This window comes from Lonchura striata, chromosome 12, assembly GCF_046129695.1.
Source record: "Lonchura striata isolate bLonStr1 chromosome 12, bLonStr1.mat, whole genome shotgun sequence".
NCBI lineage: Eukaryota > Metazoa > Chordata > Aves > Passeriformes > Estrildidae > Lonchura > Lonchura striata.
This window is the reverse complement of record NC_134614.1, coordinates 23,106,684-23,177,495: the sequence shown is the minus strand read 5'-3', so window position 1 is coordinate 23,177,495 and position 70,812 is coordinate 23,106,684. Positions and strand designations below refer to the sequence as shown.

The following is a 70,812-nucleotide window of genomic DNA, read 5'->3' as shown; positions in this document are numbered from 1 at the left end:
GACAGATTTCTCTGCCAGCGCTGTCTTAGAGACTGCTCAGAAACCCCTGCTGCTGTTCATCAACCTGTGCAAAATAATTGGCACTATAATTTTATACCTGTCAGAAATGCAATGTGCAGCATTGACTAATTGCTATTTTGTGTGCTCAGAAAGGTATAAAATCAATGTCACCACTGTGGGAATCAACAAATCCTTTTGTGGAGCTGCAGAGCACTAAACAGAATTATGTTTCCTGCCCCCAGTCTTTGGGAGCTCCAGATTTGCTCCTATCACACAAAATCTAACAACTTGGAGAGCAATCTTGTACAGCACTTAAACCACCCTGCCCCTGGTGAGAGACCTGCCAGATCCTCCACGAGCTCATGCTCTGCAGGCTATGGAAAGAATGGAAGCTCTTGGAATCCCCAGCCATTCCCTTTTTCCTCTCCTGGCTTTTGTAACTTTGCTTAAATCAATGAACATCAAAAATCTGTGGAGCTTTTTAGGTCTGGAATGAGTAATACGTGGCAAGGCTGGCGAGATGTAAAAATTCTGCAAAATGCTCCCTGTTTCTCGTGCCTCGTGTTAGGGAGCTTCACCCGCTGCCTGTGTGGGAAATAAATGTTATTTCCTTCTTGCTGTGCCCCCCACTGAACCAAACAACACAACTTCTCCTCCAAAAGCCTTCCCCACGAACGCCACTTTGATCAGAGCCTGGGAAGAACTTAATGAAGCTGCAAGTGCTGCCATCAAATTTCATGTCTGCGTGCTCCAGAAAACAATGCCTCTGTCCTGATTTTACAGCATCTTTGGGCAGGGTGCTCACTTCTGTGCAAACAGCCTTTCAGTCCTACCAACGGGGTTTATTGGCAGCTGCAGTGGATCCTTGCAGATGCAATAAAGGCAGGGGGAAAAAAAAATTAACGACCAAAATAAAAAGGTTTTAGCAACAGGTAGCTGCAGAGGAAGGCTGCGCCAGCACCAATTTCCTCAGCTTGCAATAACAGATGTGCAATGAAGCAAACGAGCAGAGGCTCTAATGAGCTGATGGCTGAGGAGAAGAAATGTGTTTAAAGACATTTATTTGGGTTTAAATACAGTTGTTCATTCCTACGCGGGTTTCTGGTACATCAGAGAGACAGCACGAGCTGCTGGAGTTTGGGTTGGAAGGGGACCCGGAGGGTGGAGCCTCCAAAAGCCACCGAGGTCACCCAGTCCATGTCCCCAAGTGCCACCTCCACGTGGCTTTTAAATCCCTTGGATGCCAGGGCATGAAAACATGGAGGCCAAATGACACCAAATAAAATTGCTTTTGCCCAGACCCACTTTCCAGCACACCTCACCTCTTCCAGCAGGAAACCACATCCTTCTGATAAACCCACCGTGGTTTGCACTTGCTTTGGCATTTTTCTGCAAAAATAAAACCCAAAAAGCTTTTGCATTTGCGTTTGCACCTTTGCATTTTCTGTCTCGATACGTTCAGTTAATCCATAACGTGACAGAGGCAGCACGAAAACAGATTTAAGGCTGAGCTTTAATGAGCATTAATGCAGCTGGGCTGGGTTTGGCAGGGCAGCCCCCTCCTAATTCCTCTCTCCCCAGGTTACAGCCCTGGAAATGAATGATCTGTCACTGGACCTGCCCGGGCTCTAATGAAGCATTAGTCAAGTACAAGTAAAGTCAGGTGGAAGAAGCGCCTCTTCCCATTTGCAATAAAGCCTTTCCCCCTCTTTGGCTAACAAATTCAATTAGCTGAGAGGAAAAATTTAATTACTCTCATGCACCATCTTCATATTTGTGATCAAAGGAGTGCCAATCTGCGAGCTTTGTAGTCCCCTGCTCTGCTGGAATGGGAGAGAAGGAAGAGAAACTTGGCTGAACATCAGGATAGATTTAGAATTATTGTTGTCTCCAAGTAAAAATATATATATTGGGGTAAAAAAAAAAAAAAGTTTTATGTCTTCCATTTAAATTAAAAACTTTCTTTCAGCAGAACAGTGAGAGCAGCACTGCTGTCGTGTCTAAATGAGAGGAAGATAATTATATCTGTCTAATGCACTGTCCCTGAGCCAAGCAGGGACAAACCCCTTCCACCTCCTGCTTCTGAAAATAATTCTTGGTTGATGACAGAAATACAAATGTTCTGAACTTCTCACCAGCTCTGATACCCTCACACAAGATTCTAAAATGCATGAATGCACACACAAATTCTAAACCATGGCACTCCAGTGTAACATGGCACATCAGAAACTCAGAATTATCTGAATGCGCTCTACTTTTTGCACCATAAAATACATTTTCATTTTCTTCATCATAAAGCCAGGAGTTTGCACTCTTTTGTGCCATTTTCTTAGCAAGCTCTCATTTGAAAAAAAAAAAAAAAAACCAAGCAATTCTAAACCCATCAATTTCTTAGCCTATAATCCTGTGCTGATATTTCCTTTAAACCTGGTTTACTCTCATATCTCCTGAGCAGCCCCTGGACTCTCAGCAGGATTTGCTCCCGGCTCTGTCAGGACGTGGATGTGACACAAACATTCTGTGCCTCTGTGAAAAACACCAATCGCTTGGTTTGTAAAATTTTAAAAATTTAATAATAATAAAATGGTTATAAAAATAATAATGCAATTAGATTAATAAAGTTTAGAGTTAGGACAATTACAAGACAATAAAAAGCAAAGAATTATGGATGTCCGGATGCTCTCAGACACTGAGTCAGGAAAAGCATGAATTGTGAACAAAGGAATCACCCTTAAACCAACACACTTGTTGCATATTCATATATCCTTCATGGTTATGCATACATTCTATTTAAAACAAGACACTCTGTTGTATGTCAACTGTTTCCTTTAATCCCCTGGCATCTTCAAGTCTGAGCAAGGCCTGAAGAAATTAGTTTCTTCTGATAAGAATCCATAAATTCCTCTCCTTTGGAAGATTTAGGTGTTCCTCAAAGTGAGTATCTCATCCCTAAAAAAAAAAACAAACCTCCCCCCACATCCATAGTCTCTATTTTAACATTATGTTCTAACCTAAAACTGTATTTAACACACTACTTAAGAGAATTAATACAGCACAACTTTCTAACATTACACATCTAATATTCATTGTAACATTTGGGAAAAGCCAATCATAAAATATGCATTTTTCACACCTGGAAGAGCTGGGGCTTTAAACACATGGGATGATCCATTCCTAAATTCCCTGCACTTGAGATAGGAACTCCTGGGCTGGGCTGGAGCAGCCCCAAGCAGCTCCTGTGCCCTGATCCCTGCTGGGTGATGACACAGAAAAATCAGCCCAGATTAGCCAGGGCTCAGCAGTTTCCTTGGAAATGTCAGGCCAGAGTCTCAGGGTGATGCTGAGCTAAACTGACACCCCCAAATCTTTGGGACACCCCTCAAGCCTCCATGGCCACTCAGAGCAGGTGATGAATTCTGTTGCCCTGATTTTTAAGTGTTTTCTATTATAGTTCTTTTAAAAGTTTTAAAGTTCTCATAAAACTTCTTTAGCCTTCTGATAATGTTTCCATATTTGAGAGTCAGAGTTGCCCCACAATTTCATGTATAAATAGAATAGTTTACACATTTCTCTGGGGGTGGAGAGAAATGATTGATTGATCTTTGACCAGTGTGGTTGGAGAGGTGGCAGTTCCATCCTCCACAGTCACCTTTAGGATTCTATAAATACCAGATGTTGGAATAAAACTGGGTTTTTTTTCTCTTTTGAACTTACCAAGCTCCTGTGTGCTCATTTTGTGTCCAGTGGTGACGGAATTCAGCTTGGCTGACTTTGATAAACAGCTTTTCAGTCAATAACACGGCAGCAAATCTTCCCAGCTTCCAGGAAAAGCAGGGACACCAAAGTGCTGATATGGCAGTGCTGATAACTGACCCTGGGCTGCCACACATCAATTAAATTTGGGGGTTTGCCTCCTCTGGCCATCGGCAGCTCTCCTGGTGGCCCGGGGAGGGATGCTGGCCACCCCTGGCAGGAGGCAGCGGGTCCCAGGGAAGGCTCAGCAGGGCACAGAGGCTGGCACAGCTCCCAGCCCAGAAACAAAACCCCCAGGGATCCCACCACAGCCCCTCCTGCAGCTCCCCAGCCCCCAGCAGGGTTAAACTTCTCCTGAATTATTGAGCTGTGCTCCACTGCCCTCGGAATCTACAGTACCTGCTGCTCCCAGTCAGATCGTACATCAAATAAATCCCCAGGGGCAATCCAAACCCCATCAGCCTCCAAGAAGCTCTCTTCTTTTTTTTTGCATCTGTAAACTGGAAGAAGTTATGCAGTTCTGGGCACTTTCCCTTGCTCTGCTGTTAATGATTTCTCTCTTTTTCCCCCAGAATTGATGTTCAGCATCCCTCAAGCCCTCTCTGCAGGAGGAGGAGCCGTTTCCTTTGGCAGAGCAGAACTAAAGTACAGCAGAGATACTTGGAGTGTCCTCTGCTGAGGCCTGAAATCTTATTTCTTTGCTTTCTTCATTGTTATTTCTTCACAATTATCTGCCTCTCATTTAGACATGACAGCAGTGCTGCTCTCGCTGTTCTGCTAAAAGAAACTTTTTAATTTAAGGGGAAGACATAAAACTTTTTTTTTGTGCTGGCAAAGGAGAGGATGGGCTGGGATTTGTGGCCATGCCAACATCACCCTCCGTGTGTCCTGATAATTAAAATTGACAGCAAACAGGGGCTTGCCCCTCCTGGGCTGTGTGAAAGGAATTTTTCCTTAATCCGTGGACATTTCAATGCTATAAATGAGTTAACAAAGGACCTTTTTGTTCCTAATATCACACATGGATTTACCTCAGGAAGACTCCTGCAGGCTCCCGAGGGTAGGGGATGAGCAGAGCTCTGAAGGTTCTGCCCCAGCTCTGCTCAGTCAAACGCTGAGATTTGGGCACTAAACTTTGCAATGAGCTCTTTCCTCCTGGGCTGCAGCCTGGCAGAGCTGCTGGGCACACCTGGGCACACCTGGGCACACCTGGGTGCTGAGGCAATATCATCCTCCCCAGCAAAGCCTGGAATAAAAGATCAAAAATCAAAAGCTGGCTGATGTGGCTGAGCTCTGAGTGTATGTCCAGAGTTTCTCAGCCTCTAGAGCCCCACCAGAGAGTGCAGCAGGCAGGAGCTGCAGCTGGGGCAGGGCAGGTGGAGAGGACAGAGGTAAATCCCAAATCTCAGCAGCTCCTTAGAGCCAGCAGCAAAAATTACAGCGAGTGATTCTAAATGAACTTCCATTCCTCCAGTTCCTGGGGGAGCAAACAGTCCAAATCCATCTGCTTCCTAAAACCACCTCTCCCACCTTAAACAAACACCAGTTAATCCCAACAGCACAACAAACACTCGGTGTTTACACAGCGGCAGAAGTGAAGCAGGAGGGAAAAAACAGAATTTGTAATATTCCCCTCCATCTCCAGCAGCAAGAGCACAGCAGTGTATTTTTCAAACTGCTTCTTTGTGAATATGCATGAAACACATGTAGTGGTGTGGAACAGGTTCTTCTTTCAATGGGCAACTCATTTTTCACACAAAAAATGAAAAAAAAAAAAGAGCATTTTATATATATATATATATATATATATATATATATATATATATATTTTTTTTTTTTTTTTTTTTTTTAGTAGCCACAGAGCCTGCTGCTTGTATTTTAAATCCGGGCAGAGCATGGGGCTAAACAGGAAACTGTGAAATCCTAAAAATCTGAGAGCCTTAGGAAAGTTCACAGAATTCCAGCGTGGGTCAGGCTGGAAGGGACCACAGGATATTATTATCTGCAGATTCCTTTTATTGGGAGCTCTGGAATCAGGGCTACAGACCCAAATCTGACTCCCACACAGCTTTCAAGCTGAATATATTTTATATATGGGGAGATATTTGTGGTTTGGGGCTCCATTTCATTTAACCAGTAACCACTGAGAGATGAGAAAACCCTCCCAGATCACAGAATTCCAGAATGGTTTGGGGTGGAAGGGACCTTCAAGACATCTCACCCCAAACCCCTGGCACAGGAAAACTTGCACACCTGCAGAAATCAAACCAGCCCTTTGGGATGATCCTGTATGACCTCCCAAAAACAGCTCCTCAGCAGGAAAACCACATACCACAGCACTAAACTACAACCATTAGCCAAGCAAACAGAAATTTTTCCAAGGGGTATTTTAACATCGTTATTTAAACTTAATTATCCATTTGTTAAGGAAGATGTTCCTCGGTTTTTGTTTGTAGGGAACAAATATTCCATGGAGGCTCCTGCTGCCCAGCTGGGATTGTAAAGATGAATTTGTGCTCCTTGCTGCTGCTCCTTGGGGAGAGGGGTGTGGGGGGAACATCCTGAAACATTCCAGGAGATTAATTAACAACTCAATGCTCAAGTCTAATTAACGAGCCATCAGCTGGTTTGTAGTGCAGCTTACACGGAGGGTATGAGGAGATCTCCAGTGAGTGGAGCCTGCAGGACCACACCTGGACGTTTTTGGGGATGTCCAGGCTCCTCTCAGGCCCTGCTGCTCCACATCCAGGGGGACTGGGTGCAGGAAAAGCAGGGGTGAGGTGCAGGAAAAATAAACTGAATTCTTGCTGAGCCACGGGATCTTTCTCAGGCCGTTTACAGAGCACAGACAAGATTTTGGGGAGTTTTACACCGCAGCTGCTGCTTTACAGCAGAATCAGGAGCAGGAATGAAGTTCAGGGATGCACATTCCAACCAAGCACTGCAGGGATTCAAGGGAACAGGCACCTGCTTTACCAAGGCTCAGCAAATCCACAGAAAAGCCTTTCCCTGCCTCCTCTGCCTCCCAGAGCTGCTCTGCATCCCTCCCTCAGCTCTGGGATTCCCATCCCACATTCCTGTCCTGCCCTCCCTGGATTATCCCCTCCCTCTGCTAAACACAGACAGATTGCTGAGAATGAGCATTAAATTCCCAGAAGTGCCTCTTTGCTATCAAAAATCTCTGCCTTAGCACCACAGACAACACTTAAAAAAAAACCTCCTCAGTAAATCTTAAATCTCATCAGAGCAGCCAGAAGTATTTACTGCCTCTGCTTCCAGTGGCAGCTTCAAACCTTCCAGGTCCTTCCAGCCTCGTTCCCTTCTTTCCAAGCCTGAGAATTCCTGGTGTTCCCAGCCTGCACGAGGAGGTGCCAGCAGCTCGGGGCAGCTCCAGGGGTTTCTCTGGAATATTGTGCTGGGGGGCTTCTTTGGGAGGTCATCCCTCAGCCTTGGAGGGTTGGTCCCTGGCAGGAGATCTGCTGCTGCCTGGTGGATGATGTTTCTGTTATGGAATCGTGGAATTCCAGAGTGGTTTGAGGGGGATGGACCTTAAAGATCATCCCCACCCCATCCCATTGATCCCATCCCATCCCATTGATCCCATCCCATCCCATCCCATTCCATTGATCCCATCCCATCCCATCCCATCCCATCCCATCCCATTGATCCCACCCCATCCCATCCCATTGATCCCATCCCATCCCATTGATCCCATCCCATCCCACCCCATCCCATTGATCCCATCCCATCCCATTCCATTGATCCCATCCCATCCCAGAGCCACAACAGGCACAGAGCTCATCCATGGATCCCAGTGGAGCTCCAAGTGAAATATTATCTGAGGAACTTTCTTCTACAAGGCACAGAAAAGTTGGTTTATGCCCTTGAGCAGCAATAATTGTGACAGCCTTAAGGACATATTCCAGTCACCAGCTTTTGTCCAGCAAATAAACTGACAAAATGCTGCTGAGTTTGTTCAGATCAGTGCAGGTTCCAGAGAAATGCAGAAAATAAACATCAAATTGAAGGCACACTGGAGCTGGGCTCCACCTTCAGCCGTGCCTGGACTGGGCGAGACACACAGCTCGTGCTCAGGAGGGCTCCAAAGGTGGATGCAAGCACAGGGAAACAGCTTTATAAACACAGCCAATTTGGTTTTCTTTATAAATACACTCAATTCCCACCTCCACAGCCCTGCTGGGGACAGGAGGAGGTGCTGGGGCACCCCCCTGCAGCTCCCTGACCTCCATGGGAGCTGCAGGAACGTCTGGGTGCACACCTGAACCACAGCAATTAAGGAAATGGAATTTAAAAGTTGCTTTTCCACCATCAGAAGCCTCGGTTAGTCAGGAACTGTTCTTTTCACTTCGACAACAATTACATGGCTTTTAATTGAAATATTCCTGCCTAAGTGGTCCAATGTTAATGTTTTAGTGATCTTTACATATTTTCCCGCTTCCTCTGAGCTTTTTCAAATCCACATTACCATCCATTGGGCCTCTTATTTCTCCTATTACTCCTCCTAAACACAAGTTGCTCTGAAAGATCGCCAGTAATTTGCATAAAATATAGACCTGTTACTTTTCTTTTCTTAAAGGAAGCAGAATAATTGCAAGCTGCAGCTACTGGAGCTGAAAATAACTCTCCAGACAGTTGCACATGCAGAATTAGATTAAAATGAGCTCATTTCTTTAAATGACCTGATAATTTGTGAGGAAAAAAAAAAAACACTATCAAAGTATTTTCATCAGTAGAGAATGTTACAGCCCTTAAACCAAGGAGGAGGTGCCTCCCTGCATGCAGATGAGGCCAACATGACCTGGAGAGGCCAAATTTACAGAAGGAGAGTTTTCTGGACCATGTGTTGAAATAACCATCAGTCTCTCCTTCTGGTAAATGCAGCAGGGGCAGATGTGGGACATCCCATGGGAAGAAATCCCATAACCAGCCCAGAGAAATTCTGGAAGGATCAGTGGCTCCTGGCAGGAGCAGAAAAGGGAGCCAGGGAGCCCTGGGGTGGTTTGGGATGGGAAGCCCATCCTGTTCCCAGGGGGCAGGGACATCTCCTGTGGGAGTCCAGGGCTTCCCTCTGGCTGCCCTGGGACCCTGGCAGGGGTCAGGAACCCCCCTGGACAGAGCCCCCAGAGACACTGGCTGTGATCTCTGGCCATGGAAAAGAGTTTGCAATCTTACAGCATGAATTACCAGCTCTGAGGGTTTGATATCAGTAATAATTAAGTGTGGCACAGGTGCAAAAGTAAAATTTTAGGGTTCTAGATGAGGGGTCCAAAGGGGACAAGATGGAGGAAATTGGGTGTGTCTTGTCCTTTTTCTCCTTCTTCATGCCCTCCATGTCTCACTGTGGTGTTGGCATTTTTCTGTTGGTTCAGGCTGGGGACACTCTGTCCAACGTAGGTGACAGATATTGGCACGTTCTTGTAAATCCAGCCCAGGGAGTTTCTGGTATTTAATGTTTGTCACATCCCACTGAGGGCAGAGCCCCACACGCTGCCCTGCAGGACAGAGCTGGGCAGGGCAGCAGAACATGTGAGAGATCAACAGAATAAACAACCTGGAACCAGCACAGACCAATTATGGCTTCTGCTTTGGCAGTGGGGCTGATAGACAGAGACTTTTACAACCTCAGAATCATTTCAATAGCTCAGATTCCAACAGCTCCAACGCAACCCCAGCTCCTCTGGAATTCCACCCCAGCCCCTGCCCACCCTGCCAGGGGAAATGTTCTCAGGTCAGTGGTTTTCCCTGGCCAGGAGGGCAAATATAGGACCAACATTTGAATTTGTTGGTGAACTTCATCACGTTTTCCCAACTTTGCTCAGCCAAGAAGCTCTTCCTCATTTCTGGGAGACAATTCAGAAGTAGACAATGAGGAAGTGTGTCCGAGCCTCACTTCCCAGGGATTACCATCACAACTCCGTGCAACAATAAATTCTGGCTGGTTTTATGGTTAACCTCTAGTTTTGTCAATATTACTGAAACCCCCTTCAGTGGGCTTTGCAGGTTTATAAATACATCCAATTATCATGTTTTTGATGAGATTTCATTTAAATCTAGCAAAAAATGTTCCCAAGTGAATCATCTGTTATTCATAACTGAAGATGGATTCAGCCTCCCTATCACAACTTTTCCTCCTCCTCCTTTTTCAGACCCATTGCCTCAACATAAATTAAATCCTTCACTACATGCATCCCAGTCAGATTTCCTTTTAGAAAACCGTATTTTAGAGAAAGCAATTACATTTGGTCATTGATGTATCACCCAGGCTTTCAGAGCCCCCCAAAACAGAAGAGGGGGTGAGATGTTAATCTGAATAAACGTTACACTTGGATAATAACTCAGAGGAGGAAACAGAAACCATCGTGCCATGGATGCCATCCACAGCAGACACAGCCTGGGGGTTTTTGGGGTGGGCTGGGGGTGCCACTGCTCACCAGGGACAATTCCTGCCAGCAAATCTCTCTGCACTGGGGCTGGGGGAGCCCAGCAGAGCCATCCTCAGCACACAGCTGAGGGGGAAGGAGCAGGAAAAGCCTTTGCTTGGAGTTAAATCCCACAAAAACCCCACTTTCCTCCTTAGAGCTTTTTTTTCCCCTTTTCCCCTCATCTGCTGGTGCTTTGCACGTGGATGTGGGACTTTGCTGGTCCCGTGCAGTGGCTGCAGCACTGCTCAGGTGCTGCTGTTTGACTGTGGGCTCCTCCTGACTGCAGATCCCTCCTGGCCCCAGCAGCAGCCCAGAGCCACTTCATTAACCCCAGTGCCCCCAGGCTGGCTGTGGGATAATGCTCAGCTCAGCTGTGGAACACGGGCAGGTTGAGAGGATTTTTAAAAATTATTATCCTTATCATTACCATTATTATTATTACCATTACCATAATTGTTATTCCTATTATCACTCTCAGTAGTAATTAAACAGTGCCTGGCCCTGGAAGGGAAGAATCCCTGGGCACTCCTGCAGCCTCTGGGTTTTGGGCAGACACGAGGGGGAGGAGAGGCAAAGGGAGGCAGAGAACAGCCCCTGGTGGCCTCCAGGTCAGCACTGCTGGGGCTGAGGGGAACAATAATTCCCCCGTGGGACATTGCAAAAACACCTTGCTCTGAACTTCCACTGCATCCTGGTTTTACAGGAAAAGCACATTTCATGGAGCCGTGCACTCGTGGAGGCTGGAAAAGACCTCCAGGAGTATCATGTCCAAACTTCAGGCAGCAAGTCCAACCTCTGAGCACCCTAACATGGCAATTCTTCCTTTATTTGTTAAACCAGCAGAGATTTTAAACAGGGGAAGGGATGCAGGGTCTTTAAATGAGCTCCTTGCACAGGGATGGGTTTGTTCTGCAGCCTGTGGTGCCAGAGCTCCATGAGCTGCTCCAGGGAGCTCCAGCACCTGGGAGCTGGTGGGGCAGACCCCCAACCACAGCTGGTCCCACTGGCTCAGGGATGCCCAGACCAGCTCCATTTTACACCTGGGAGCAGGGATACGTGGATGCCATTGACATTAAATCACAAGTCAGTTAAACAAGGCAGCAATGTGCTTTTTGGTGATCCTAAATCAGAGGCAATGATTCATTCTCAGGCCTCTTAAGTGAGGATGTTTAATGACATGGTGGGAAATGGAGCCTTTTTGTATCAGGAGAGGGACCTCTGCTGTCTTTAACAGCACTTACTGAATAATTAACCTGCACCCCCATCATTACTTAAGAGTATTTGCCATTAACCCAATAGAAAAATCATCTGAGGCATGCTAGGAAGCATAACAATGAAAATGGCCACATTACTGGGATAACACCCACATTTCTGTCCCAGCCTAATAAAGGCAATGCAGTTAAAATCAGTGAATACAAACAGAGAACATTTGTTCAGTGCTTATCCCAGCTTTGATTCTGGAGCTGAGCCTGACCCTCTCCTGCCACGGCTATAAATCATCCAAAACCAGGTGGCTTTCCCCTTTTGTTGGAGTTCAACTCCTTTGTGCCACACTTGACCAGACATGATTATTTCTTTGTGCTGCCAAGATTGCAACCTTTTCCTGGCAAGGGAAGCAGGAGCTCAGTGAGAATGTCACTGCTGACAGCTCTGAGAGTGGCCTGGGAAGCCTCTGCTCAATTCTCAACACTTCAGCTCTCTGCAGCAAAGGTGCCCTCTTCCCATTCCCACAAAAAAAAATAAGAGTTTTGAAGAGATGGATGGAAGGTCTTTGACTCATCTGGCCTGATATCCACAAGGAGACTCCTTGTCATTGCACTCTCTAATCTTACTCACCTGATTAAGAATTACTGAAGAACTTTGTGTCCCCATTCATGCTTTGCCTCAGTTTCTCTACGACATTGTTCAGCCCTGCACGACCCTCTGGTAGTCAAACAATTGTCAGTGTTTGCAGACTGCAGTCACTTATTAGCTGGAAACACACAGCTGATTAATGGACACCAAAATTAACAGATCCCACGGGTAATTATCCTTCTCCTTCCACGCTGCTGCCAGCCAGAGCTTGTTGTGTGGTGTCTCTGTGCTGTTGAGTGACCTTCAGTGTGGCTCTTTAAGGTGGCCTGATAATGATTTGATTATTATTTCATGCAAATTAAGAGTTACCTCTCCTAAAAGAGCTGATTTTCAATTTCATCCTTATTTGCACACTGCATGAAACCATGACATTTTAGAGCTCTCCAGAGTCTGTCACCCTGCCTGGCACCGCTAGATGCTGTTACCCAGCTCTTTTTGTCTCCTTGATTTATTTCCTAACTCCTTCTTTGTTCTCACCACAGCTGAATAGGTGCATCCCCCAAACACAGCTGGGCTGGGCAGGCTCCTGCAGGAACCTGCAGCTCCAGAGAGATCCATCAATTCCATCCAGCTCCAGGGCAAACCTTCGGCAGCCAGAGCGCTCAGACACATCAACAGCTGCTCCTGGAAAAGCACACCTTCCTTTCTGCTCTTAAAATAATAATAAAAAAAGGAGTAAGAGAGAAGCTGGGGGCCTCTGACAACCCAAAGCCTGGCTTCTCTATCCAAGCTCTCCAAATTCCACTTTCTGCTTGGAAAAAGTCCCATTTGATTCTCTAGGTATTTTCTCAGTATTTGCATTTGAACAAGAATTGAGAATAAAGCAAAAGCTTCAAGGTCAACAATCCTTTTATAGAAGCAAAAACCCAAGAGAGAAATTTAAGCAATTATTCTTAGCCAAAGGAGCAGTCAGTTCAAATAAATGTATCAAAGCCTCCAAATTATCAGCAATAAAATCTTATGTCATCTAATAACCACAATGATGACAATAATTACTGGGACAATGATTTAAAGCTCAGCATTTTTATAGTGCCTCATTTAACAAGCACAGGTTGCTTATTTGTGCCTTTCCAGACTGAAAAAGCATTTGTCTGGCTTTGTTTATTGTCTACGATTAGACTCGGGGAAGACAAAAAGCTCCCAAAAATTACCAAAGTTCCTGCAGAAGGAGATGCTGAGGGAGGCACAATTTTCATAGGCAGAAAGTTTGCAGATGTCAATCTGCATTTACCAAGAAAAGGGAGGAAATCAGAGCAGAGGAGCAGCAAAAAACAAAGTCAGAATTGTGGCAAACAAAGTCAGAATGGAGAAAGCACCACAGCAGCCATCTGAGAGGGGAGGAAATCATGGCAGGTGTCCTGTTTTAATCTCAGTCATTTTTTAAACGAACCTCACTCATCAAACAAGGAGTTCAAAAGGCTTTCTTTCTTTTCTCTCTTTTTTTTTTTTTTTCTTCTTTATAAGCATGAGGAATAAAACACATTAAAAGCTGCAGAAATTCCCTCTTACTCTGGACAAGGAAAGATCAAAGACAGAACATTTCTTTGGATGGATCCTGAAAGGTCAGATTTCTGAAAGATCTGGAGAGCACTGGAAAACTCTCTGTATTCATCTGGAGCCAGCAAAACTCCTGAGATCACAGAATCCCAGAATAGGCTGGGTGGGAAGGACCCTAAATCCCACCAGTGCCACCCTGCCGTGGCAGGGACACCTCCACTGTCCCAGGCTGCTCCAGCCCCAGTGTCCAGCCTGGCCCTGGGCACTGCCAGGGATCCAGGGGCAGCCCCAGCTGCTCTGGGCACCTGTGCCAGGGCTCAGCACTCCCTGAGTAAAGAATTTCTTCCTGACACCAATCTAAACCTGCTTTTTCAGCTCGCAGCCATTCCCTGTGTCCTGACCCTCCATCCTTGTCCCCAGTCCCTCCCCAGCTCTCCTGGAGCCCCTTCAGGCAAGCACATTTCTCTCCCTCTCAGGATTTTTCATACAGGTGCACAGAGAGAAATGAAAGAGAAAACAATTTCTATTTCTGCTCCTTGTTTTTCCCATGTGGAATGTGTTTGGAGAATTGTTTCCCTGGGGTGTTGCTTGGTTGGATTCTGGTGAGGATTGTTTGAGCTGATGGCCAATCCAACCCACCTGGGGCTGGGCTCTCAGAGAGGGGCACCAGTTGTGTTAGAGAAAGTAGTATGTAGTTTTAGTATCCTCCTTTTATATAGCATATTAATGTATTTTAGCATAGTTATAATAAATAAATCACTCAGCCTTCTGAACTGAGTCAGACATTGTCATTTCTTCCCATTGGGTCCCCCTGCATTTACAATAGAGGGGCTCTGGGCTCTCCCTGGGGCTGCTCCTCTCCAGGTGAGCCCCCCCAGCTCCCCCAGCCTGGTGTGACCCAGTGAGGTGTCACCCACTGCTCCCTCTCCTGCCAGTGACTCCTCCAACCTTTCTCGGGGAAATGATGATTTTTCTGATTTCTCAAATTACTCCTCATTAACATGAAAAAGATAATTTCCATTTGGCAGCATTAGCATGAATAAAACATCCCTGGGATAATAACCTGCTCGGGGCTAGAGGTGCCGACCTTCAGAAATGAGGACAGAGCTGGGGCTGGGTGCAGCAGTGAGAAAATCCAGAGACTTCCAACCTTCCCCAGCTTGGAGGAGAAGAGAGAAAATTTTCCATTGCTGAATATTCACATTAGGGGCGTTTTTGAGCTAATATCATTTGGGTTGAGAATTTCTGCACGCTGGCTGCCAAAAATAAATGAGAGTGAGAAGGGGCTGGTGTGGGGACGAGCTGGGTGAGGCTGCACATCCTGCAGGGCCCTGCAAGGGAAGGGGAGCACCAGCACCTGCAGAGAGGGGCACAGATCTCCAGGGCATGAGGAGGGCAGGGGTCAGCCAAGCATTTGAGAAGGTCTCACCTTGATTTTTCCAACCACAGAGCTCGATATCCTCTCTAAAATATTTATCCCTTTAGGTTTTCCTATCACATCACTGCAGCTTTTTTTTTTTTTTTTTGAGCACCAGGAGCTCAACGCAGCAGGAAAGCCAGCTATTGATTACAGGCTGCTTCTAATTAATGAGGCATTCTGATATTGTGCCTGTGATCGGGGTCCTTAGTGGGAAAAGCTCATTTTCTCCCCCTTAAATCTCCTTTTGGTGGTGCCTCTGCTCTCGTGGGTGCCAGCAGGCATGCACAGAATTGTTTCTGCACTCCAGCACGAGGCACCCAGGGGTTGCCACCCTGCTGCTGGCCCTGGGCCACCTTCCCCTGCACTTAAGGACATTCTGCCTCCAAACAGCCTCGCTGACAATTTGCACCCCTCAGGCCCGTGCAACACAGTGTGCCAGCTCTTTAGTGCTGCAAATTCATCACTCCAGGAGAGTCAAGGATCCTGTACCGAGCAACGCTCCCACCTCCAGTCGCACAGTTTGCCAAATCCTCTCCCTGCCTCGGCCCCCAAGGATTTCGGAGCAGTGGAATTCATTCAAGTGGTCAGGGGAAGCCTGTGGGAACCCAGGGCATCCCTCTGGCTGCCCTGGGACCCTGGCAGGGTCAGGAACCCCCCTGGACAGAGCCCCCAGAGACACTGGCTGTGATCTCTGGCCATGGAAAAGAGTTTGCAATCTTACAGCATGAATTACCAGCTCTGAGGGTTTGATATCAGTAATAATTAAGTGTGGCACAGGTGCAAAAGTAAAATTTTAGGATTCTAGATGAGGGGTTCAAAGGGGACAAGATGGAGGAAATTGGGTGTGCCTTGTCCTTTTTCTTCTTCTTCATGCCCTCCATGTCTCACTGTGGTGTTGGCATTTTTCTGTTGGTTCAGGCTGGGGACACACTGTCCAACGTAGGTGACAGATATTGGCACGTTCTTGTAAATCCAGCCCAGGGAGTTTCTGGTATTTAATGTTTGTCACATCCCACTGAGGGCAGAGCCCCACACGCTGCCCTGCAGGACAGAGCTGGGCAGGGCAGCAGAACATGTGAGAGATAAACAGAATAAACAACCTGGAAACAGCACAGACCAATTATGGCTTCTGCTTTGGCAGCGGGGTGACAGACAGAGACTTTTACAATCTCAGAATCATTTCAATAGCTCAGATTCCAACTGCAGCCCAGAATAAATTCCTCTCTGCAAGGCAGCCCTGCAGCGTGTCCCAGCACACTCTGATGTCAGGGATGTGTACAAATGGATGCCAATATTGGACTTGGGCACCAAGTTCAAGAGCAATTCTGCACTGTCACATGAACACAGCACCTCCTCCATGGCCAGGCAGGGCAGGGATTTCCTTCTGCAGGGCTCCTGGCCATTTGTCATGCAGGAGGTGCAGGTGACCAGTGGGAGCCGTGGGGAATTCATCATCATAAGGAACGGCCACGAGTGCAGCTCCGTTCAGAACGTGTTATCATTGCAGTAATTAACTGCCTGCCTGTTCACTTGTGCACCAGAGCTGCTGCACGTAATCCATCACAGTTTCCAGTGGTAACAGCACATTTAACACACCCTCAGCCATGAAATTCCGTGCCTTTGGCACAGAGGGAGCTGCTCCACCACCAGCACAGCCCGTGGGTTGTGTCCCTCACAGGTGCTCCACAAGCCCCCGTGGTGTGCACGGAGCTGCCCTGGGATGCTGGAGGAGCTGGAGGATTCCCTGCCTTGCACGACCACAAACACAGCCCAAATAATAAACATTAAATAAGAAATAATAAATATTACATAATAAATAATAATAAACCTTCCCACTGCAATCAAGGGCAAATAGGTTTGCTCTGAGGGGTGCCACTTCCCAGTGCTGTATCCATGCAGAGGAGTTGCTGCAGGCAATCCCAGCCATTAAACTGCCACGAGGCCCAAACCCCATCCTGAATCTCCCAAATCAAACTGGAATGTGCACTCCAAAGCGAGGTGGGTCACCATGGAAGGTCAGTGGCTTTCATCTCTCACGGTGCTGGTTTTAATACTTCTTCAAATATTGGAATTCTCTGCATCCTTCCTGACCAGGGGCACTGGTCATGCACCAGCTCCCATCCCCTCTGCATCCAGGAGCTCCCCAGCTCCCCCCCTGCCCTAATGCTGCTTCCATCTCTAAGAGAATTTGTTCTGATAAATTGATTCACTTGGGAGAGAGGTTTTAAATACCCCAGGCTCCTACACATCTGCTTTATTTTCCATAATGTTTCATTCCACCTCAACAGGAGGAGTTAAACCAAGAAATCCCCCAGGGACAGAGGACAAAAAACCAGGATGGGAAGGTGGATGCACAAAAGCCCCAGAGAACAGCTCCAGGATTGCCAGGGATAAGAGAAGGGTTGGTCACTGCAGACAAATAAGATTAGCACAGCAAGACACTGGGTGATTAAAACACTTGTCCTTATGCAAAATTCAGCAGATATTCCCAAATGTCCACGGCAGACAAATTGCACCATCTGGTCAGTGAGATAAAGTCTTTAAACAAGAACTTTGCAGGCTGAAGGTTCTCAGCTGTAAAAACAGGTCATGCTGGTGCCCTGTGATTTGCCAAATCGAGGGCAATCCACTCTTCCTCTTCTCTCCCACTCCACTGCCACATTAAAAACCACATATGGTGCCTTCCCAAAGTGACACTGTCAGAAGAATAAAGGACCTGATGTCAACTCTCTTTTTTACAGTGATAATTCCCGATTTTTTCCGATTCCAGATGCCAACATTATTGCTAAAACACCATTTTTCCTGACAGAAAGCGACCTCATTAATAAATATATTTATATATAAGCTAATGAATAAATATGGTCTATCTTATTATATTTATCCCATATTCAGCAGGGTCTGAAGGCCTTTGAGCAGCACCTGTGGAACCACACAGGAATTTCTCCCATCATGTCTGCAAAACGAGCCCAGGAACCATGGGGAGCCCCAAAAACCCCAATAAATGAACACGTGGGGCAAAGGCAGGGGCAATCCCTCCGTTTATCCCAGCCCAGCTGGACCAGCCCTCGATGCAGGAGCCCACCAGGCTCCCCACATCAAACACCTGCAAATTGGCATTATTTTGGCATGTGCAGGCAGAGCTCCCAAAACCCAGGTAATTAATGCCCAGCACGGAGCCTGTCCCGAGGCTGGCAGGACCAGGGCACCTGGAGACAGCTCCTGAGTGCTCAAAACTCCCAAAATCCATCCTGAAGAGAGATGAGCTGACATTACACGATGGTGCCTGGACGCCAGGAGCTGTGCAGCAGCAGCCTCGCACAGGGGGAAGATCTGCCCTGTCAGTGTGAGTTCAGCAATCTAACAGCCTTAATTACTGTTTTATACATTGTACTCATTTCCTTGATTGTGCTGAGAAATCAAAACACACAATGAAGACCTTTTTCCCCCTCTAATAAAAGCTGTCAAAGTAAATAAATATTCATCCCCATCTGCCCCTCTGGATGAAAGGAGAATTAATTGATAATTTTCAGAGCTCCGTAACCTCCTGCCCGGTGCTCTGCTCGCTGAGGGCTTTATGTGGAGCCTGCCTCCCTGAAACCCTGTTAATGCAAGTTTAAAAGTCAGACAGGCATGGTGCACTACATCAAATCTGGTTTCTAGGCTGCAGCACTGCTGAAACACCCAGCTGGTGTTTGCCACTCCCAGCTGCTCTCGGGACCTGGCTGCAGCCCTGTGTCCATCAGGACACCTGCACAGACCCTGCTCTCCCTCTCTGAATAAGTTACTCCGTGTTGGAGCCCAGCCCTGGGTTGGGACCCTGCAGGGGATGGAGGGGAGCAAACCCAATTCAGGGCCTGGATAAACACAGCTCAAACCCCATCAGGTCAGGCTTGGGTCAGGGGGTTAATTCTGAGCAAGTCTGAAGGGCTCATTAATTCAACCAGTGATCCAGAATGTATTTTTAAATGCACTCAAGCCTCCATGTGTATTGCTAACTGCCTGCTATGACTGAGTGTGTGCAGCTTTGGTTTGCTTTCCAGGCAATATCCTGAGCCCAGGGTCGCAGGTCCAAGGGAGCAGCTCCATGGTTTTGCTGGGACTTTGTGTTGCTGGTGAACACTGGGCAGACAGGGTTCCTGCAGCACTGTGGCAAAAAATGGAATGGCTCTACCATATTTGGAGAGACTAACACACAGTCAGACACTCTGGGCTCATTAATGTCTGCTTAATTAGGCTCAAGTGGATGGCTTCAGAGCACAAAGGCCAGTGGAGGTAGAGTTGATAATGGATTTATCTGGGGAATGCGGTGTGAAAATGGGTGCTGGATGGGCACCCCGTCACGGGCTGCCCTTTTCCTGCTGTCCCTGCAGTTTGGGGTGCAGAGCTGGGGTGTCCAGGGAGGGTCTGAGCAGAGGGGGAGGCTGCAGGGGCTGCTCACACCTCCAGGAGGGCACGGCCACAACTGGAGAGGCTCCGGGAGGACCTGAGGACATTCCAAAATTCATTTGCAGTGCAAACCTAACCCCTCCTTGCCACGCAGGACCCCGGGATGGAAACGTGCTCCCCGTGCCAGGGATGAGAGGGAATAATCACAAAGGTAAATGCCACTCGAGGGATTTTATCTCCTGGTGACATTTGCAGGAGCTCCTTCTTCCTCCGGCTCGCACGTCCCGCAGGGCAGCCCTGGCTGGGTGTTCTGCACCTCCAAACTGCTAAATCCTTCCAGGAATCCGGGGGATGGAGGTGGGGGGGTCCCTGCAGGTGAGCAAACATCAATGGAGCACAGCACAAAGCAAGGAGGAGGTGCAGATTGCCAGGGAAGCCAATTCCACGTTTCCACAGGTGTCGGATGTCCCGGGAACTCATCCTGCCAAGCCTGCTGAAAAGCTCTGGGGCTGGGGGACTGCAGCCAGCACTGAGCAGGACAATCAGAGCAAAGCCCAGGAGCAAAAACTCCATCTCGAGCCCAGCTCTGCGAGCAGACACGCTGGAAAAAGTCAGAGTGTCAGGTTTATGAAAGCACTGGCATGGGGGATATATACATATTTTATATCGATATATTCTCACACCTATAGATCTCCAGAAAAGGAAAATCCATCTCATTCAGAACCAGGTGCTGGACATGAATTTATTAAGATGAATGGAGCTACTTCATTCCCTTTAGTGCCTGGAGGTTGAAAACTCAGGCAATATTGCCTCTCCCTGGCATCAGAGCACTCCATTTCTCCCCAGAGTTCTCAACAATAATTCATGCCTCTGTATGGCATTGATCAGCCATTCTTTGAGATCCTACTCTTTTGTCTACATCTTCTCTTGCACTCAGCTCCTAAGACCATGGGGAAGAAAGGTTTCTGGCAGGAAAGATAAAAAACTATTTATTGTACTGACCTTTTTGATTAATGGGTGGAGTTAGGTGTGAAATCATTTTTATCAGAACATAATGACTGCAGGACAACACAAAGGGCATTTCAATTTTTTATCAAAACCCTCAGCGAGAGCACAATCCAAGGTGAACTCTGGGGACAGCCCAAGTAGCCAGGAGTGAATAAATATCTTATAACTTCAGTATTAGCTGAGGACTGGCTCGTGAATCAGCAGGGATCATCTGAAGGAGCCTGGCTCTCCTGCTCCCTGCCTGTGGAGAGGGAATCCATGGAGCTGTGCTGTCAGGCAAAGCTGGCCACCGCATTCCCCAGATAAATCCATTATCAACTCTACCTCCATTGGCCTTTGTGCTCTGAAGCCATCCACTTGAGCCTAATTAAGCAGACATTAATGAGCCCAGAGTGTCTGACTGCGTGTTAGTCTCTCCAAATATGGTAGAGCCATTCCATTTTTTGCCACAGTGCTGCAGGAACCCTGTCTGCCCAGTGTTCACCAGCAACACAAAGTCCCTGCAAAACCATGGAGCTGCTCCCTTGGACCTGCGACCCTGGGCTCAGGATATTGCCTGGAAAGCAAACCAAAGCTGCACACACTCAGTCATAGCAGGCAGTTAGCAATACACATGGAGGCTTGAGTGCATTTAAAAATACATTCTGGATCACTGGTTGAATTAATGAGCCCTTCAAACTTGTTCAAAATTAACCCCCTGACCCAAGCCTGACCTGATGGGGTTTGAGCTGTGTTTATCCAGGCCCTGAATTCTCCCAGGCACTGGAAAACTCTGACACTTACTCACCTTCCAATCCTCACATCGTGCTTGCACCGAAACCCACGGACCTGGATGTTTAAGGCTGTAAAAGTGGAAATGTTTCAAGGCAAAATGGCCTTTTAATGATACTGCCTAAGCCCAGCATGGCAGAGATTGCAGGCTGTGGTAACAAAGCAGGGATGGTTTTTGGCAAAGGGCTGGGAGGGCACTCTGTCAGACAGAGTCCTGTCATCTTTGCACCCCCAGCCTTCTCCAGCCAGAGAGAGGGGATCTGCAAATGAAACAAGGGCTCCTTGGGTGGTCTGCAGGCAGAGAGGGTGGAGGTGTGCACAGAGGGTTGGAGCATCCCTGGGGGTTTGGCCTCCCCGGGAGGATGTGGCTCTCCAGGGAGCAGGGATGGAGCTGCCTCTCTCCAGGGGGATTTGCCTCTCTCCAGAAGGATTTGGCTCTCCGGGGAGCAGGGATGGAGCTGCCTCTCTCCAGGGGAATTTGCCTCTCTCCAGAAGGATTTGGCTCTCCAGGGAGCAGGGATGGAGCTGCCTCTCTCCAGAAGGATTTGGCTCTCCGGGGAGCAGGGATGGAGCTGCCTCTCTCCCCGTGCCTCCTGCACCCCCAGCGTTTCCAAGCCCGCCCACTCAAGGGCATCATTATGACGCCTTTGGAGCTCATTCCTCTCCTCCCGTCTCCGTGCATAATTTCAAATAAGCCTCCCAGGCAACCAGCGAGGAGAGCTCCACAGAAAGCAGTGGCAGGCTTTGAAGTTGGAGCCTCTGTTCTGTTTCCAGACAGATTTTGATTTAATGATAGATGCCTGCCCTGCCAGGGAAGAAATTTGGTAATGAATCGAGTGATGTGGGTATAAATAGAAGCCAGCTGCAGCGTGGAGCGAGGAGAGCAGCAGCAGAAGCCAGGCTGGACTTTGGGTCAGGCCCAGCTGGGCTCAAGTCTGGGCTCAGCCACCCCTCAGGCTTTGCCCTGGGGTAAAATCCTGATTTGGGCTCATTTTCCATGGGAAATCAGCAACAACCCGGGCACAGCTGGAACCAAAACTGAGCTGGGACAAACCCGGGCGGTGCCAGCAGCCAGCCTGTCCTGGAGCTCTGATTTCCCAGGTTATTCCTGAACAAGGAGTGCCCCTCTCAGTCATCTCATCCTTCAGGTTATCAGCAAATTTTTAAAGGCTTCAGAATCATCGAATGGCTTGGGTTGGAAGGGACGTTAAAGCCTATCCAATATAATCTCAGAGATTACGTAGTATTATCTGGTTATTATAAGTTACTTTTTATTACTGCTTCACTAACTATAAATTGCAGTTGGTGACATCAATAATATTAATAAAGCACCCTCCATTTACTCATTATAATTTAAGCACCACCTAAACAACTCAGTAAAGAAATAAATACATTTCTTACCCCAGATGAAGCAGTGCCTGTTTTTCCCTCTGCCAGGGCATCCAGTGACGTTATTAATGCTCAGCAAAGCACCCGAGGCTCATCCCCAAGGCAGCAGAGGCACCGAATTTCAAACGCACCGAGTAACCCGAGCCGGCAGAGATTTCACCTTCCCAAAGGCATTTCGCAGCTTCCCCCAGACAGAAAGGGTTAAAGGGCGGTGAGTGGCCACTGGTGGCTTTCACTGAGGATTTGGGCTTTACCCGTGCTGAGATCATGTCTGTGTTGGAGCCTTCTAGCAGGCAGCCTAGAAGATGAATGTCTTCTTTAAAAGAACAACTGTGGAGGAAAGAAGAAGCCCTGGTGCAAGCTGCAGTGAGCAAACCAAGCAAGGTTTAGCCAGGCCAGGTTTACTCACATCTGTACTGGAATTGTCTTCCCAGGGAGGTGGTGGAATCACCATCTCTGGATTTAAAAGAAGACTGGACGTGGCACTTGGTGCTGTGGTCTATTGAGGTGTGAGGGCATGGGTTGGACTTGATGATCTTGGAGGTCTCTTCCAACCTCATCATTCTGGGATTCTGGGATTAATTCCTCCACTCCTCTCAGCTCCCCCCTGCCCTTGGCAGCACTTGGTTTTATGGATTTGTGTAAAAGCTTTGCCCGAGGTGCCAGCACCCGGTGCCAGCAGGAGCCCGTTCTGCCCCACAGTGGGTTTGAGCTGCAGGATGTGAATCCAGGGGCTGCTGCCACACCTTTGGATCCCCCCAGAGGATTCCCACCCCCTTTTCCCACCCACACAACATCTCCCCTCCCCAAGCAGCAGATCCCACCTGGCTGGGGGTGGCCAGAGCTCAGGCAGCCCTTTGGGACCTTCCCCTGTTTCCCTGCCCATTCCCATCCCAGCGCTGGCTCCTGCAGAGGGACCTCACCTGAGGAAACCCTGGCCAGCTGGGATTACAGAGATCCTTCAGCATATTTTGGGGGAATGGCACAAGAAGCTGAGCAGCAGGCAGGTACCCACCAGCTGCTTCCATCCTTTGATAAATTTTGGGGGAAATGGCACAAGGGGCTGAGCAGCGTGCAGGCACCCACCAGCTGCTTCCATCAGCTGCCTGGGAAGGAAACTCCTCTCCCAGCTCCCCACTTTTCCTCACCCTCAGCCACGTGCAGCTGGAATTCCATCTGGAATGGTGGAAAACGCACTTCCTTTCTCTTTCAGGATTTATATTCCAGTTCATGCATGCAGTGCTGATATTCATCTTAAAACCCAGCAGCGAGATGAACCCACCTTGACTTTCATTTCTCAGATCCAACATCCTTGTCAGCACTGGAGAGCTCAAGTGCTCTTCCTTTCACACCTATTAGGTTGGAACAAGCCTTAAAAGCATAAATAACCTTCCCCACAACATAATGAAAGACCTTATTACAGCCTGGGATTAATTTTTTCTAATCTATTTACGAGCAAAAAGGTCGAACTCAAATTTGACAGTGAGGAAGGGAGGCAGGATTCATTATCTCCAGAAAGAGTTGAGAAAATGGATGAGCATAAACAGAAGATAGTTTTGGAGCTTGAATCCATGTCCTAGCCTCTAATTAAAAATTACCCAGCAAGGCACTGCCTTGCAAACACCATTAGCTACAGGAAAAATGAAATTCCTAATTACTGAGCAAAAATATTTTGATCTCAACATTTTTTTTTAATTCTAAAAGCCATCTTTACTGTTCAAACCCACATTCCACTCCTTCTCCCTCTCCATGTAAAAACTCTACTTTTTCCTTTCATTATCAAAGGACCAGCAGGACATAACCACACACAGAGCACTGATTATTATTTTCATTAAGTTCTTCTCAAAGCTCACCTTGCTGCCCACGAATCTCATCTCATTCCCTCTGGCTGTGGGCATGAGAGGCGAAGCTGGGGTGAGGATGCTCCTTACCCAGCTCTGCTGTCCCAGCTCTGAGGACAACCCTGAAAGGGCTGAACTGGCCAGGACTGGTGGAGAAATTCCTGCAGTTCCAGCAGCTGGTTCAGCTGGACAGGGGGAATGGCCAGGAGCAGCCTGGCTGGTGTGGAACTGGGATGTTGTTGAGCCAGGGATGGGTGAAATGACTTGTACAATTTCAGAAGGCAAAGGAGTGTTTATTCAAAAGCACCTCTGTCTTTTATAGATGTCCTAGTTTAGGGCAAATTTGGGGAAAACCCTCTGGAAGGATCCCCCAGAAAAGAAACCCCCACAGCCCCTCCCCACCCACCTGGTTCAGGAAGAAGAGAAGTGGAAATGAGAGAAGTGGAAAAGAACCTGTTTATTTAACAAACAAAACCCTTCCCAGCACCAAAGAAAATAACAACACCAGATGACAACAAAACTCTTTCACCACTCTGAAGAGATGAACAAATCCAGAAAATCTCTCCTGGGAGTGGGTGCTGGGGATTGCTCTCCTTCACTGGGGATGGCTGCTGCAGATCACAAAATGCAGGCTCTGGGTGCTCCTCAGTGTTTCCAGGTCCCAGTCCAGAGCAGCTTGGATGATATTCAGGAAAAGGAAAGGAAAAGAAATAGTCCAGGGAAAGAATTGGATTGCTTAGCTAAACTAACTAGGAAGCAAAGGCAAAAGCAGAAGCAAGCAAAGCAAGCAAGCAAAAGCCAGCAAGCAAAGCCAGCACCAGCCTTTTCTAGACAACAGACCATGGGGGGAAGTGAACCAGCTGATAACAATACAAAACAAACCTTCACTTTCAGAGTCAGTTCTGAAAGCACAGAACAGAATATCAGACATAAACAGAACACAAACTTGGAGATACAAACACCATAACATCACCCTGGGACAATAGAGAACATCATGAACATCAATTCCACTGGTCTTAGAGTGAAACCATTTCACCTGATGGGGTGCACTGGGCTTAGGTCAGCGTGGCAGAACCCATCTATAAACAACATGAACAGATAGCAAGATAATCGATTGTTCACATTCCTCTGGGGCTTCTCCCCAGGTTTAGCCTGGCACAAACCTTTCTCCTGCACTGAGAACATGCCCAGAGCCCGGAGCTGGGCAGAGGGAAGGGGCTGCTGAGGTGGGCACCCACAGCGGGCACTTGTGGGCACACGGACCTCAGCCCGGGCTCGGGAGGGAGCCCGGCTCTGCCTGGCAGGCTCTGCTGTTCCTGAGGCTGTGCCTCCCTCTCCAGGCAGCCCAGAGCTGGCACTGCTGCTGGCTGCTCCATCCAGCCCTGCCCTTGGTCTGTTTGAGACCGTTCCCCTTGTCCTCTCGCTGCCCTTGTAATTATTTGCTCTAATAATTATCGTACTTGTATTATTTGCACTGATGCTCCTTGAGCAGCTGCCTGCACTCCCCGGGCATCCGAGGAGTCAGTGGCCAGAGGTAATTTGTATTTATTCCATGTGCTAACTGTGGTTGTACGTGTTTATTGCACTTAAGTGTGCGGCGAATTCATTTCTTTAACTCTGTGAAAAGAGTGCCAGGAGGTTTTTCAGTTTGTTTCCATCTTCAGCAGCTGTAAATAAACCCAAGCTCATTAAGAGCCCTGCACTGCTTCCATCAGTGCTGGAGCTGGTGCTGCCAGGCTGGGCACGGTCTTATTGCTGCCACAAGAACCACCCAGAATTACGGTGCCTAACAAAGCAAGAAATCAGTGGAGAGGGGAACAGCACTCCTGGAGCCAGCCCAAAGCACCACTCTGTGCAATTCCTACTCAAACACATGCAAATGCCAGTATTTTCATGGGGTATTCCTTACCAGAGCCAGGCAGAGGGGTGTGGGCACTGGGGGATTCACTTTTATCTCAGCCAGCTGCAGCTGGGGAACCAGATGTGCATCACCCACTTGCTGTTCTGTTCTTCCTAATGCCAGGAGAGAATGTTTGGTGTGCCTGGGAGCTGGTCTTGGAGGGGATTGTCACCACTGGACACGAAATGAGCACACAGAAGCTTGGGAAGTTCAAAAGAGAAAAGAGCCAGTTTTATTCCAACATCTGGTATTTATAGAATTCCAAAGGTGACCGTGGTTTGGAGGAGGGAATTGCCACCTCTCCAACCACACTGGTCAAAGATCAATTAATTATTTCTCTCCACCCACAGAGAACTATGTAAACTATTCTATTTGTACATGAAATTGTGTGGGAACTCTGACTCTCAAATATGTAAACATTATCAAAAGGCTAAAGAAGTTTTATGAGAACTTTAAAACTTTTAAAAGAACTATAAAAGAAGACTTAACACTTTTAAAAAATCAGGGCAACGGGGGATGGCAGAGGATGGCTGGATCCCAGTGCCTTTTCCCTGAGCAGTGGGAATTACACGAAGCCAGAAATCCAAGGGTTCCAGCAGGGAGAACTCGGGGGATTCCATCCCTGCCCGAGCACAGCAAATCTCTCACCTCTGCTAAAATCCACATTGCAGTGAACACGGAGCTCTTGGGGCAGCTGGAGCTCCCGGAACGGAGCAAACTGCAGTCAGACCCAGCAAACATCAATTTTACAGCTTATTCCCAGAGAATTCAGGTACCTGGAGGAAGGGAAGAGGAGTTCAGAGCTTCAGTCCTCTGGCAGGAAGGTTGGAGTTTATTCTGAATGGCTCTTGAGATTCCTGAGTGCTAAAGAAAGGAGGATTAAAGAAAAAAGTAAAAGGAAATAAAAAGGAGAACAAAAAATCATGGAAGTTTTAAATCCCAGACTAAATAAACAGGATTATTGACACCGCCTGAACTGAGCAGGTTTCCTGCCTGGGGAAGGGAAGAAAACGGAGGTGAAAAAGCAGGAGGGGCAGGGATTGGAGCAGGTTTTGGGTCCCAGCTGGGTTTTCAGGCTCCGCGCATCTCCGGAGCCGGGGATGGGAACCTCGGAACCACAGAGCCAAATCCCAGGAATTCCTGCAGAAACGGCACTTTTGGAAACTTCAGCCCTGCTGTGGGCTTAATCAAGGGATAATTCGGATTTAGTGAAGCAGCAACCTTTGTGCTCTGCTCTCTCTGTGCTCGTCGTGAAAGAGAGAAGATAAAACCTGCTCAGCTCAGCCCCGCTCCCTTTGTCTTTGTTGTCACCTTGCTGGGTACCTGGGGCTGCCCAGTCTGGCTCCAGGATCCCTTCCACCCCCTCCCCACACCCTTCCCAGAGACAGGAAAACTCCGGCAGATTCCTCCTGATTCTCATTTTTCACGGGCGTAATTATAACAGTGGATGAGTCTCAGCAACCGCTCAAAAGGATTTTCAAAAATCACTTTTAAATAAGGCTTATAAAGCCCTGATAAAACTCCTTTCCAAAATCCGGGCGTCCATTTCTGAAAACAAGCCTGCAATAGCCTGTTATCACTATTTATGTCTTCATTCTTTGAGTTCGCAGCTGATTTTCTGACACTCACAGGGTGTTTAAACAATTTGGCTGCGTCCTCTGGATAATTATAATGAGCTACAGCCTCCCAAAAGCCCCAGAAAATGTGATTCTGCTCATGCTGACTTAATCTGGCTACAGCATTCATCCTCTCCCCTGGGAGTAGTTACAAGATGTAAGGACTTCATGCCAGAACAGGGGAGGAAAGGAAAAAGCAGCCGGTTGTGGTTTGTTCCCTCACCTTTCAACCTTTTCCTGCCTGGCACCCAGAGCTGGGGAAAAGCCCCTCCAAGCCAAAGCCCTGAGCCTGCAGCAGCACATCTGCCACTTACAGCCAATTAATTCGGTGTAAAGGTCCTTTGGGGCTTGCAAACACCGAAGGGAAAGTGGCTGTAAATGTGAATTATTGGCCTTTGCCAAGGCCGAGCTCCCTGTGCCAGGCGCTGCCCAGGGCAGGGGCAGCCCGTGGGGGTGGCAGGGCTGGATTTTCCCTGGGCTGGCTCCGTGGGGAGCTGGGGTTGCTGCCTCCCTTCCCCATGGGGAGGTGAGCACTTCTCCCAGCGCTGCCAAAAGCAGAGCCTGGAACCCCTCCTGGGGCTGGGCTGGGCTCTGGGGCACCAGAGGCACGGGCAGAACTGCTCCCAGGGATGGGAGCCAGCAGAGTGTGCCCCAGCCCATGGGAACTCAGCAAACCTTCACCAGAACAAGAAAGATCCCAGAAAACCTTCACCAGAACTAGCAATGTCCCAGCAAACCTTCACCAGAACTAGAAACATCCCAGCAAACCTTCACCAGAACTAGAAATGTCCCATCAAACCTTCACCAGAACAAGAAAGATCCCAGCAAACCTTCACCCAGAACCCCAGAACAAGAAATGTCCCAGCAAACCTTCACCAGAACAAGAAATGTCTCAGCAAACCTTCACCAGAACAAGAAACATCCCAGCAAACCTTCACCCAGAACCCCAGAACAAGAAACATCCCAGCAAACCTTCAGCAGAACTAGAAATGTCCCAGAAACCTTCAGCAGAACTAGAAATGTCCCAGCAGGGTCCCCTCCTCCCACGGGGAGCTGGAGCTGGGATTTTCCTGAAGGGAGCCACGAGAATGATGGAGAGGGAGTTTGGAGAAGGAGCACCAGGACACAGGAATGGCTCCCAGCTGGCAGAGAGGGGGGTTAGGTGGGATATTGGGAAGGAATCGTTCCCTGGCAGGGTGGCAGCCCTGGCACAGGTGCCCAGAGCAGCTGGGGCTGCCCTGGATCCTGGCAGTGCCCAGGGCCAGGCTGGATGGGACTCCGAGCAGCCTGGGGCAGTGGGAGGTGTCCCTGCATGGCAGGCTGGCACTGGGTGGGATTTAGGGTCCCTCCCAACCCAGATCACTCTGGCATTTTCCACAGTGCCCTTTACTCTTAGCCAGGGCCAAAAGGGATGTGAAAGCCTGGAAAATGTGTGGGTGCTGCTCAGCCATCCCACATTTTCAGTGCAGAAATGGAATGGGGAGTGATTTGGCTGCACAGGACTGAGAATCAGCTGGAAGATCTTTCTGTGTTGGCAGGAATCCCCAGAGACCCATCAGTGCCACAGGGCTGGTGAAGAACACATCCTGTACAGGGCTGGGATTTTATTTTTCCCATCATTCTCATTATCGTTGTTGCAATTATTGCTATTATTTGTATTTTTCTGGACTCACACCCCGCCGTGGCAGAGCTGGGATGAGGAGTCACTGATCACTGATGGGTTTGGCTGCTCAGGCCCTGCAGAAGCATCCATCAGCCCTGCCTGCCCCCTGCCCCTGGCCAGCTGCAGCAGCTCCCTCACCAGCCCTGATCTATGGAATGTTTGCCTCAACAGCTGCCAGGCAGGGAACAGCAAATTAACTGGCTGTAATTAAGGCTGATCACGCGGTGATTTGAGCAGGACCTCGGTGAAAAGGGCACAAAGAGTCTCCCATCACTCATTAATGTTGATAAAACACTGCAGCTCCTCACTAAATAGATGCCCATCAACGCTGCTCTGGCAAACTGCAACACAAAATCCCTTTAATTAATACGGGGCAGGTGCTACACGGGGGAGAGACAATGAAGGGAAGCTTGGGGTTAGGCGTTAAAAATTGGATTGGCACCAGAGATGAGATGGTTTCCATGCTGTGTGCCAGCCAAATCCAGGTGGAAAAGAGGAACTTGTGATGAGGCACCAAGCCTTAGCTGCCACCGGGGTCAGGTTTTCCCTCCTGGGAATATCTTGAGGCAGGATTTGCCCACAGAAAGGCTGTGCACCTGCAGAAGCCCTGGACAGAAGGGGGACTGGTGCTCATTCCCTCAGTCCTGAGCAAATGTTTCCCTTGTCCTTGAGATCTTCCCATTAAATCCACCCCTGTCTCCTGTAGAAGGCAAGCCTGACCTTTCCCACTGAATTAAGAGCCAATTTATTACATATTTTAAATTCATAATGAGATCAAAAGGGATAATGCTCAGATGACCCGGAGATCAGCCCAAGACACGAGAGATAATTGTTTCCCTAATTGCCACGCCTGAATTAAATTACTTGTGCAGTGTGTGTGCTCAGATGAGAGGAACAAAGGAGGTGTCAGAGCCCTGGTCCTGAATGCTGCCCTGGCAGCTCCTACTGGGGCTGGGCTCAGCTTGTGACAGCCCTGGACACCTGCAGCTCCATCATCCCTGCTCACCTGCAGCTCCATCCCTGCTCACCTGCAGCTCCATCATCCCTGCTCACCTGCAGCTCCATCCCTGCTCCACCTGCAGCTCCTGACCAGCCCCACCTGCAGCTCCATCCCTGCTCCACCTTCAGCTCCTGACCAGCCCCACCTGCAGCTCCATCCCTGCTCCACCTTCAGCTCCATCCCTGCTCCACCTTCAGCTCCATCCCTGCTCCACCTTCAGCTCCATCCCAGCCCCACCTGCAGCTCCATCCCTGCCCACCTGCAGCTCCCCAGGGCTGCTCACCTGTGCCAGGGCCACCACGTCCAGCCAGGCACGGCTGCCATCCATGCTGCACTCCTGGAATTCAGTTTTATCCCAGCCCTGGCCAGCTGGGGAGGAACAGGGACACAGAACTGTGAGAGAAGGGCCAGAGGCTGCCCCAGTCCTGCTGATGGAAATCTGGTGAGCCTGGTGGGGAGAAATGCTGATGTCTGACCCCAGCTCAGAAGGCTGAATGATTTCTTTAGTAGAACTATCCTATAATACATTAATATACTATTTAAAGGAGATACTAAACCTACAAACCTACTTGTTCTAACTCCCATCTCTAACTCCTCACAACTCGTGCCCCCCTCACAGAGCCCAGCCCCAGGTGGGTTGGATTGGCCATCAGCTCAAACAATCCTCACCAGAATCCAACCAAGCATCACCCCAGGGAAACAATTCTCCAAACACATTCCACATAGGAAAAACAAGGAGCAGAAATAGAAATTGTTTTCTCTTTCTTCTCTCTGTGCACCTCTGTGAAAAATCTTGGGAAAGAAATGTGCTGCCACACCCTACCATGGGCAGGGACCTTCCCCCAGCCCAGGCTGCTCCAAGATCTCCATTCTGAGTTTGGGCACTGCCAGGGATCCAGGGGCAGCCTCAGCTGCCCTGGGCACCACCTCCCTCAGTGTTTAAAAGTCCATTTAAAAGTCTCAAACCCTTCCCCTGTGAGCTGTGCCAGCCCCGAGGCTGCTCTGCAGCCCCTGCACCATCCCACGGGGGTGGCAGGGACACCAAGCACCCCTCCCTGGCACTGAGGGGCAGGAGAGCCTTCCTCCCTGCCAGCCCCAGCTTTGCCCCTGCACAGGCTGCCGTGGAAAGGTGGATAAAGACACCAGTGTGCTCCTTGCACTGCTTTTTATGCATTATTTATCAGTGCTTAAGGAATTGGGGCTGTTACAAACAGCAGCAAATGAGGGTGGCATTAATTTTAAAGAGTCTGTAATAGCTATCAGGTGGTTACAGGATTTATTATAAATAACTTACGGGTTTGCTGAGTCCTCAAACCTGCACCAACAATTGATCACTGAATAAAAACATTCCAGCGAAGTGCAACTGCAATTTATTTACCTGAGCATGAAACCCCATTTAAACCTGCTAAGAAGGCCCAATCAAAGAGAGAGAAAACATAACAGCCTGTTGCTCTAGTGCCAGGATAGGTGATCCAAAGCATTAAAAGATGTCATTAAAATGAAAAATCTTTGGAGAACCTCTTGCATTTGCCAGTGCAAGGTGGGAGCAGCCCCAGAGCTGCTGGCACACATCCCCAGCCACGGGAAGGGGGGGATTGCACCTCACAGGGCGAGTGCAGGAGCAGGGAAAAACACACCTGGCAGCTGAGGGCAGAGCAGGATTCACAGCTAAAGGGTTTGGGGGAGGTTGGTCGGGGAAAAAAATTACACAGGCAAGGTGCTTGGTGAATTTCTGAAAAAATGGAGAGTCAAACATATTTTCGGTATTCCTCATTCTCCCTCAGGTCAAGCAAGCATTGAAAGAACACATCACGCCCTGAAATCCACTTGGATAAACAGAAAAGGGGGAGAAGAAGAGGACAGCAGGCAGAGAGGATGTCAGGGTGTGTGTGTGCCTCTGCCTGAGCTGTGAGCAAACCACAGCAGCCCAAGGAGAAAATCTTTGAGATAACTTGCAATAAACTGCCTTGAGACCAACACCAGAGACTGCTGAGCCTTTCTGTGGAAGCTCGGGCTGGAGGAGAGACTTTTCCAGCACATGAGACCCCTGACGAAGCCTGGGGTTCTCACAAAAAAGCACTTGGGTAATTCCCATCCAAAACCCCCAAAACCTCTGGAGAGGAGGATGGGATCAGAGCAGAAAATGGGACTGGGGCTGTGCAGAGAGCAGAAATCTGCTCGGAGCCAGAGAAAGATGCCGAGGTCCCCAGGGGATGCTCTGGTGGCACAGAGGAGATGATTGCTCGGGAGGAGGTCAGGGCAGAGCTCCCCAGATCCCCTGAGCAGCAGAAAGCACTCGGGGCTCCCTGGCAGGGCAGGCTCCTTCCCAAAGCCCCTGACCCTGCTCCTGCCCGGGGGAGCATCCCCTGTGCTGGCCCTGCTCCCTGGGGCAGAGGGGGCACTCCAGGGGCACACACATTTATGGTGGCACCACCTCCTTTCCGTCCCCCTGCATTCGCAACGTCCAGAGAAAAGAACAATTCTCTTTTTTTAACAGAGTTGGGAACTTTTTTACCCCAGAAAGCCCCCGGAGCCCAGCTCTGTGCCCAGGCACTCCCTTTGACCAGACCCTGGGAGCCCACGGGGGAGCAGCTCCAGCCAGGCCCTGTGGGGCACCAGCTCCTTCCTCCATCTGCATTACAAATAATTTCCATAGAAACTGGAAATATTCCCTAAAACAACAGAGGCTCCCTTCTTTCCAGCAATTATCTTAAGGTCTGATTTGCATTTTAAATGTCACCTGTATAAATTAAAACTGTTTACTGCTCACACTGTCATTATTCTGAGTCATCTGGCACTAGCCAGCTACAGCCTCCCTTTGTTTGCAGCAGAAAGCTCCACACGAGAGCATCCCCTGGAGCACTCCGGGGCTGCCTCCTCTGCCACAGGTGCCTGGCTCCTTCTCCAGGCTGTTAAACATTCCCTTTTTCCCTGAACTCGCTTGTGAAACTCTTGCAGAGCATCACTTGGGGTGCATTTTTCAGCTGCTGCTGCAGACTGCACAGCTGCTCTCTCCTGAAGGATCCCAGGAGCAGCAGCATCCCTTATCTGCCAGCTCTGCTTTGCATTCATTTTTTAAAACTTGCAGTCAGTTTTGGGTTATAAATGACTTTTTTTTTTTTCCCTCTCATACTAAACTTCAAGGACAAGCAGAGCATATCCACATTTGAGAAGTTTGAAAAGCACTTTGATAATTCAGCTAAGCAACAGGCTGTACCCTGAATGGATCACTGGCAAACTGGGCAGCTCCCAGTTCAGACTGGGAGTCCTGAATTCCAGCCCTGAATTCCAGCCCTGAATTCCAACCCTGTCCCTGCCACTGAGGCTCTGTCACACCCCCAGGTCTGGCTCCTCATTTCCCGAGCTGGGAAAACACTTCCAGGACATCAGAGCAGCCTCTGAGCAATCCCCACCTTCCCAAACCATTTTTCCACCCCTCCCCACCACTGCAAACACTCAAACCAGTGAAAGGCTCAGAAATCTGCCATGCTCAGAGCAATGTTCCCAAATTTTAGGTGGGCAAAACCAGAGTCCAGCCAAGTTTACCTGTATCAGGTGGATGGGAACAAGCAGCAGTGATAAGGGGCAGTTTTACACTTCACCCCAAAAAAAGGCTTTAAAAAATGTACCTCAAAGCCCGGAGAAGCTGGAAGGGCTGACCCCCTGCAAAACCCTCTGATAATTACTTGTTAATTACAGTCCCCTGGTTCTCATTATTTCATTGTAACAATTCCCAACAATTTGCTTCAATTATTATCCCAGTTTTTCCCAACCTTCAGACAAATTCTGGCAGTTGAACCCAACTACACTTGGGATTAGAAACTGAAGAGAAGCTGCTAAAATCACAGTTCATGCCTGGAAATTAAACACTGAGAGAAGAAAGACACTTCCCTTAAATATTCCCCAACCAAACCTTCAATTAAAAAGAAAAAATAAATAAATAAAGCAGAAGCATTGAACATTCAGGAAACCTTCCCCCAGGTCTGAGCCTCAGCATGGGACACAAAACATTGCCACTCTTTTCTCCCAAAACCAGCAGCTCCATTTTCCATCTTTCTTCCCAGGTGAAGCACACATGGAAATCAGAGCCCCACAAGGTGATGTCCTTCAGCACCATTGTCCAGGAGAATTACTATTCTGAGGAAGTTTATGAAATTATCTTTGTGTCCAACTTTCCAGTTCAGCTTGGAGATCAGGCTGGGTGAACTAATTCCATCTCCCTAATGATTAAATGCTTCATATGAATATAACCCCGAGCAGGCAGGTTCAAGCAGCCTGCCCTGCTTTCATTCCCTGCAATAATTACATCTTGACAATCATTTTGTGTCTCCTTGGCTTTCTTTAAATTTGTTGTTTCTTTAAAAAAAAAAAAAAAAAAAAAAAAAAAAAAAAAAAAAAAAGCTTTCCTGCATTTCCTGTTGCCATCTGTCCTTTGCCTTGGAAAATCATGGATTTACAGATGGAAATCAGCTGGGAAAGCTGCAGGAGTCAGGCAGGGGAACAGCTGGAGAGAATCCCTCAGGACACAGCCAAAAATGTGGAAATTACAGCTCCTCCCATGCTGGCACCAGAAATGGTTTGACGCAGAGGGTGAAACTCAAAAAAAGAACCTCTGGATTCCTTCAGTGTCAAAACCTCTGAGCTGAGAATTCCCTGAACTTTCACCACAGGGAATCCCAGTGAAACCCCTCTGACCTCCTTCCCACACAATCCCAGCCAGAAAAAAAAAAGGATAAAAAAAAAGAAAGGGAAAAAAATAAGGGGAAAGGGAAAGGGAAAGGAAAGGAAAGGGAAAGGAGAAAGAAAAAAAACAAACTTAAAAACCCCCCCAGAAACCTTCCTGGGCAGGAGGAAGGAAAGGCAGCAGCAAAAAGCAAAGCAGGAACCTCTGCTTCACTCACTGTTCACAACCTGCTGGCACCAAAATAATGATGGGGCACAAAATCCAGAAACAGGGGGGGATGGATGCATGGGGTGGAACAGTTCTTCGTCCACAGAGTTGGTTTTTTATTTGGAAACAGCTGTAGGGTGTGTGAGACTGGAGTTTTTGAATAATTATACCACCACAAAATGCCCAGAACAAACGGGGTTTGCTGCTGCTCTGTTCATTATGCAGGCAGAGCTGTCCCTAATTAGATAATATGAGATTTCTTGGCTCCCACCAAGCAATTCAGAAGAAAGAGCCTCGTTATTGATGGGACAAACCACACAAAGCAATGGAGCAGAGTTTAATAAAGCAGAGAAGTATCAGAGAGAGAAAGGTTTTAATTCTTAATAAGTAGATCCATGGGTTTCATTAACCAGCGTTCAAAGGCGTTTTTTTAGGGTTGCTTTTATTACCTAATTAATTAAAGCCTGACCAATAAGATAGATTAGTCCAATGGAATTGCATCTTGTATTAATAGCAATACTAATTAATCACCGAGCTGAAGCATTCCTCTGCACTGAGGAGAAATCATTCAGGGTAAATTTGGAGAGAAAGCTGGAACAGAAAGGGGAAGGATGGGCTGAGCAAGGTTTTCACCCCCAAAATGGGATTTTGATGATCATGGCCAGTCCAGCTGACAAAGTGCCGGAATAAAGGTAAAATAAACATTTTTCATGGCATTTCTGAGGTTTTAAATGTACTTTCTAAAGCCCTTCCACAGACCCATCCTTGCTCTGCCCCCTGCTCCATCTCCACATTCCCAGGGTGAGGAGGGGGTGGATAAACCAGGGGATTATCCCAACATCTCTGTGACCTCCACTGACACACAATCAGCCTCCAGGGAATCCCAGATGTGACATCAGACCTCCTTCCCTTCTCCTTAGCACACATTCCCAGCCAGGAGAAAAATAAAGAAAGGGAAAAAAAGAAGGGAAAAGAAAGGGTAAGGAAAGGAAGAAAAGAAGGGAGGGAAAAAAAGGAAAATAAAGCAAAGGGAAAAAGAAAAAAAATAATAAAAGAAACCCCAAACAACCCCAGCTCTGTTGAATTTGATTTTTCTGCCACCAGATGATGGATAATTACCCTGCCTGCTCCCCACCAGCTCCCCCAGATCCCTGCACTCGCTGCAGGCAGGGAAGCAAAAGGAAAGGAGAGGGAATCACTTGCACATAAATGTTAAAAAAAGAGAATCTGTAGCTCTCACATAATCTGTTTTCTCATTAAACAGCGTCTGCGAGCACGGGGATATTTTATCTATTAAAAATGCTTATTTAAATACTCTTTCCAGAGTTCATTTTTCCTCCTGAAGGCTGCTGTAGAAAATCCATCTCCTCTGGAAGGCAGCAGGGGGAAAAGCAGTGTTTTTTCAGGCCAGGGGTTTGTATCCCACATGAAGTTCTGTGACAGAGCCACGCTGCTGCCACACCACGAGGATGATGATTCACGGAGCTTTCCAAGAGCTGTTCATGTTAGCAATGACTTAGCCCAAATGAACATTATAAATAATTAACAGTATGCAGATTGCCATTATTGGAAAGCCCCCGAGCCTTACCCAGCCAGTAATTTCAATTATTCAAAAGTATTAATAAACTGAAATATTTTTTTTCCCCCCTCATTTAATTTGTCTGGGTTTTTTTGTGTTTTAGAGCACCTGCCTTGAGTGTGGAAGAGCCAAAGGAGTTCTCCCTGTGATCTTCCAATGCCAAGGGAATTCTCCCCACGATCTCCAAATTCCAGGGAGTTCTCCCTGTGATCTCCAGATTCCAGGGTGTGTTTCCCATGATCTCCAAATTCCAGGGCGTGTTTCCCATGATCTCCAGATTCCAGGGAGTTCTCTCCATAATCTCCAGATTCCAGAGAGTTCTCCCCATGTTCTCCAAATTCCAGGGAGCTCTCCCTGTGATCTCCAGATTCCAGGGAATGCTCCCCACAATCCACAAAGCAGTTCTGACCTCGATAAAGGTGAGCATCTCTCAGAAGGAGCAGTGCCATGTCCCTGTCCCTGGAGGACAAAGGTGGGAATCCCTAGGAAGGCGCAGTGCCATGTCCCTGTCCCTGTCCCTGGAGGATAAAGGTGGGAATCCCTGGGAAGGAGCAGTGCCATGTCCCTGTCCCTGTCCCTGGAGGATAAAGGTGAACATCTCTAGGAAGGAGCAGTGCCATGTCCCTGGAGGATAAAGGTGAACATCTCTAGGAAGGCGCAGTGCCATGTCCCTGTCCCTGTCCCTGGAGGATAAAGGTGAACATCTCTAGGAAGGAGCAGTGGCACGTCCCTGTCCCTGGAGGATAAAGGTGGGAATCCCTGGGAAGGAGCAGTGCCATGTCCCTGTCCCTGTCCCTGGAGGATAAAGGTGAACATCTCTAGGAAGGCGCAGTGCCATGTCCCTGTCCCTGTCCCTGGAGGATAAAGGTGAACATCTCTAGGAAGGAGCAGTGCCACGTCCCTGGAGGATAAAGGTGAGCATCTCTAGGAAGGAGCAGTGGCACGTCCCTGTCCCTGGAGGATAAAGGTGAACATCTCTAGGAAGGAGCAGTGCCATGTCCCTGTCCCTGTCCCTGGAGGATAAAGGTGAACATCTCTAGGAAGGAGCAGTGCCACATCCCTGTCCCTGTCCCTGGAGGATAAAGGTGAACATCTCTAGGAAGGAGCAGGGCACGTCCCTGTCCCTGTCCTGCCGGCGATGCCGTGCAGCTCCCCGGGCAGTGCCGATCCCGCATTTCCAGGGAAGCTGTACAAATCTCCCGGCGCTGCCCGGGGACACCGAGGTGTCGGTGGCTCAGCCAAAGCCTCGAGCCGCGGCACAAGGGAGGGCTCTGCTGGAGGCAAACCGGAGCTACAGCATCCCACACCTCTGGCCTGCTCTAAAACCGAGGTACTCCCACCCTAAAAAAGTGAGTTTTCCATCACATTTTTGGATTTTAAATCTTGGATCACCCGCGATCTCGCTACACTTCAATCCCTCAGGAAAGCAACAATGGCAGAGCGGCTTTTTTTTTAAATAATTTCTCAAAAGTGGGCTGGAAAATCTGCAATCAAAGCACTCAGTCTCACCCAGAGCTGCTCAATACTCTGGAAGGAGATGAGGCTGCAAGACAAGCTAAGGAATGACAGCAAACAGCAGCTCAGGGCAGTGACTCCACAGGGAAAAAACCACCAGAGCTGAAGTGCTTGCCCCAAAATCAGCATTCCAGCCCCTTTACATTCACTTTAGAATTGACTCTTAGAAGTCTGAATGCAGCAAAAGTAAAGAAAGGCAAAGATCTCACTATTCGAAATCCCAGAGGAATTTGAAAACCACTGTAAAATCCCCATCACGGATGTTCACCAGACATTTCCCTGGAAGGTGGAGTTAGATCTGGACAAAGGAAACGTCCTGCCAGCTGCAACAGGGCTGCAGACCAGGAAACAGCACAAGAGAGAATGCCCATCAGACAGAAAACAAATCCAGGAGGGGAAAACAGCAAGAGAGAACCAATAAATCAAAGGGATGGTCAGACAGGTCTTCTCCACGTTCCTGTTCCCAAAGCCAGCACGAGCTCATTTCCCAGCTGGGTATCCATGGGCTGCAGAGCCCAGCAAGGCTCTTGGTGCAGAATTCCCACCTGAACCAGGTTTTTCATGGCCTGATTGGACACAGCATTGGGGATCCCAGCAGGGAGGTCAGGACCTGCTCATGAGACAGAACTGCCACACTTACCCCACAGCAATCCCTGCTCTCAGCTGCCCCTAAATCCTCACAGAGAGAAAGAGGAACAAGGGGAGAAGAGCCCTGTTGTTTTGGGGTGGGTTTATTCTCCTATAGGAAGAATAAATGGGATTTTCCTAGCTCTAACCAGATGAAACCCCAGTGTACAGAAGGAGCAGGGAGGTCCCCTATACAGGACAAACACACATCAAAGTACACAAACACGCTATTTTTTAATGAAGATTTGCAAAAGGCAAGCCAAGTGTTGAAAATTCAGGACATTTCATGAAAGCACATTTAGTCCTCTTCCAAGTTTCCTGTCCTCAGTTAAATACTTCATGGATAAATAACAATTAAGCATACATGGCACTTTTAGTTCAGCAAACCCGATATTGCACATGATTCCAAGAAATACAAGAGTCTGTTTCAGCAGGTGATTCCAGCACTGTTATCAGCTCCATTTTGATGCCATTGACTTGTACAAAAGCTCTTATTTCAGTGCATAACAGGTGCCCAGTCCTTACAGAGTAAAAACGTATCCAAGCAGTTTTAGAACAAAGAGGAAGAAAAGTTGGCTCCTGAAGGAACACAGTCTTTTACCACCAGCTTCTGTGAGGATAAAGAGCATTATTATGGAAAGATGACTGTCACATCACCTGGCAGCAGAAATTCCAAAGCAATTCCCAAAGGAAGCTGTGTGTGTTTGGCTGGAAGGCTGCAATTCCTGTCTGGGCTGCTCTCATTCTCAGGCACCCTTCACTACTCCTGGCAATCACAAGGAAAACACAATGGCAAAAGAGTTGTGCAACTTCCTCCCAGCCATGGAATTCTCTCTGGAAGGCTCTGGAACAGATTCTGTGCACAATCCTGGGCTGGGACCCTCCCCTGGGTTCAGGAGTTCAGAAGGCACCATCACAGAGAGTGGCCAGTCACATTCAGGGAGCTAAACTGGGAGTCAGGGACAAACCTGGTCCAGGAGAAGCCACCACTGCACTTCGGGTGTGTCTGTCCTGGTGTCCTGTCCTTCCTGGCATCCTGCCCATGCCCAAATCCTGCCCACCTTGGCACTGCCACCCGTGAGCTCCCACAGCCACTGTGGGATGCTGTGCTGGGCTCCCACCCCAGCACTCCTCACTCCCGAGCTGGGTGAGCCCAGCCAGCCCAGGAGCAGCACCTGAGAGCCCAGACACCTCTGTGCCCCTGGTGGGCACAAGTGCCCCTGCCCTTCTCAGCCAGCACAGAACCTCTCCCAGCACCTCCCTGCAGCACAACACCTCCAATTCCTCTTTTCCTTTGAAAGACAGCTCAACACTCCAGGAATACCTCTGGCAAAGCTAATTCTACACGAGCTGGAATCACCAGCTGTCTCAAACACCAAGGCAACCCCTTCTATTGCAATATTTTGGGAAATTTTAACCTATTTCCCTCTGCCCCCTGCAACCCTTCACCCCCTCAAATACACATAATAAGACTACAAAGACTTGATGTTTTGTTTTTTTTTTTTTACCTGAATACAAGATTCAACTATCATGGAACAGAAGATTCTACAACAAAGTCCCTGAGATGCACCTCTACATTAAAAGATTCCAACAATAACCTCTCCAGCACAAACTTCATATTTATTAGAAATGTTTTGCGTTGCAACACGTGGTTTATGAAAACCAATGTTGTTGTTGTAAGAAGGTGAAAATACAGCAGATCAAGTTGCCCTTGTATTTATGCCTCACTTTAAAAGTCATTAACCCAAAAATAACATTCTACTACTTCAACTGTAGTCAAAAGTTAGAAGTATATATGCAACCACGGGAAAAAAATCCAACTTGGTATATTTAAAATAGTTGTTCTGGCCTCTGTTGTCATCCCTCAAGCCCTTAACTGCCTTCTTCCTGAAATTCCACAGATATTTTTCCAGTATCTTAAAAAAAAACTCCAAACATCTCTTTTTGGGTTCCACTGTATTTTGCAACCAGCTCATCAGAAATACTTTTCCATCTTCCCAAGGAAGCTCAGTTTTCCCTGCTAGTGAAGAGAACTTAAGGCACTAACACATGAATCATGTCAGGAATGTGAAATAGTTTGTTCTTCATGTACTGTGACACCAGATCTTAGCAGCATCTCTCCTGAAAAGGCACTAAAACATGGCAACCAAGGAAACTTTGGGAACTTCTGCCTGAGTGGCTCTGCAATTCCCCCTTCCCTCCCCCTGTTCCCTTCCAAAAAGGCACCTGGATTGGTTTGATCACTGGTTTCTGCAGCTACAGGCTCCCACAGCCCTGCAGGTTCTATCAGCCGTGGCTGTGAGGGATGTCAGACTCTACCAGCAGCTCTTACACCACCAGGAGTGATCTTTCCAAGAGTACACAGAGCAGTTTTGTTTCAGCAAACCCACTGGGTTCCTACCTGAGCAGACCTTTAGGTTGTGTATTGCTAGTCAGAAAAATTCAATAATTCTACTTGGTGTAAAAAATTGCACTTCCCCACTCCTTCCCCAAGCCCGGCAATCATTTCAAATTAAATACCAGACCCTGCTCTAGAGGGACATCTGTAACACAGCTACAAAGAGGTAGCTAAGTGGCACAGGCCAATTTGCCTTCTTTTTCTTCTAAAATATATTCAGCCTTCATTTGCAACAACATTTCTCATAGGAAGTCTTGAAACAAGAGCTGCTTGTTCAGGTGGCACAGGAGGTTACCCAGCTCGGAGGACTGAGCTCCATCCCCTTTGTGTCCAGGGCTGACCATGGGCCCAGGGGACATCCGGGGGACTCGGGCTGTGCAGGGAGCAGCTGCAGGGGAGGAATGTCTGCAGACATTCCCCAGTTCCCCTGCAGAGCCCCTCAGATCAGTCCCACCATTCTGTCGATCTGTCTCATGTAGTTGCTCTTCAGGGGCAGCAGGTACCTCCTCTCATCAGGGACTCTGTTACACTGTCGAGAAAATTGACATCTTTTAAAAACTCACATCCAAACCCAGGCAAGCCCATCCCCTCTGCAATCCTTTCAGACCCTCCCATTACAGAAAACTGCACCAAATAACACTTTTTCCTCCAACTTTCCCTCCTTCTTAGCAAACTTCCAGCACAGACCCCATAAATGAGCAGCAAGTGTTTCCTCAGTGCAGGCTGCAGCTTCCAAACACACACAGCTTGTTGTGCAACAGAGATTCCTTCACTATGACAACTGTGAACATTTAAAATATAATGCTCTTTTTCTGGAGCTCTGCAGGGAGGAGGGAAGAAACCACACCAGAATCTACCAGGAGATATTTTAAAAAATTGCCCTTAACTGCTCTAGTGGCAGGTGTCCTTGCCCATGGGGGTGGAATGAGATGATATTTAAGGTCCTTTCAACTCAAACCATTCTGTGATTAAAACCAGATCTGCTTTGGTTGGTGATGGGCACTGGAGCCACAGCTCTGGGGTCAGTTGAGGCCTTGCTAAGAAAGGTCCCCTTTACATCCCCCAAAACCACACTGAGGTAGACAAAGCTTGGTTTAGATGCTCCTCTGCTTCTCTCTTTGCCCCTGACAGCAACCTGGAGAGTTTTAAGGGCCAAGAAAAAAGGAAGAGAAAAATAACTGGAAATAAATTAAAAAACCAGCTGCAAAACAGTTCAAAGGGGTCAGGTTTCATCTTCACCAGAATCCCAGACATTTATGCTGCTGCTGGAAGTGCTTATCAGGGGAGCTCCTCAGGTGTTTAACGTTTCTGAAGGAAACACTCCCCAGCAGCACTTGCAAAGGCTCTGTCTGTGCTGCCTGCCCCCGTCCCTCCCCAGGCAGGAGCAGCCTGTGTGTTCCTTACGTTGGAGCTGAAGTTGGCTGCCTTGAGCTCGGGGGGTTTGGATTTGTGGGCGCTGCCCTCCTGTGCAGGCAGGATGTCCTCCCACAGCGAGGTCCGGAAGCGCTCGTCCACAGACACGACGTGGCCCTCAGTAGTAAACATGAACTTATTCCCAGATTTATGCACTGGATTCTCTTCATCAAACAACTGCAGGAGAGATGGGTGGGAGAAAGAGTCATTGTAGGTGTGCCACAGCTTCACCTGCCAGTAACAAGCAGTTGGAAACAGGTACTCACGCTTTGAAGGGTCAAACAAAAATACCTTTTAGTGCTAAATAATGCTGGAGCAAATGGAAATAAATAGTCTTAATGCAAGAGATTGATCTGAGCAGTTAGAAGAGGAGAGCAGAAGAAAAACTTTTCGCACAACTTAAAGAGCCCTTATTTTTCTAAGCTGCTCTGTGAGGCATTTCTAGGCTGGCACCCACTCAGTCACAGAATTATTTGGTTTTCTGCACTAAAGGAGATTGAGAACAGGGGCATAGGCAATGTCAGCCCAAATGCTTTCTCCTGTGAGTGCCAATGCCCAGCAGGGAGAAAATCAGAGGCTGCCCCAGGCAGGAGGGCTGCAAGCAGCAGTTAGCTGAGAGCTGAGCAGCAGCTCCCTCCAGCCCTGCTCCCTCTCCTTTCCAGCCTCTTCCCAGAGTCCTGCAGCTCTCCAGGTTCAGGAACCACACCTGGGCAGCTGCCCCAGCTCAGAGATTGGGGTGAGGTCAAAGAAGAGGAGCTCAGCCTGAATCGCTCCCACACACAAACCCAGAGCCCAGCAGGTTGTCATTAACGATTCCCCACCCCCAAAGCAGTTTCTAATTAATAATTAATAACCTCCTGCCCCCTCCTCTGCCATTTTTGTGCACGCTGCCTTGGCAAAGAGGAACACAGACGTACCAGGTACAAATATTTACAGGTTTCACTGAGAAAAAAGCTCTCCATTCGATCCTCCTTCGTCTTCTCCACCACGTGGTGCAACGTGGCATAGCCACACCTGCAACATTGGACATTGGTTTGGGTTCAGCTCCAGCTGGCCTGCTCTCCAGCTCCCCTCACCTCAGAGCACTCCAGCTGCCAGGGGGGAAGTTCAAATGAACAATCCTGTTGTGCAAGCACTCACTGGTGTTGGTTCTGGGGCGCTCAGGAGTCTGTGATCACCTGAACCCCACACACCAGCGATGTCTGACCTGGCCAGGCACTACACATTTGTCTAGGAAATGAGTCAATTAATAACAAGGAATAAAAATTCACTGTCTTCCCCCTGAGCCTTGCAAGAAGTTCAGCTACTCAGTATTAAAGTCAGGATTCACTGCTGCTGTCTCAAACTGAAAGCTCATATCCAACAGCATCTGCCTTAGGGGCCACACATCAGTTCAGCTGAACACCATGAGGTGAGAAATCATCTTGCAGGATCCCTAGGAAAAATCTCAACTACTCTTTCCAGCAGTTTTTAGCAGCTGATCATCAACAATGCACTTGGAAAGGCAGTGATAAAATTCCAAAGGTTTAAAGTTGCCACTGGACTATAATTTCATTTTCAGATGGGAAAGAAAGAAGTGCTCAATAAATAAATCATCACTTGTGGCTTTCAAGGAGGGCTGGGTTTTCTGGTTTACCTACATGTGGCAGACTGGATTCTATATAATATTTGTATAATAAAATGTAGATATATAGCATTGAGAGAAGAAAAGAACATTGAAGACTGACTTTGCTTTTGTATATTTTTCCAAACTCTGCAGTATATCCATTCCCACATGAAGGTAAAATGGGTTCTTTGTGGCCTAAATAAGGAAGACAGACAAGAGTTAGAGTCAGCAATTTTGAAATCCTGTAAAATAACACAACAAAGGCCTAATGGTACCAGAGTCTTGTGTATCACAGCAAACTTCTCTTTATAGGAGCATGACTTGGATTAGCCAGTGCAAGCTTCTCCTATTTGCTTTAGTGCAAATCCTAGAAAACCTGCAGTAAATCCAAACTCTCTGATCCCTTCCTTGTAGGCAGACAGTTATTTTAGTTTATTCTACCTGTGCCTGGGCAGCATTGCAAGAAAAGCTGTTACATTTACTTCAACAATTTTGGTTGAGCAGTTCACAGGTCTCTGCCTTGTAAAAATCTGCCAGCAGGTTTTAGAAAAGGTTGTTTAGTGTTGATTTTGCCTGCCTTATAAAAAAGTCTATTTTTGAAGCAAACAGCAGAGCAACAACATTGCACAACAATGCAGTGCCTGCCCGGAGACTCCACATGACAAGAGGCAGCTCCAGGGCTGCCAGAATTCAGCTGGCCAGAGGTCAGGGGATAAAGTGACTTTCTGAACAAAAACATTTTGGCCAAGCCACGATGTGCAACTCAGGGAAGTCAAATACCTGATACAGAAGATATGTGGACTCCACCAGCTCTGGCCTCAGCGGGTAAAAGGGAACATCTGGGGCCTGCAGCTGCCAGTTGTACCTCTCTGGGAGAGCCCCATAGCGTTTCCAGATGGCATAATAGAAGGCATGGAGACAAATGGCATCTTCCACATCTCCTATCAACACCTGGGCACGAGAGCAGCCAGACATGCACACACTTAGTGCTGCAGGCCAGCAAAGATGAGAATGTGGCATTGAATGCAACCCTTCTCCCATAAACACACAGAGAATAACCCCCCAAAAGTTCTAATGCATTCATTCTTTGCAGTCAAAGCTTTAGCAGAGCCTCACAGCACAGAATACAAATGCTGAGGTTAAAAGAGGGACGCTGAAAGTCTCTCAGATCTAGCAGAGAACAGGCCAGGCCTCCCCACATTGCTGTGTTAATGCAGAGCTGATCTGAACTCTCATCAGAGCAGCCAGATGCAAACCCACAGGTGGGAGCTCAGCTCAGAACTCAGACTCATTCCCAGCCCAGGATTAGGATGAGCCTTTCTACTTGGTTTTACCAGAAGGAAAGCTTACCTGCAGTCCAGGGAAGAAGGCCTGCAGAGAGTCAATCCAGGTGTTCATCAGCTGGCCCGTGTACATGTTCACGTTGACGTACAGGGGAGGGTCACCTTCTCCTTCATTGCAGGCCTCCCTCCTGCCAGGGAAAACAGCAACAGGGCAATGCCTCTGCTTGAGCAGCACACAGCACACTGGGTGAGTAGGGCACAGCACACTGCCACCAGCAAAAACAAGCAGCCACTGGTTTGCTGGGCTGGGCTCCTTCTGAAAGGAACCCTATCTTAGAGCTCTGCCAGCAGAATTTCTACCAAAAAGTCATGCTATGCAAGATCAGGCTTTCAGAAGAACAAAGCAGCCAATTTAATTCTTTTGCAGTGCCAGACTTTTCTCAGCCTTAACATTTATAAATGGGACAGGAAGCAGTTTGGCTTCTCTGCACCCCATCAGTTGCTGAGGAATGAGGAGACTACCATAGAAATGAGATTTCTTTCTTACAGTAAAACAGAACAGATTTTCTAGAGCATGACACAAAGCACTATAAACAGATGTGTTTCAGATCCTGCTGGAGGATTCACTGCTCAAGGAATTGATGCTGACATGAATGACATACCCTCTCCTCAAGTGGTTCTGAATATTCTGATAAGCAGCATTGAACATCTCCAGGTCTTCCTTTTCCCCAAAGAGGATGTAGGACTTCAGCAGGTACTCGTAGAACGAATCTGATCCTGCTCCCAGTCCACTCTGCTTTCCAACCCAGTGACCAGTCTGGATATTCACAACATTTCCTTTCAGAACAAACAAAAAATTTAGTCTGAGGTTGCTGAGTATATCAGAGAGAAACAATCCAGTCAAGAGTTGGGAATATTACACATTCAGAAATTCCCAAGGAGGAAGAATCAAAGATTCATATCAGATGAAGTGTTACAGTAGTGCATTCATCTGAGGAACACCCACACACATGCAGTTATTTTAAGTACTTTTAGTCATCTGCCAATCTGAATTATATTAATGGGGACACAAATCAGGGCCTTCAGTTCCATTCCCCAGTTTTGTGAAAAATTTGAGTTAAAAACCTGTGCCCCAAGGAGACTTTCAGAGACTCCATTTTTCTAGGAAAGCCCCAAAGTGCCATCAGTCCAACACATCCCCTGGGTAGAGAAGGAGAACGTGAACAGCTACAGAGGGAGCAGAAGGACAAAGGTGAGGACACATGAGGGAACTGTGGCCTGATGGCACAGCCTGAGGCAGGCTGACACAGCAGCACCCAGACATTACCCAGCAGTCCAGTGTTATTGCTCCTGAGGCTCCACAGGGCCTTCACAGCTCTCCTGGCCACCCACTCGAACGTGGAATCACCAAGCAGCCTGCTGAGGATCCCAAACTCCACCAGCAAGGACCCAGCTCCTGCTGTGCAGGTCTCATTGTGGCTGTCTGGAGGAACCCCCTTCTTCAGGTTCACCTGTGGACAGGGACAGGCAGGCTGCACTCAGCCAGCTGTGCTCACAGCTGCACCCTCACCTTTAGGAACAAGCCTTTTTGGTAGTTTGTGCATGATGTGCAGCATGGAATGTGCAGAGACACAAAACCAGCACACTGCTGCTTGGAAAGCTTTCCTGGAGAATTCCTGACATTCTTCTTCCAGCTTTACAGCATCATGCCTAAAGTGGGCAAGCCTCGTTTTTCTCTTGCTAACCCTTGCAAACTTCACTTTTTCAAGCCTTTCACTAAACATTCAGGCTTTTCCTTCTTTGCTGCCCCTCAGTTTGTGCTGTTGAAACCAAGAGCTTCCTCAGTGGATGCTCCTCCCCTTCCCCATGGAGCACAGTGCTGAAGGGAAGTTACACCACCCTCAGCTGCTTTACCAGGCCCTGAACAGAAGTGAAAATTCACATTTCTATAGCCTGGCAGGTCTGCAGGAAAAGCAGTGCTGCTGTCTCCGGAAATTAAGAGCAGCCAGGCAAGTGCTAATTATACTTTTGCAGTTTAGGATTGTTCCAGTAGTAGTGACATCCTTCTCCTTGCCAACTGCATCTCCTTAAAACAAGAGCAGCATCCAAGAATCCCAGAATATTGAGAACCCACTGAGCAGTCTTCAGGAAAATTACAAATTCCAAGCCCAGTATGATAAATATTTCTGAAGAGTTTTATTCTAATATAATTGTTTTAGTAGCAAGTCACCAATAATTTTCCTCAGCTATTTGCCTTTACAGTATTCCTTGTTAATGACAGTATTGTTTGGTGCTGTGTGACACAGGGCAGGGAATGCTCCAGCCAACCAGCACAGGAACAAATGACTCCTGACCCACAGGGAACAATAAACACAGTGAAAATCAGCCCAGGGAAAACATTTACTAGACAGAAGGAGCAACTTGTATTATCCACGTCACCAAAACTCAGGGCAGTTTCCCCTGTGTCATTTTAGAATAACTTAGAGCAGGCTCAATACCCCAAGTGCACATAAAAGGGCACAAAATTTAAGTTGCAGGACAGGTGAAACACTGGTTTGAGCCTATTTCCCCCAGGGCTGCTGGGGCCACTCACCCGGGGATAGGGAATGCCAGTTTTGGTGTTCTCAAAGGCTGGCAGCAGCCTCACTGCCAGGTCATGAGCCAAGTGCAGCAGCTCATTGTCATAGTCCTTAATGCTCATGTCACCAAAGGGCTGCTTGGTGTCTGTAATTATGATGTGGGCAGACAGCAGGCTTCCCAAAACCCTGTAGGAAAGGAAAATTCAGGTTTTCAGTCTGTGTTCTGAACCTCATTCTTCACCTAAACACCTTACTGCTGTCCTGACAGAATTATTACTTTGTGCTCCTTACAGGCACCACACAAAATGTTTTTTTGTTTTCCCTTACCAGTAGTGAACACATGTAAAAGTCATGCTTCTGTCAGCCACAGTTCCAAAACTCGGTTCTGTAAAATTTACCTAACCCAGGAGTTCTTGTAACAAGTCTGATTAGGAGTGAAGACATCCTTGTCCCTGCAAATGGCAGGAAGGGTGTTTCATAAACTTAGCACTCAGAAAAAATAATAGCTTAGAGTTAGGGTCAAGTGAAGCAGGAATAAATACTGCTTGAGACACTCAGAAAATGAAACCCTTCAAAATCAGATGGTATCTAAACCCATTTCCAACACACAAGAGTCTTTTTCATCTAAAATGAAAGTGAGCAGAAGCCCATGAAACAAAACCAGACCAGGCAAAAGCTGTCCCAGGGTTCTTTGTTGGGCACAGATCTGAGTCTCTGCTGCAAGCAGAGTCTGCAAGCACAGAGCCAACCACTGTCCCACTGCTCCAGGTCACACAGGACTGATTAAAATTGTTTCCTATATGAAAGGATGGGATACTTCCATAGAAGATTAAGAAACAGTTTACTTGAGGAACAATTTAGGGAATAAAGCTTGCCAAAGACCTCCTAATCAATGATTTCACTTTGAATTACACACACAAAGTCTTTAACCTTTAAAGACAAACTCAGCACCACATACCTGATTGTTGCCTCAAAAACTTGGACTGTTGAGTCTTTGTCAAATGAAACTGTGTCAATCACCAACTTCACTGCCTTCTGGAATTCTGAGGAGTTTCCCATTACCTTTACAGAAAAACAAAGCTAGTTTGTACAATTATTGCTTCAGAAGAAGGTTGGGGAAGAGTATGGCAAGTTCACATCTTAGCCCAGCAGTCAGATTTAGCACACTGAGTATTCAAACTGCCTGAACTATCAGTTCAAGAGTTAAGTTCAGCTTAAAACAAAACACATCTTGCAGAACAATGAAGTTTGATTGAATGTTTATTTGACCAAAGGCCAGTCCAACCTGAGTTCCCATGTGCGTGCTTCCCACAGGTCTAACCTAGGAAGTGATTTCCACTGCACCCAGAGGCAGATGTAAACTCAGCCTGAGCTTCAGTGGAGCAGGAATGTGGGAGGAAATCACAGGTTCCTGCTTGTCTGAGTTCATGGAAAGGCTTGGACATACCTAAATTTTTAACCAAAGCACCAGGTGCCAGCTGTCCCATTACCCAGACCCAGTGGGGAAGCATCCCATGTTTGGTCTGAGCAATGAGGAGCAGAACAGGCTTGCCCCATGCAGCAGCTTCTGAAACACAAGAGATTTAGCAACCAGAACCTTTACATTTGAGGAAAGAAGTTAAGCACTGCCCAACTGGTGGAGGACAGGCTCTGTTATCAGGCACAGGGCACAGATTCCAAACTTCTCTCTCAGTAAAACGCAACAATTCCATCACTTCTGCTTTCAGTTCTGCTCAGAGCTGCCCTGCTCACCACTGCTGCAATCTCAGGGTAGAACGGGAAGGGTTTTATATCCCAAAGAGCTCAAACCACCTTCTGCTCCAGAGGAGACACACATCCCTGTGGCTCCAGCACATCAGTGAGCCCTGACACTCCAGCAGGCACAAAACCTGCCCTGGCTGCATGGATGAGAATAATGAAACCTGCCCAGCTCTTCCTCATGACCCCATAGCCTGATACTAGCACAGAAATGAGCTGCTCCTCACATTATCTTCCAGTTTTATCAGAAATGTAGGTGAGAAGCAGCTTTACAGGTTTTCCCCTCCTTCCTTTCACCACTCTTCACACAGATCTGTGTGTCAGTCAGGCCCTGTCTGCCAAGTGAAACAACCAGGGCTCCTCCAGCCACTGTGCCCACAATGAACCCTCCTGCTGATGGACCTCTCAGCAACTCACAGCAGTTCCAGCTCAAATCCACCCACCCTGGCCATATCCCAAAGGGATCTCATCTGAAACTTGTGGAGGAGCTCCAAAATTTCCTCTGTCTCTTCTGGAAATTTCTGCTGACATCTCCAACTCCTCTCATTCTGTTACCCCCACGTGACACTGCTGGTTTATGATCCAGCTGTTAGCTCATGATCCAGCTGTTTGCATCACCTAGGCGAGCCTTGGGGAGCTCCCCCAGTCAGGGTCACTCCAGTCCTTGGGGTGGCCAGGGCAGTCCTGGGGTGGCCAGGGCAGTCCCTGGGGTGGCCAGGGCAGGTCCCAGGGTGGCCAGGGCAGGTCCCAGGGTGGCCAGGGCAGTCCCTGGGGTGGCCAGGGCAGGTCCCAGGGTGGCCAGGGCAGTCCTGGGGTGGCCAGGGCAGTGTCCCCATGCCAAGGACTCACCGCCAGCGTGTCCAGCGCGTCGATCAGCGTCAGGGAGTAGTTCCCCAGCACATCATTGATGTTCAGGTTGGAGCTGGAAGAGCAGAACCACAGAATTGTTAAGGCTGGAAGAGATCTATGCAGATCATCCAGTCCAACCCCCTGTGCAGGCAGGGGCACCTGGAGCAGGTGACACAGGAGCTATCCAGGTAGGTTTGGAATGTCTCCAAAGGGAGAGGCTCCATGACTCCTTGGGCAGCTGTTTCACAGCTCTGCCCCACTATGGAAAGAAATTCATTCCAGTACCTGAAGGGAGACTACAAGAAATACAGAGAGGGACTGGAGTGACAGGACAAGAAATGGCTTCCACCTTAAGGGGAATAGGTTTATACCGGATATTAACAGGAAATTGTTCCCTGGGAGGGTGGATAGCCCTGGCACAGGTGCCCAGAGCAGCTGGGCTGCCCTGGATCCCTGGCAGAGCCCAGGGCCAGGCTGGACACTGGGGCTGAGCACCTGGGATATGGGAGGTGTCCCTGCCATAGCAGGGTGGCACTGATGGGATTTAGGCTCCCCACCCACCCAAACCTCTCCACGACTCATACAGAAGTAAAACTTGTATTTTAGCGCACGGCCTTTACCCGGTGCCCCGTGGCTGGGCCCAGGGGAGGCACACAGGACCGACGCCAGCCCGGCCCGCAGCAGCCGCTCCGCCCGGCTCCCGGCACACACTCGTTTAGCCGGGTCCCTACTCACAATCGTTAAGCGGGTCCCCGGCCCCCATTCGCTATGCCGGCCCCTCACAGCCGCTGCCCGCTCCCGGCCGCACTCACGGGTCGCGGCGGTCGGGCCCGCGGCCGCGGCAGTGCAGCGGGTCGAGCTCGTCGCGGGGGAAGGCGTGCTCCATGTAGCTGTCGTAGCCGAACACGAACATGCCGCGGGCCGCGTCCCGCAGCCGCGCCCGCAGCTGCGGCGGGAAGGCGCCGCTGTAGCGCCGCTCGTACTCATCGCCGCCCGCCGCCGCGCCCCACAGCCGGGCCCCGCGGCCCGCCGCCGGCCCGGGCAGCGCGGGCGGCCGCGGGCCGGGGCAGGGCAGGCGCGGGTGCAGGCAGAGCCCGCGGGCCAGCGCGGGCAGCAGCACCAGCAGCGCCTGCAGCCCGAGCCGCAGCAGCAGCAGCCCCAGCACCACCGACCGCCATCGCATGGCCGCCCGCGCATAGCGCAGCGGCGCCGCCCGCGCCGCGCCGCGGCCCCTTTAAGAGCGGACGGGAAACACGGGTTGGGAGCGGCGAAGGGCCCGCCCACGCCGCGGTGCTATTGGTGGAGCCGGCGCGGAGGCTTGAATGGCAGCCGGCCATTGGGCGCGCGGTGTGTCAATCAAAGGCACGGCGCGGCGGTGATAAAGGGGCGGGGCGGCGCGGGGCTGTCGTGGCACGGCTCGGGCCGGGCCCTGCCCTGCGGCCACAGGCACGGCCCGGCGCTCGGGGAAAGGTTCGGGAACCGGGAACAGCGGCTGGACGGCGGGGAAAGGGTGCTCAGGGACTGCCCACGGAGGGCTGGGGTGCCCGTCCCTGCCGGTGGCCGGAGCCGCCGGGAAGCCGAGGCACGCTCCCTCCCGGGCCGGCATCCTGCGGGGGATGATGCCCACGGGGATTTGGAGGAGCACAGCACCAGGGGTGAGCCGGCCCAGCTGCGGCTCCCCAGAGCTGCAGAAAGAGGAGCTGACAAATGGCAGGTGTGCATGTGAGAGTGAACTGGCTCCGGCACTACGGGTAAAATCAATCCTCTGGAAGATAAGCGAACGGAAAGAAACACAGCTGGGGGAGGTAAAGAGGAAAGCCAGCTCCGAGCCACCCCAGGGTTCACAGCATGGAGCGGCTGGCTGTGAGCTGGTCACTTGTCACTGAGCTGAGCTGCATTTCACGCTGCTGCTGCATCCTTTCCCGAAGTGCCTGCTGGTTTGTTACAAGGAAACGGGACAGAATGTGGAACATGCCTACACGAGAATAAAAATTAAGGACTTGCTATGCGCAGACAAACAACCGGACAATAATGATCTGTCTTCAGCATGTATTTCAGAGTAGTTCAGAAGTCAGATCTTTGTTTTCCAATTAATGTAACAGAAACGGTAGAATGACTAAATCCAAACCAAGTATCACAGCTCAGTGGTCCATCCAGACTTCTGGATGCTGACTTTGATTAAAATCCTCTAGACTGGAGAATCTTTCAGCCCCCTTCCTCAGACTGCAGAATTCATGGATCTTTTAAATGTTATCCAAACCAAGAAGGGACTTCATTATTGATTCTAAACAGAGGAAAATGCCTTCTTGCTGCAAAGACTGAAGTATCCACACCCCAAGTTAACACAATTGCACAAAATCACATTAACAGTTTACTTACTTTTGATACTCTTGAGAAAATCAAGTTTAGCTTTAAATTTCACACACCACAACTTTTTCTTCCCCTACTGATGTGTTTGCTCTGTTTGTTGAATAATATTGTTCAGGAACTTCAACCCAATGGATCTTTTTGGAGAGAAACACAAATAAGACCAGCCAATGCTTCCAGTACCAGAACAAAAATAATCTGGGATGGGAATTTCACAGCCTTTCGAAGTTGCCCCCACTAAGCACAAGATTTACAGTCACTGTCCAGATGAAGTTATGTAATTAAATTAGATAATGAGGGCTCTTAGATATTTCTAACAATGATAAAAGCAGCTATCCTACTACAGATGAATATGCAAAAAAATGGTTTTCAACAACACTTTATTGAAGCACTTCAAAATTATCACAATGATACATGTTGCCTTTAACAGAATAAAACCTGTCATGTCATAATTAAAAGGCACTAATCCTGGCACAAAGGTCTACTTACCCACCTTCCACTGGGGGGGAAATAAAATCAAGTATTTCACTTCTCCTTTTAAAGAGTATGTGCAAAGCCCCTCTGAGTGCCATTCTGTGTTTGCCACTGGAGTGACATGTAAAAGAAAACCCGTTTCACCAAGCCACACTGAACAGGCAGCAGCTGCAGCCCTAATGCAACACAGCACTCTCAAGGTCATGGTCTGGTGAGACAAGCTCTTCTGCACTCACGTTTTGGGAACTAAAGCCCTGAAGCTCAGGCACTCACACATTATTTCTCCTTTAACACGACTCGCTGTCCGTGTCAGCTCAGAAACACAGCCAAGCATCCTGCTGTGCAGCCCTTTTTGGGATCCACGCTGCAGGGGCAGGGCAGGGGAGCAGTGCTGGGCATGCAGGGGGAGCACAGGTCCTGCACAAAGCAAACCAGGACGTGCCACTGCACAGCCACAAACGACAAAGGAAACCTCAGGGAGTTCAAAGTTTGATAATCCTGCTAAGCCATACCTCAGGTTATTACAGATCCCTGCACAACACTCCTAGATTCAACAGAGAGACTGTTTAAGGCATTTTCTTTGGCCTTTACTTTTACCATAAAGTGAAGATTATGCAGTTTGATATGTCAGCACCCAAAATCTTTCCAACCTGTTTCCACCGAGATGCAAAGAGAAAACATAAAATCATTGAGAAATTGGATTATTGGATGCTGGAACAGCTCCACATTGGTGCATCTTTCCTGTTGCCAAGGGGTGGGACGGAGCTGCTCTGTGCAGCTGCCCAGCCCTCAGCTGTCCCTGGGTGATGGGAACTCCCCTGCTCTGTAACTGCACTTCAAGGAACCACCATCCACACTGAAGCTGGGAGGACAGCGACATTCCAAGGATAACTCTCCTGCAATTCAAGGAAACAATTCCTCCAGTTCCCTTTTCAAACAAAAGGTACCTGTCAAGTTTCTCGAGGGCAGAAACAGAACAAGTGCAGCCCTGTGCACTGGAATCAAACAGCCACTCTGAGGGCTCCTGCCTGCCACAGGAGAGACCAGGGGCATCTGGCAGAGCAGTACCACAACAGCTGTGAAATGCACCTGGGGGCATTTTGGGGAGTGCTGCAAATGCACCTTTTAGAACACACACATCATAAGGGGCCCCTGTGTCTTTCCCTGCTATTTACACCTAGAAACAGAAACTGGTACTGAAATACCACATCAAGCAAAGAGCTGTGGGCCAGTTCATACCACAGCTGACTTACTGATGACTGCTACTGCTACACACCAACCAGGCTGACAAGGCTTGGTGCACCAACACTGTTTCCAGAATGGTGTCTAGAGACATTTTACTTTGACTATGAACTGCAGGGAGCTTGTTTTGCATGCAGGAAACTCCCAAAGAAATATGCACAGGAAATTTAACAGGTCACTCACTAGTCCTTCCCACCAGCCAAGTCACACACGAAGGATGCTCAAAGACCTGCACTCAAAACTAACCTGATACAGCTCAGTAAGTTTGAAAGCTTACATGGAGACAGGCCTGAAACAAGACATCCAATTTCTTACCATTAATTGGAAGATGCTTACAGGCAGTCCTACTAATTAATCAGCATCCTAAGAGAAATTGATACAAGAACCTTTGGGATGAACAGTCAGTGAAACTTCAGATTAAAGTCACAGCAGAGATTTTGTTCAAGACCTCAGTCAACAAAAACCTCACTTTGCACTGAAATAAGAATCCTTCTGCTTTAATTGCCAGTGAATGATCGGGCACTGCAAGATCTGACACCTGTACTAGTAAAACAAAGATTTCACTCTAGGCTTGACACAAGAACCAAGATTGCAGACAGCATTTCTCTCCTGAAAACAGAGCTCCAGAAGGCTGCCCTTACTTCAGACCCTGCAGCTGACCAGTGCTTTCCATACAAATAAAAAAGCCCTGCAATCTGCTCAGACTATCTGAGCCTGCTCAGGTGAGGTGAGCAAGCCCCAGGCCTCAAAGGGAATTTTGTGAGCATGTCACTGGAATAGTTGAACCACAGAATATAAATCAGCTCAGGTATTTACCAATCCTTCTTCCCCCACTGTAATCTTTGGCAGAGGAGATAGACATCCCATTGTGTTTTTCCATTATTTCAGCCACATCAACTCAGGCAGTTAAGTGTCAATACAACCCTCAAAACATAAGTTTATTGAATAAAGCTGAAGAGCAGTAAACCAACATATGCATCCACCTAAATAAAAAAAAATCACGTATTTACAAAGTTCAGTAATTGTATAAGTTGTTCACATGCAGAGAGTAATGCACAGGTTAACAATTGGTAGTGTTTGGATGCCATAAACGCAGAAAGCAGTGAAGTAGATAAACACCAAACACATCAAGTTTAGCTATAGGCCAGTTAACTAAACAGTGACCTGGTCCCCCACAAAGATTCACACATTCTAGTTTAGTTTCCTTATTATAGGCACAAGCAAATTTGCTAAATAAAAGTAACTGTAGCAGTTCTGGTGAACTCGGGACTACAGCAGCAGGTTAATACACCCTCTCCTCTACAGCACCAGAGTATGGATTAATTGAAACCATGCTTGAGAGAACTAAAAGGGGACAAAAAGTCAAAGTGTAACTTCAGACTGAAGGCAGGCAGCGTGTAGTGTCTGTGCAGCAGTGCCAGAGCTGGGACACACAGTAAGGCCATGGCAGTCTGCATGAACACTGGCTCTCAGAAGGGAGGGGGACAAAGCTGCTCCCAGCCCGGGGCTCCCAGGGATGCAAACCACCTGGAGCTGAGCAATCACACACAGTGTGAGGCAACACAAGCAGCTGCACCATGGATCTGCACACACGAGTAGCTACAGACACTGCTGGATGAACAAACCAGTCTTAACAAGGCTGTCCCTTTTAATATGCTGAAGTCACTGAGAAAGTAAAGCTACAGAAACATTACGGTCTGGAGTTTATACACACTTCCCTAAGCTGCAGGAGCTAGTCAAGAGACAGGATCAATTCATTGGATCTCTTGTGCTTTGACACAGCAAAACATTTCCTTGCATCTGACAGGCTTTGCACGTGGTTACATCGAGAAAGCAGGAGGGTCTAGAGTTGTCACAATAGCCCAGGTATTCCATAGCACCAGGTGAAACTGTGCCCAGCCATTCCAGGAGCAGGAGAGACACTGACAATTACACACAGATTGTGCTAAAGGTCAACAACTGCCTCGATACAAGAGCATCAGTAATTTGGGTGTCATGCAGCTGCTCAGAATGCATGTTCTCATTTCAGAGAGAGACCATGAGTATCTGGAGATAGAAAAATGTATTTGAACACAGCCTGATGTTCCTAGCGATTTGTTTTCATGCTGGAATACTCCAATTTTTGGAAGTTTGACAGAACAGTCCATTCCCATCCCCCACATAAATGTTAAACAGAAGCAACAGAATGATTTTAAACAGATGACTTTCCTAATTCATCATGAGAGTTTTCTTTTTCAAGTGACAGGATCTCAGCTGTAGATTAGTGGTGCTGATCTATGCCTTGTGCTCCCCTCTGCAAACAGTTTCCATTTCTCTGCTTACATACACACATCACATGCATTTGTGAGATCAGTCAGAATCCCACAACTCACGCTTAAATGTTTTCTAACTACTGTATGTGGCATCTTACAGAATCTTAATGCTGTCAAGCATCAGCAATTTCAAGCCACTAAACACTAGAAATAAAACACTTGCTGAAAATCATATAAAAACCTGGCCCTGAAAAACCAGAACAGAGTGTACCATCATAGTTAACATGGTAGAGATATTGTCTTTAAAAAGCCCCCCACCACAACCCTCCCACCACAGATGGTTGTAAAATAAATATTTGTGCTGACTTTATCATGACAACTCTAGTTGTTTTGTGACAGAATAGGAATACAAGTCTTCAGCAGTGCACATGAGAAATGAACCGTGAAAAGGCAGATTCTTGATACAGGATTTTTGGGTAGTATCTCATTATGGAGGGAAGTGGACAATTGAGATTATGGCCAACTGGTACTGGAGATTCCAGGAAGACTTCAGCTTCTTCTAGATTTTGAATGCTGAATAAGCCACTGAAGCGTGATATCTACAGGGAGAGAGAAGAGAAGTTCCACATTCAGGTGTCTGTATTGGTATACGTGGCAAGGCTCTGGTATTCCAGTGTCCCAAAGACAGGGCAGGAATATCCAAACCCTTCTCTAGAGGATAGTTCAGGGCAGATGAACACAATGGTTCTTTAGGATGTTTGCTGTCCATGCTTTGATCCTGTAACTGTTAAGCATCCTTTAGGTAACAGTGACAGGCACTGCCCCACACGTCCTGGTTCCTCAGCTCTGTCCCTCTCCAGGAATAAGATATTCCTTCATGGAACACTTCACCGTGGCTCCAATCATTAGTTTTAGGCCAGCACTGCTCTGCTCAGCCAGCCTGCAGCTCCTCCCCTGATGAGAACAAAGCTGGTTTAGCCCTGTGGTCCAAGGCATCCTGCTCCTCCCTGCCTGGAGGCTCTCCTAAGGAAGGGAAAGGCCCTGGCTCCCCTCCAGCAGCTCCTTCCCCAGAGCCTCAGTGATGCTCAGCTGTGCTGGGAGCCTGGTGTGGATCTCCACAGGAGGGAGTCTCTGCTTCCTTCCAACATGTCTGAACCTTTAACTGATGCTAAGGTGACAGGGGCTTCTTGGAAGCCACATCTGCTCCACAGATTATTCAGTTTTTCTAGAAAGAAGCTTTTTTCCCTCTAAAGCCATCCTGGTATCCTTCAGAGCTTCTCCTGGAACATCACCCTGTAGTTTCCTCATCAGCAAACTCCCATTACCCTGGCAAAGCACCAGTGTCAATCTCATGGAAGACATCAGGAAAAGGGTGGAAAGTGTTGTTAAATTCTGTTTTCACTTCAGTTTACTAACAAATCTTGTGGCAAATACCAGAAGAGATCACAGGACATGGTTTCTCCTTTGAACTCCACAAGTTCTGAAGCATTTGATGTGTGTGCCTGGAAAAGGCACTGTTTGGCTTTAGGGAACGGGGACTGGCAGATGCCACAACACAAACTGATAACACAGCAAGGAAGGTGATTATTTCAAGGGAATAATCTTGGGGGAAAACTTGCTGCAAGTACTTGGCATCCTGACTAAGTGAGGCAGAGGTAAGAGCACCTGACAAAAGTATAAAATCATTCAGGCCATGCTCATAGACTAGTCAGCTCTTTCCTGCAAACTGACTGAAGAAAGGAGCAGATTTCACAGGGATTGGCATTTTTTGGTAACTACAACACCTAAAACTTTAACAGCACTCAGGCTTCCTCACTGCCATCAGGAGTTAAGCTGAATTTAACCCATACACTCACACACTGGTCTTTGATTTGTTCCTGGTTTCCTGAAGACAGGAAGTTTGTGTTTAAGAAGTTACAATCCCCCCAATCCATCCTCTGACAGCACTTCATAATTCTCAGTGGTTTGGGTTAATAGTTACCTATATTATCTTTCTCTTTGCAAGAAATTGAGTAGCAGCAGATTTCTCTGTCCTGAATAGCAGCAAGGTTCCTAGGAAAGACAGAACATTACATGAAATGTCACACGTTTCACTGACACAAGGGCTCTTACTGACAATCTGAGCTGTTCCTCTTCCCCTTCCCCACACAACCAGCTCTGTACAATATTCAGTTACCTGCTGCTGCTGGGTTCTCTACTCATAAATGCAAGCTTCCTGATCTAATAACAACCCTATGTGCATAAATTCATTGAGAAAGAGAAATGTTTCTTAGCAAGGGTTAGACTTACATCTTTTCAATTAGCTGTTTCTCATCCAAAGCATTAGGAAGGTCTCTCTTATTTCCAAGTACTAGAACCTGAAATCCGGAGAAGGAAATGGTTGTGGCTTTGCTTAAAAAAGTCCCAAAGCAAACAGACAAAAACCCCAACCAAAACCAGAAAACCAACAAACTTCAAGGGAGCCTCATGAGCAGTGTGCATCTGCCTATTAAATCTAATGGAATGAGATATTCACTTAAACCAGATCAAGAAAGAAGACTGACCTAGTCACAGGGAAAGAGGGGGTACAAATAAACTGTTCTGTGCAAAGAGCAAGCAAGAGAATATGTCAGCTGATAAATCTCAGGACACTTGCAACACACTCATCTGAGATTCCCCAAACTTACTCTACACTTCTGTACTACACTGTGATTAACTTTTAGTCAATAGCTCAAACTAATTCTGTGGAATCCTCTAAATTACTATTTCAATTGTATTTATTATGTTTTAGGAACACGGAGTGAAATAAGACCACTGAAGGTCAAAAACTGGTTTAAGGCACTGGGGGCAGGTATTGGCTTATACCAGTAATGTTGGACTTTATAATTCAGAGTTCAAGGCAGACTTCAGAGTTGCTCAAGTGATGCACAGACATTTAATGGTGTTTAAGGTGATGTTACTTACAGGGATTCCTTGTAACTGGGGCTTATCTAGAAGATTGTGCAGCTCATTCCGAGAGGCTTCTATTTTGTCACGATCTGCAGCATCTACCATGTAGCTTTAAAGAGAATTTCAGGTTAGGTCAGTGACACTGAGCTCCTGCACAAACATCACTCTTTCCTTTACACTGCCAGGTTTGAGCACACTCAACGAGGCTTGCAACAAAGCTAGGACTTCTGAGCAAAGAATTTAGTTCTTAAAAAAAAAAGTTCTCTAAGACCAAGGCAGAAGGAAGATACTGTGGGTTAGCACTGCCACCCAGTTCAGACAGGGAGGAGTTAGTACTCCAGATCAGACACTGATAAAACCCATTCTGAGCCCTGACCTTAAGGGTGAACAAGGTCAGTGTGGCTGCAGTGAGGGTTCAGAATCACAAGGAGAACTACAGAGTCAGGCATGCAGGGCTAGGAAGGCTCCCAGAGAAGAGCAGCCTGTGAAGGAAGCAGAGCTGAAGGAAGGACACTTACACAATAGCATTAACTCCTCTGCAATATCGCTCCCACATGCTTCGGAATCGGGGCTGCCCTCCTATATCCCAAATCTTGAGACAAGGGGAGAAAGACAATTTAGCCATGCACTGTGTTTAAACATGTCAGGCAAAGATAAGACAAGAAATCACTACAGTTTTTCCTTCCTCCTTATGCAGCTGCTTGACCCCTCCCATGTGAAAACAGGAATAATGCCTTGCACAGCTGCTCAGAGCTTAGGGCCCAACAGCAGGAGGTGCAAACGGGAGCACCTTGCACCAGATGCAAGAACATCCTCTGGATGAAAGTTACACACTGAGCTACACAAGAAAATACAATGTATTCACCTAAAAAACTTCGCCTTAAGCAAAGTTATAAGAAGGAAAGCAGCATCTCTGGGCCTCAAGCACTCAGATCTAAGCCAGACAGCATTATCACAGCTGTGCTTTAACTAGTCCATGAACCTGGGAATCACACACAGATTCTCATTTCAGAAACTCCATAAATAAACATAAATGTCTTCTTAAGCTACGCAACAGATTTAGCTGAGCCTCTTCAGTGTTCTATATTTGCCTCAAGGCTGGAAACAAAACAGAGCAAGCATATACATTTCAAACTAGAACTAAAGAAAACAGTCAACAATGGCAACATACCTTTATTGTAACATTACCCTTTGTAACTTTCCTCATGTTGAAGCCCACAGTAGGAATCATATCTTCACTGAATTGACCTGACTGGAAAAAAGAAAAAAAAAAAGAGAAAGTTAAATTTAGTGCTTATCTGACACAGCTGGTTTACATAGTAAAATATCACAAGCTTTTCCGAACCATTTGCCTTCCAACTGAAGGTTTTACGGCCAAGAAGTCATGGATGTTAAATCCACGTGTACTGGAGCTTGTGTCAAGTCAGACAACTCATTTCTTACAAGCACTGAAATAATTTTTCAAACCTTGAAGCAGGCAGGGGAGCAAAGTCACTTGGGAAAGTGCTTTGCACAGCTTAGCACATGGACAGCCAGGGCTGGAAAGGGAAGAGACATTCCCCTCCTTCTGCTGGAGCCAGACCTGCATGTCGGGATCTCCCAGTTACCTGGGAGCTAGAAATATCCACGAGGGCTCCCTCTGATGCAAGCTGCTCTCTGGCCAGCATTTGCAGCAATAAATCACTCTTGTGGAGAAGCCTCCAACCCACAGCGATGGGGTGACTCCCTGAGCAGTGTAAAAGGCTGCAGAGTGGAAGGACCTGCCGGGTCAGCCTCCTGCCAGGCCACTGCCCAATGTGTGCAGCAGTGGCAAATGCAGCTCCAGAGGATCTGAGCTGCTTTCCAGCAGCACTCCCAGCTGGGACAGACCTGCTGCAAGCAGCACTGCACTGAGAGCTTCCCCAGTGGTGGATTTTTACTGTCTGTAACGCTTCCATCTGCAGCAGCTTGACAACCAAGTTCCCAACTATCTCCTGCAGCCATAACAAGAGTTTTCAACACTACTACAGATTTCTCCCTTGGCTGTTTGGCAGAAGGTGAATCAGCCACAGTGGCCATTATGAAGCTCACTACATCCATTATGTGTAATAGAACCAGACAGTCAAGCACATTTGGAAAAATAAGGGTTGATTCCAAAGCATTCAGTTGTTTAATTAGGGTTTGGTATCACAGCAGCAAAGTCTGCATCTCTCCCCTGACATTGGCCAGAGAAGTTTCCTGGGGTTCAAAGCCTTGTGGGATCTCTGAAGCAGACACACCACCCCAGAATTAGGGCCTGATGCCCCCAAGCTGCAAGGAGCAACTAAGCCTGGCCAGGTGGCCATGGAGGGCAACAGCTCCTGGCTTCTATCAGGAACAGTGTGGCCAGCAGGACCAGGGCTGCACGAGGAGCCTGGGTCAGATCCTGAAGCACTGCTTCAGAAGCCACTCTACCCCTCCAACGTGGCAGGGTGAGTGCCCAATGAGAACGCCAGTCCAGGAGCTGCCCATTCCTGCCCAAAATGCCACGGCCTGAGCTGCCCATTGCAGCCAGAGTGACCAGCACAGCTCAGAGCCCGTGGTCAGCTCTGCTGCCACGCCTGGGGCAGCTCAGTCCAGCTCCTCAAACACATCTTGCCTCTGAAGGGTCACTTGCCACGTTGCTCAAGCACCACAGCATTCCTGCCTCCACATTCCTGCCTCCACAGTCACACCCCACACCCACAGCTCCCATCCCAGTGGCTCCCAAGCACTCCCTGAGCCTCCATCTCTGTGCTGCTGAGCCTTACCCCAGATGCTGCCAACTATTCCCACTCAGATCCTTCCAGACCCTTCTCTCGAGAGCTGTTCTTATCAATAGGAACACACATTCCAGGAACCTCCTGGACTCATCACCTCCCTGCTGGGTTTATTTCCAGCAGACCTGTGGGAAGCTGAGGTCCCCTATGAGAACAAGGCCTAGCCACGCTGAGACTTCAGCTCACCAGCAGCTTAAGGAGGATTTTGGTGCCTCTTCATCCTGGGCCGGTGGTCTAGAAGAGACTCCCACCAGGATATCTGCCTTGGCCTTCCCCCTGATTCCTACCCATAAACAATTTTATCATGACCCTCATCAAGCTCGAGGCTGTGCAAACACTCCCTGCCCATCCCTGAGGAGTTTACAGCCCTCCCTTGCAGCACTCCCTGTGCCAGTCATCCCACTAATTGCAGCGCGTTCAGGACCAATTTCATGATCTCCCACTGCTCTTTCAGCATGCAGATTCCTGCAGATTGGAGCAGCACTTCATTTACCACATCTTTAATGTAATGTTGAAATTACTGTGACCCACCACAGGGAAACTTTTACAGAATCTTCAGGAAAGCTGCTGCATCTTATTCCTTCCCAAGTGTTCTCTACCCACGCTGCACATCCCCAAACTTGTTTTGACTTGCTTAAAACCTCAAAACCTTAAAACTGCAGTCGCTCAGTTGAGTTTCAGCTGCCTGTTCTCTGCTTTGCAGAGGGACGATCCCGAGCTGACCTGGTCATATGGGTCAGCTCAGGTCCTCACTTGAAAGACCTTCCCCTGATGGGAGTGTGGGTGCTCACAGGCACTGGACCCAAAGGAAGCTTTTGGAAGTCCCCTTCTCTTTTAAGACAGGTCAAAAATCGGTTAAAACGATTGTAAAGGATTGTAGCAGCAGACAGTGATCTCCTTTGATGGATTCTGCTACTACATTCAATTGCCTTGGCCCAGAAACTGTTCTCTACAGTCAGAATTTAGAGGGCTTTTGTTTACTACCTCCTCAGAGGAAAACAGCAAGGAATTCAGCTTCAACTTAGAGTATTCATATGCAAAAGCTACTCGAAGAGCAGAACAAAAGGAACATACTTTTACTAGCAGTCACTTGGTTTGAATCAGGCTTCCCTCCCAGAGCAGAGTACTCGATGCTATCACTGTGTGCTCACAGTCAGATGCTTTTCCCTGAAACACCAGCTTTAAAACAAGTTTGATACACACAGCAATATTCTCAGTTCCCGATGGGAAAGTCTTTGGCTGTTGTCACACACAGCAGCACTGCTCAAACGCTCATCAAGGACAGCAGGAGTAGGCGCTGACAAATCCAGCAGCGCCTTGTTTTCAGCGCTGGTGCCACCCCAGCGGGCAGAGCCTGACCTCCCTGCAGGGCTCCTGGAGCTGTCCCAGCAGGGATTCTGGTGGAAGCCTCAGCCCCGAGGTCACACAGACCACACAGCACCAGCAAAAACCCAAGGTCACCAAACAAAGTTAACACCAAGCTGCGTGGGAGATAAGGGTCAGGGAGACTAAACAGCCAATTTCAGAGGCTAAGAGCCTCCAGGATTAATCCTTCAGCCTCCTGGTTTAAAAGATGCTCCCTCCAAAGGTCCTGGAGAACCCAAACATGAGATTTTAGTGCAGCATGAACCCACTTACCCAGATGAGTACTTATGTTGGATAAGGATTATTCAGAGCAGCAAAACTGCATCCAGGCTGAACTAAGGGACTTTATTCCATGGATCAGTGTGGGTGCAGCTCACCTGTATCAGCACTAATTCAGACTGCAGCATTTCTGAACAAGCCAGCTACAGGTACAGTTCCTTTCCCAGAGGAAAATTTAGGACAAGTGTTTAACTTGCCATCCCCTGACATTCCAGAAGTGTAGAAAGGATGCAAGTTCAGTCTCTTTTTTAATTTAATATTACAACAACCTTATTAAACCTACCATTTCCAGTTGTCTTGAGTCAAACCATAAACCAAACAAAACACATTTGGGTTTCTTCATCTGCCTCTCCAAAACCATAAGCTACAGGCAGAAATTCAAATTCCAGGGAGTTATGGAATGGTAGAGTGGTTTCAACTGGGAGGAACCTCAAAGCCCATCCAGTTCCACCCCCTGCCATGGGCAGGGGCACCTTCCACTACCCCAGACTGCTCCAAGCCCTGTCCAGCCTGGCCTTGGACAACTCTAGGGACTGTCAGCCCCCTAAGCAGCTTGATTCTGATTCCACAGCCTGCACAAGGACATTCTTTATCATCAGAGAAGGTCAGGGCAGCCTTTAGTTTGCATCTCATAAAGCTGACATGACTCACTACTGTTAAAGGATCCATTTCTTCATACAGATTTCGTTATTACACAGCAAAGATTGTTTTATCTTTAATCACAATACTTTTCATCCAGCTAGATGAGATCACAAACAAGCTTAACCAACTAGGAGACAACACCAGTGGAGTATGGAATCCAGCCAGGACACTCCCAATCCACCTGAACCAGAGTATTACATCAAACCCTGCTGCTCATCCCTAAAAATTTATTTCTTTCCACACTAAGAAAAAATGCTTCATGTCTCCAAAATGTCTTCTTAAAAAACTTATTTAAAAAGCAGTGCAATTTTAGCATTCTATCAAGCTACCCCTACACTAAGCCTCCTCTGCAACACTCATAGTCTCAACCAAGCAGTGCCTCATAAATGGACAAATCAACTTTCTACAGTCCAGCTTCCTTCTTTAGGAAATACTTCAGTGTTCCAGCTACTTATGATCCTGGTCAGAACCCTGAACTCCAGTTTAGAAGTTTCAATCCCTCAAAGGCTTCCCAACAGCACTTCCAGGAATGATTCCTGCAAAACCAAAACAGTGGTGTATGACAAGAAAAGGCATTTTTATTTCCCCAGCCCTGACTTCAATTGAATATTTAAAAGGACATAGACTACTTAGCAAATATCTACCATAAGGAAGGTATATGTCTTTCTAGAAGTCAGTCATGTAGTAGCTCAGGACATGAAATGTTTCTGACAGTCAAGAAAGTGTCCTTATCCAGATGTTGCTACTTAAAGCTCTGCCATTGCTTACAAAGTGCTCTGCAGGAACTCAGCACTAAGGTGGAAAAAGGAGATTCTGATTTCAGTCACCTGCTTTAGCCCACCTAGGGTACAGCAAGCAGGGCCTCAAAGAAAGGGTCTGAGTCACCTTCCAGGAGCTTTATTAGCTAATGAAGTGATGCAATGCATTTCAAGAGATTTCTGCCATTAAGAAACACTTCAAGTTTTATCAGCCTTCTCCCTTAGCCACGGTGTGTATGAAGTGACAACACATGAGATTTATGGCCTACCTGAGTGGTTCAAAAGGCATTAAAACAGCAGTGGAGCTCTTTAAAGCAGTATTTTTCTGCCCATTTCTGCCACCACTTCTTTGGTGCAGCTTCTTCGAGCCAAAATTACTTCTAACAGTCATGAGAACAGAAGGAAGTTGCAGCTCCCAGCTGGCCAAACGAATCTTTCGTTGATAGGCACTTCAGGAATTGCCTCTCTCTAGAAACCAGTCTCATTCCAAAATTAAAAATCCAACCACACTAATTCAGGCTCTGACACAAATCCTGAAAAAGGACCTTATTTACCCTGTCACCACAAACAGGTTGTGTTTAGCTCTTCAACCTGATAAGTGCATCAGGAAAGTCCAACTTCTTCCCACTCCTCCAGATCTCTGCTCGCTGACTATCAGCTCAATGAGCTTCAGTGTTCCAGTGCCAAACACCTGGATCAAGGATCAACCTTCCAGGCATCAGGCAGAACTTCCACAGAACCCCCAGGCCAGGCACTCTTCCATGCACTGTGTGGAGCTGCAGGAGCACCCTGGGGGCAGGCTCAGCTTACCTGAGCCGTGTTTCAGCAGCCTCCCAGGGCCAGCAGCCCCTCGTGCTCCCCACAGCAGCACAGCCACGGCTCCCAGCTCCAGCTGCCGGGCTCAGGGAACGCCAGGAGCTGCAAACAACACCAGATCCTGCAGAGGCTGTAAATAATGGGCACTTCCAGGGCTCGGCTCGGGAGCCGACAATTCCAGATGCGATCCTGGGATGACATGCAGTTTCTCTGAATAAGAACCACAGGCCATCCACATTAGGGAAATTAGGACCAGGAAGAAATGATATCCTCCCTTGTGAGCAAGTTTACTCATGCACATGGAAAACTTATGCTTAATATCTAATTAGAGACAGTGACTAATGCAGAGCCTTAGAAAAGCAGAAGCTGCATTAGCTGAATCCAGCTCTAATGAGATTTCACTGCTAACGTTGGGTTTTAAACGTTCTAATCAAACTGAACACAGGAGGGTTTGGGTTGGAAGGGACGTTCAAGACAATCCAGTGCCACCCCCTATCATGGGCAGGGACACCTTCCACTATCCCAGAGTGCTCCAAGCCCTATCCAGGGACACTTCCAGGGACCCAGGGGCAGCTACAGGTGCTCTGGGAACCTGTGCCAGGGCCTGCCCACTCCTATGGGGAAGGATTTATCCCTAATATCTAATCTGACCTCTCCATCTCTCAGTTCAAATCCATTCCCTCTTGTCCTCTCTCCAGGCCCTTGTTTAGTCTGATTACAAATCAAGTGTTTGTTTACACTGGAGGAAAAAACGTGATCAAAACCCGCCACCAATCTAGAAAAGGATTATTCTAGAACTGGACTGCTTGCCTCTCGTGGCCTGTCCACTTCAGCAGCAGTCAGGCCTCATACCAAGCTTCCCTGTGGAACTGGTTGAGTTTTCCCTCTAGTTCCACATGCCTGATTTGATGGGAAGAGATTACATTAGACATTTATGTTGGATTAAACTCACTGCTGTGGAGACTGGCAACATCTCTTGCTTAGGCAGCACACAACCTTCTAGGCCACACCAAGTTCCTGGTGTGCACTCCAGCCTTTAGAGCTGTCCTACGGGACATCTTGCTGTGTCATTCCTTTCATTTCAGTTTGAGGAATCCCAACAGCCTCATCCACCCAAACCACTAAGTGGCCTGCAGAGAGCAGTTGTTCTTTTCCTGCACTCATTCCCAAATGCAGACTCTGAACCAAAGTCAGTCAAGGAAGCAAATAAGAAGACAGCTGTGCATGCCTTGGACTGCACTGCTCTAAAAAGTGATTTTGCACTGGCAACTGAAGCTTATGCCATTATTTTGTTTAAACCAATAATACAGACCTAGCCAAACCCCCTCCCTCTGGTTTTTCGTGTAAAGACTCACCGGATTTCCTAATTAAAAGCTTCAGAAATGTGACCTGATGCTTCCAAACTAAACCAGCTAAGGAGGCTGTGTCAGCATGCTCAACAGCTTCCTCCTTCCCCAGGGTTTTGCAAGGCTCCCTGAATGGCACTCACTCAGATAAATGCCTGGGTGTGATCCTAACATGTGGCTGAAACCTTGCAAGATTCAACCCCCGCAGAGGAGGTTGGAAACAGACTCCAGCTTTACTTAGGGAAACTTTTCCCACTGGAGACAACTTAGATGGACTCGACTGATGTGCAGCCACCGCAGCTCTGACTGCTGCACATACCCACAGTGAGCTTCACAGGTAACTCCCCAAACTCCTGCTGCTGCTACTATACAGAAGCAAAGTGGTTTTTTCCATCCCAAGGAGGACTCCAGAGCATGAAAAGCCTGCAGAGAGCCCCCAGCTGCAGAAACACTCCAAGCAGTACCAGCTCAGCAGCCATAGATCAAGGCTGAACAACAATTTCAGAGCTCCATTTCTACAAATCCAAGCCAAGATGTATTGGCAAAGTGTGAAAGAAAAGGCTTTGGGCTTTCCTGGGTTACTCCAGCAACTTTTAGCTGACAACTAGTCAGAGAAGTTGCCTTTAATGAAGTAACCCATTTTCCATGATTATCAGGAAGCCCACTGAGTGTTCACACCTGAGCTACTCAAGGGCTTGGGTATGGTTTGCCAAGGTGTTTGTCAATGTGCAAGGATGATGCGTAACTGCAAGAGAATGAAAATCCTTTTCCCAGACACTAACCCATTCAACTGGCACTTAAATATATACATTCTTTACAAGTATTCCATGGTGCTAAGGAGACAGCATCAAGAACCAAAAGAGGAGGCGATGGTGTGCTCAGTCTAAAGCTGGAGACATCAGCTTTCTCATTCGAGGTGCACTGCACCCAGGTCACTCACATTGCCTGAGAAACCCAAAGATACCCTGGCTGCCCATTTCAGGAGCTGCCAAAGTCCAGCTTGTCTCCTGCAATGTTTTCCATCACATACATCAGCACAGCAGGACACTGATGAAGCTGAACACGCCATTTAGGCAAAGCCACTCTTTATCTCGTTCAACAATGGAAAAGCTTCGTGTAGGAGTATTCCCACACCCTTCCTTTACCTGCTCCAGGCACATCACCAGATCAGCAGGCCCCAGCGCAGCACCTTGCTGCTGATGGGCTCGTGCTTGTGAGCTGTACTCCTTAGCTAAGTTGTACCTTAAGAGAAAGGACATTATTTGACACGGTTTTCAGCAATCGATAAGCAAATACTTGAGAGGAGAACCGTGAGTGGGTGCTGACACCTAAATGATTTAGAACTACCGAAAAGCAGTCAAAGGCAGGCGGCAGCTGAAGACACACAATGTTATCTCCACATCTGCTAACAGAGCCCCGCCACACCGAACACCCTGACTCAAAGGCGCCTTCAGAGCCCGCTGTGGGGCCGAGCGGGTCCCATTCCACACGAAGCTTCACAAAACCCGGGCAGCCCCCCGGAGAGAGCTCACAGATGCTCCCCGCGGCCCGGCCCCGCTCCATCCCCGCTCCATCCCCGCGGCCCGGCCCCGTTCCATCCCCCCGGCCCCGCTCCATCCCCGCTTTATCCCCGCGGCCCGGCCCGGCTCCATCCCCGCTCCATCCCCGCGGCCCGGCGCGGCCCGGCTCCATCCCCGCTCCGTCCACCCAGCCCCTGCCCGGCCCGGCCCGGCCCGGCCCCGCTCACCGCGATGACGTTGACGAAGGTGGTCTTGCCCGAGTACTGCAGCCCCACCAGGGTCAGCTCCATCTCCTCCTTCCAGAAGAGCGAGCGGAACCAGTCGAGCAGCCGGGACAGCAGCGCCAACATCGTGGCGGCGGGCGGGCGGGCCGGGCCGGGGGCAGTGCGGGGTGGGCCGGGCGATGGCTCCGGCGGGCCGGGACGCTGCGGGCCGGGCTGTGCCGAGCCGGGCTGTGCCGAGCCGGGCGCTGCTCTCGGCCGCTCCGGGACAGCCGCGCTCGTCCGGGCCCGGCTCCCCCCGCCGCCCGCACGTGACGCCGCGCTCACCGGCCCCGCCGGCCCCGCCCCGCGCCGCAGCGGCCCCTGGCGGCGGGAGGACCGGGCCGGGCCGGGCCGGGCCGGGCGGGCCGGGCCGCCATGCTGGGTGTGGTGAGGGGGTGACCCCAATCCCACCATGCTGGGTGCTGTGAGGGGGTGACCCCAATCCCGCCATGCTGGGTGTGGTGAGGGGTGACCCCAATCCCACCATGCTGGGTGTGGTGAGGGGTGACCCCAATCCCGCCATGCTGGGTGCTGTGAGGGGGTGACCCCAATCCCGCCATGCTGGGTGCTGTGAGGGGGTGACCCCAATCCCGCCATGCTGGGTGTGGTGAGGAAGGGTCTGACCCCCCAATCCCGCCATGCTGGGTGCTGTGAGGGGGTGACCCCAATCCCGCCATGCTGGCTGTGGTGAGGGGGGTGACCCCAATCCCGCCATGCTGGGTGTGGTGAGGGGTGACCCCAATC

The 70,812-nt window shown here is 48.4% G+C and overlaps 2 protein-coding genes across 2 annotated transcripts; both read right to left on the bottom strand.

Annotated features, from left to right (window-relative positions):
• Positions 1-39,368: 39,368 nt before the first annotated feature.
• Positions 39,369-52,261, bottom strand: EDEM1 (ER degradation enhancing alpha-mannosidase like protein 1). The gene is made up of 12 exons (XM_021528991.2): positions 51,852-52,261; positions 51,040-51,112; positions 49,391-49,494; positions 48,447-48,618; positions 47,181-47,364; positions 46,516-46,690; positions 45,921-46,041; positions 45,351-45,521; positions 44,692-44,765; positions 43,882-43,978; positions 42,956-43,141; positions 39,369-42,080 (listed from the first exon to the last, which is right to left on the bottom strand). The coding sequence occupies exons 1-12, from the start codon at positions 52,220-52,222 to the stop codon at positions 41,991-41,993; spliced, it is 1,818 nt and encodes a 605-aa protein (XP_021384666.1). The 5' UTR covers positions 52,223-52,261; the 3' UTR covers positions 39,369-41,990.
• A 1,508-nt stretch (positions 52,262-53,769) lies between these two features.
• On the bottom strand, positions 53,770-70,319 carry ARL8B (ARF like GTPase 8B). The gene is made up of 7 exons (XM_021528992.3): positions 70,033-70,319; positions 61,474-61,554; positions 60,821-60,894; positions 60,318-60,411; positions 59,664-59,731; positions 59,356-59,426; positions 53,770-57,973 (listed from the first exon to the last, which is right to left on the bottom strand). The coding sequence occupies exons 1-7, from the start codon at positions 70,153-70,155 to the stop codon at positions 57,924-57,926; spliced, it is 561 nt and encodes a 186-aa protein (XP_021384667.1). The 5' UTR covers positions 70,156-70,319; the 3' UTR covers positions 53,770-57,923.
• Between the last annotated feature and the right edge of the window lie 493 nt (positions 70,320-70,812).

What these genes read in the sequence shown, in the direction of transcription:
- EDEM1 (XM_021528991.2), bottom strand. Translation starts at nt 52,222, where the DNA reads ATGCGATGGCGGTCGGTGGTGCTGGGGCTGCTGCTGCTGCGGCTCGGG. An exon ending in ACGCGCTGGACACGCTGGCG is followed by an intron (nt 49,495 to 51,039) that starts GTGAGTCCTTGG and finishes TTTTCTGTAAAG; the next exon opens with GTAATGGGAAACTCCTCAGA. An exon ending in CCACATATCTTCTGTATCAG is followed by an intron (nt 44,766 to 45,350) that starts GTATTTGACTTC and finishes TTCCTTATTTAG; the next exon opens with GCCACAAAGAACCCATTTTA.
- ARL8B (XM_021528992.3), bottom strand. Translation starts at nt 70,155, where the DNA reads ATGTTGGCGCTGCTGTCCCGGCTGCTCGACTGGTTCCGCTCGCTCTTC. An exon ending in CCTTCGTCAACGTCATCGCG is followed by an intron (nt 61,555 to 70,032) that starts GTGAGCGGGGCC and finishes TCTTTTTTCCAG; the next exon opens with TCAGGTCAATTCAGTGAAGA. An exon ending in CAAAGAGAAAGATAATATAG is followed by an intron (nt 57,974 to 59,355) that starts GTAACTATTAAC and finishes CTCTCCCTGTAG; the next exon opens with ATATCACGCTTCAGTGGCTT.